This window comes from Crinia signifera, chromosome 3, assembly GCF_055691185.1.
Source record: "Crinia signifera chromosome 3, ASM5569118v1, whole genome shotgun sequence".
Classification (NCBI taxonomy): domain Eukaryota; kingdom Metazoa; phylum Chordata; class Amphibia; order Anura; family Myobatrachidae; genus Crinia; species Crinia signifera.
In genome coordinates, this window is record NC_139219.1 from 40,856,002 (window position 1) to 40,928,090 (window position 72,089).

The following is a 72,089-nucleotide window of genomic DNA, read 5'->3' on the forward strand; positions in this document are numbered from 1 at the left end:
ACTTCATGCACTCATAACGTTAGTATGGTTAACGTAAATTTATAAAGCAATACCAAATAGCATAACATTTATCTATTAATGAGACATGACAATGGTAAAGTCTCATTCAAGCCTCTGGGATGGATGCATTGTAATTTATGAATCCACCCAGCTTCTTTTCTGAGGAGGATGGCACACCGGTCACCACCTCGGGTAAGGGGGGGGGACATGATCTATCATGCGGTACTTAAGGCTGGAGAGGCTATGTTTTTGTTCAAGGAAATGGCGGGCCACTGGCTGATCGCTCCTGCCATTCTCAATAGCAGCCCTAATAGATGAACGGTGACCCGCCATCCTCTCCTTGAATTTCCTCTGTGTCTTCCCCACATAGGATAGACTGCAGGGACAAATTATTTGGTACACCACATGTGTACTCTCACAAGTGAGATGATGTTTAATATACAATTTGTTTCCACTATGTGGATGATTAAAGATATCTCCTTGGATCATAAATTTACAGGTGATACATCCACACCTGAAACAACCTGGTTTCTTCACTGATAGAAAATTTTTTGATGGCATTTTGCCTTTGCCAGTGATATCTGTCTTCACAAGGTAGTTACGTAAATTTTTAGAACGTGAATAACAAGACATTAAATTAGTGTCCTGTAAGTCCAGATCCTTATCGGACCTAACCATCGGCCACAATCTTTTTGAGATGGAATTGACTCTGGGAGATAATGTATTATATTCCGTCACCCAGGGCAGTACTTTTTTGGTCTCCTTGTTGGCACTGGGTCTAAGAAGAATGGCACGATCCATAGACATAACTTTCTGTTTAGACTTTTGCAAATTCACAAGAGGATATCCACGCTCCAGAAATTTGCTAATGAGCAAATCAATCTGGGTTGACGCCATCTCCAGATTGCTGTTTATTCTCTTTATTCTCAACATTTGAGAATATGGTAAGCCATATTTCAGGCTTCTGGGATGACAACTGTGCCAATGCAGAAACGTATTTCGATCCGTCTCCTTATTAAACACAGAGGTGACAATTTGCCTGCTGCATAAACTGACCTTGACATCCAAAAACTCAATAGTCTCTTGACTATATTTAAAGGTGAATTTTACACTACTGTTGGATAAATTATGTTTTTCAAATAAAGAAATGAGTGGTGAAATGGGTCCACTCCAAATTAATACCAGGTCATCAATATATCTGGAAAATAACAAAATGTGTGTGGAAATCAAAGGATCTGAAAAAAATAAATCCTCCTCCACATCAAACATAAAAGTATTGGCATACGAGGGGGCGACCGAAGAACCCATTGCACACCCCCTCGTCTGCAGAAAAAAATGGCCATCAAACATAAAATAATTACGTGTCAAGATCAGTTCAAGCAGCGAGACTAAAAAGTCGACATACAGCGTGTCGGCAGTAAATTCACGTAACAATAGCTTGCGGAAAGCCGATAAGCCCACAGAATGCGGGATTACCGTGTAAAGGCTGGTGACGTCAGCTGTCACCAACCAGGTTTCAGGTGGGAGATCCCCAATCTCATTAAGTTTGTTGAGGAACATGGTCGTGTCCAAAAGGAAATTGGGGTGCTGCTGGATGAGAGGTTGAACAATGCTGTCAAGAAAGATGGCACTGGGCTGAAATAAAGATCCTCTAGCAGCCACAATGGGTCTGCCAGGGGGTGGATTCAGCCCTTTATGTATTTTCGGCAGGGTATAAAGGAGGGGTATTTTCGGATGTTCCGGCTGCAAAACCTCATATACCTCTGCACTAATAAACTTTTTGCTAAGAGCATCATCCAACAACACCCTTAACTCCTGTTTAAACACAATGGTGGGATCACCCCGCAATTTGCGGTAGACCCCCTCTTCACCAAGTTGGCGTTCTATCTCAAGGCGGTAATCGCAAAGGTCTTGAAGCACAATGGCGGACAAAGGCGGCGCCATTGTGCTTCAAGACCTTTGCGATTACCGCCTTGAGATAGAACGCCAACTTGGTGAAGAGGGGGTCTACCGCAAATTGCGGGGTGATCCCACCATTGTGTTTAAACAGGAGTTAAGGGTGTTGTTGGATGATGCTCTTAGCAAAAAGTTTATTAGTGCAGAGGTATATGAGGTATTGCAGCCGGAACATCCGAAAATACCCCTCCTTTATACCCTGCCGAAAATACATAAAGGGCTGAATCCACCCCCTGGCAGACCCATTGTGGCTGCTAGAGGATCTTTATTTCAGCCCAGTGCCATCTTTCTTGACAGCATTGTTCAACCTCTCATCCAGCAGCACCCCAATTTCCTTTTGGACACGACCATGTTCCTCAACAAACTTAATGAGATTGGGGATCTCCCACCTGAAACCTGGTTGGTGACAGCTGACGTCACCAGCCTTTACACGGTAATCCCGCATTCTGTGGGCTTATCGGCTTTCCGCAAGCTATTGTTACGTGAATTTACTGCCGACACGCTGTATGTCGACTTTTTAGTCTCGCTGCTTGAACTGATCTTGACACGTAATTATTTTATGTTTGATGGCCATTTTTTTCTGCAGACGAGGGGGTGTGCAATGGGTTCTTCGGTCGCCCCCTCGTATGCCAATACTTTTATGTTTGATGTGGAGGAGGATTTATTTTTTTCAGATCCTTTGATTTCCACACACATTTTGTTATTTTCCAGATATATTGATGACCTGGTATTAATTTGGAGTGGACCCATTTCACCACTCATTTCTTTATTTGAAAAACATAATTTATCCAACAGTAGTGTAAAATTCACCTTTAAATATAGTCAAGAGACTATTGAGTTTTTGGATGTCAAGGTCAGTTTATGCAGCAGGCAAATTGTCACCTCTGTGTTTAATAAGGAGACGGATCGAAATACGTTTCTGCATTGGCACAGTTGTCATCCCAGAAGCCTGAAATATGGCTTACCATATTCTCAAATGTTGAGAATAAAGAGAATAAACAGCAATCTGGAGATGGCGTCAACCCAGATTGATTTGCTCATTAGCAAATTTCTGGAGCGTGGATATCCTCTTGTGAATTTGCAAAAGTCTAAACAGAAAGTTATGTCTATGGATCGTGCCATTCTTCTTAGACCCAGTGCCAACAAGGAGACCAAAAAAGTACTGCCCTGGGTGACGGAATATAATACATTATCTCCCAGAGTCAATTCCATCTCAAAAAGATTGTGGCCGATGGTTAGGTCCGATAAGGATCTGGACTTACAGGACACTAATTTAATGTCTTGTTATTCACGTTCTAAAAATTTACGTAACTACCTTGTGAAGACAGATATCACTGGCAAAGGCAAAATGCCATCAAAAAATTTTCTATCAGTGAAGAAACCAGGTTGTTTCAGGTGTGGATGTATCACCTGTAAATTTATGATCCAAGGAGATATCTTTAATCATCCACATAGTGGAAACAAATTGTATATTAAACATCATCTCACTTGTGAGAGTACACATGTGGTGTACCAAATAATTTGTCCCTGCAGTCTATCCTATGTGGGGAAGACACAGAGGAAATTCAAGGAGAGGATGGCGGGTCACCGTTCATCTATTAGGGCTGCTATTGAGAATGGCAGGAGCGATCAGCCAGTGGCCCGCCATTTCCTTGAACAAAAACATAGCCTCTCCAGCCTTAAGTACCGCATGATAGATCATGTCCCCCCCCCTTACCCGAGGTGGTGACCGGTGTGCCATCCTCCTCAGAAAAGAAGCTGGGTGGATTCATAAATTACAATGCATCCATCCCAGAGGCTTGAATGAGACTTTACCATTGTCATGTCTCATTAATAGATAAATGTTATGCTATTTGGTATTGCTTTATAAATTTACGTTAACCATACTAACGTTATGAGTGCATGAAGTTTACATATTTAACTGTATACCCTGTATTTCTCTCCCCTTCTTTTAGATGTATTGTTTTATGTCACTAGCGGGTTTCCATGGTGATGGGTAAACAGTGCAGCTACGTCCTGACGCCGGCTGGCGGGTCTGGACGTCAGCGGAGGGCGCACTGTGATGACGCGGGTCACGCAGTGTCCGGGATCGGACATGCCTTCTGCTGGGCGGCAACACTTCAGGGTGATGGGATATAAGGTGAGCTTTTTGATATGTTTATTGTTACTTCTCCTGACGAAAATCGTGACTGATTGAAACGTTGAGAAACGCATTGCTGTCTCCGTGTATTATTTTTCTAAGTGCTACGAGTGCCGCTTCATCTATTGCATTATATATATATATATCCAGAAGTAGGGATCACACTCTCCTCCAACCACAGTCGACTGCTGGGGTGTCACCTCAGGAAATCCTGGACGAGTCCAGTTCACCAATATAGCCACAAAAAATGAGGACACTCACCGGTCTTCTTAAACATAGACAGTTCCTTCTTTATTTAATCCATCTCACCAAGATAAAGTGAAAAGTGCATGACAGTGGGCCAAGGGCCAACGTTTCGGTCTTCCCCCAGACCTTTTTCAAGGCCCCCACTATCTCCTCCTAAAGTGCATAACCTGCAGCATACCATGTAAGCCTTATATGAGCCCAGCCTGTATCCAGCTACGCCCCCAAACAAATATGTAAAACCCGGAACTAAAGCATGTCACATTATTTATACACACAAAAGCTTAAGGCCAATTATCGAGAAAATCGATGGGCTGAAAATCGCTCAGTGAATACACACTGAGCAATTTTCGCCCATTCACATGATTTTACTGGGGGTGGGTGGACAACTTTCCATAGCAGGACGCTATGGAAAACCATCCACCACATCGCTCATCTGCAGGTAATACCCGCAGATGAGCGGTCAGGCCAGTAATAATGCGGTAGTGTGCATCAGCGTTCATCGTTCATCGCTGCCCCATACACACCGGGCGGCTATTGAGCTAAAAAGCACCTCAAAAGACAAAACTGAGCTGCTCTCAGCTCAAAACCACCCAGTGTGTATGTGTCTTAAGTCTAAAACTGCAATTGGACGATAGTACTGTGTAATGTGTATAATGTTGGTACTCACATATAAGTTTTCTTGTTTGAAATAAAAACAAAGGAATGAACTCAGTGCTATTACTACAGTTGTTAGAGCAGTGGGCGGATGTTCTGTCTATTTATAACACAACAATCAATTTAGATTGTTTTTGTTTTTTTTATTTAGTTCAAAGCTTAATTTCAGTCTCTTCTACTTAAAGGCTATTTTGCTGTTCTTTCTCCATCACTGCAGGGTTCATGGCCCCCAACCATGACTTCAGGAAGGATAATTGATTTTATGCTTACTGGAAGCATACTGTATATTCCTCAGCATACCTGATCCCAGACACAGGCAGCAGACAGCCATAAGCAGGACCCAGTCTTCCATCTAATTAGCCATTACATTTTACAAGGTTTATGTGCCGTCAACTGTATAACGTGAACATTGTCATTTAACAAAGGCATTTAAAATACAATACGTTTTAATTTAATAAGTCTGCAATAGATATGGTTCTAGTTAAATGTAAAGATACATTACATCATTATTTTTTTTTTGGTATTGGAGATTCTGTAGTAGGATTTGGGGCAAATAGGCACCTAAATTACTGAAAAGAACCTCCCAAATTTCCTGATTTCCCCCCCAAAAATGGGACAGTCCCGCATCCTGCCCAGGGCTGGCAGTGTTCCGTGGTGGGAGGTATAGTTGGGAGTCCCCCCTGCTAAGCAGAGCAGTGGGGAATGGGGGCTCTAAACATGAGCAAAGCATCTATCTATTCATGGCAGGCAGCGGGACAGGAGGTAGGGCCCGCAGCTCACAGAGTTCTGGCCATATCCCCAAGGTGGTGAAACGGGGGGTGTCCTCATGGGAGCCTCGCCACGTGAAGTCATGCCCCCTTCCGAATAAGCCACGCCACCTTACTTGGAGTCCTTCTTTTCATACCTCCAAAGTTGGGAGGTACAGTATGAGAAAAGTGTTGTGGCAGTAGGTGATGGGGCAATGTGTTAACATTAGTTTTGCAAAAGAACCTGAGGAACACCCTGGTTCATTTCACATTATGACTAGCTTAGAGCCGCTATTAGAAATGTTGGCCCAGGTACAAAGGGATTGCGGTCACGCCATGTTGAGCAATTTAGGTCCTGTCTGTTCGGACGACTGCTTAATAGTGCATGGCTGAATCCTATTATCAGGCCCAGTAAAATGACAGTTACAGTACCATTATAAAGTTGTTTGTGATGGCTCTCACATCTTAGCTGGCCATTACAACACTGGTATGGGCAGGATTGAACTTGGGTACAACACGACTCGCTGTGTAGTATGAGCGGTTAGCTGGGTTTATGCAATCCGGAACCCATTCACATCATAGGAATGGTCTAGCTGTGATATCAGCCTGTGAAATAATTTTCTTTGGGCTAAATAATGATAATGGATTGTACCCCTGGAAGCTTTTTTCCAGTAAATGTAGCCAGCACTATAATAATTCTTCTCTCTAAACTTATATCTCACATTTCTCTGTAGTAAATTATGTTTTTACTTATAACTACTGAGTAGGGTTACCACCACCCATCCGGGATTACTCCGGACATTCAGGTAATTAAGACTGGAGTCCGGAGAGGTGACGTTCCCGGATTATACAATGTCTGTGAATACAAAGAAATTGCACGCTGCCTAGGCTGCATGCATACCCAAGGAGCGCAGTTGTACTCTGAGTACAACTGCGCTCCTTGGGTATGCATGCAGCCTAGGCAGCGTGCAATTTCCTTGAATTGCTTTATCTGTATAGAGGCACACAACCTCTGTTTCCAAGGAGCTGCAATAGCCCTCAGAATCTCTTTATAATTTTATATTTTTTTTTTATTTTTCTATTTGTTACAAGCACATATTCCTTCTATCCTACCAGCGCTCCTAGGTGACCCCAGGGTCACATTCCTCTTCTGTTGTATGTCTGGGAATAGGCAGATAGTAGCTGCTTATTCCTGGATATTTAACCCCTTCAGTGGTGGGTTTTTCTGGGGCAGGACAAACCTACCAGGGCAGGTTTGTCCTGCCCCAGAAATACCCACCACAGAATGTAGGGGCAGCAACCCCCTGTCGCCACACCCCCTCTGTTGTTTACCGCCATCCCCGTATTGCCGGGGTTCCAGGGATATTTGGAGAGGCTCGGGAGGACTCGGGCACCCAAACTCTCAAGCGTTACCGAGTTCCCCCGAGACGCCCTGAACATCATCAAGCCTGCGTCCTTGTCACTGCTTTGAATGGCGGTGGCGGCAGTGGCAGAAGAGCTCTGGAGTACAATTGCTTGAGCAGATGTGAGGGGGAGCGACAGGAGGGGTGGGGTGAGGTGGTGCGCCAGTGGTGCACAGCTGTAGGCACCACTGACACACACTTCCTTATCGATGCTATGCCCGGAAACTTTCCGTGAGAACCAGCTCCTGCAGTGTGGCTCAGCCCGGAAAATTTCTGGGCATACCATCGAAGTGTTTAATGGCACCACCCCTCCAGACTCCGGTCTTAATTAAAATACTGTCCGGAGTAATCCTGGACGGGTGGTAACGTTACTACTGAGTGGCATTTATACCATATATGTAGGGCCTAAATTGTAAAAGTTTGTGTTCCTAAGAGAAAGGGGACAACCCGATCTCCCAGGAGCCCCGGCGCTAATTAGTGAAGGTGTATAGTTAATGAAAAAAAGCTCTTAATGAGTATATTTAGAAAAAAAGATGTTCTGATTGGCTGCTGCAGAAGTGAGAAGTCTGCCAGACTTCAGAAGATGGAAGAAAAAACTATTTTTTCTTCACACAACGATTGTATGTAGAAAGATACACACTGCGCTGTCAATCAGAACTGTGGTGGTAATGAAGGGTAATGTGATACAATAAAAATATATATATGAGGCACACCAAGCACAATGAGTAGAGGACATGCTGTAAATGGATGTAAAAACTCTTTATATAGACAAAAATTAAATATAAAGATAAGGTGGGTAATAAACTAAAATTGGAATATAATTAACATTTATACACATACATATAGGACCACAAATAATATACTAAGATTGGAAGTGGGTAATCAACTAAAATTGGAGTATAATGGACACAATTATATATGTTAATACACAGTAAAATTCCTGATAATTAGACCAGTATAATGGGGATAAAATAGCAGACTTGGTGAATTTCATAAACCACAGTAAGCTGGCGTCCCAGCGGGAATGAAAGGGTGGTATTGAAATAGAAGTAAAAATGTCCCTTCAGAGGATTGCCGTTTTGAAGTATACACAGTGGAGATGCTTATAGCAGCAAAGAATTATAGAGCCAAGTTGACCTGAATTAGCATGTAAGCTAACACGCACAGGAGTTCATGCAGGTACTGGTAGGCAGGGCAGATAAACAGGCATCTGTATATTAGTATAGCGTAGCAGGCACAGTTAGTAGTAAGCCCAAGCAGCAGGAGTTGTGAGTTGCGCTTTGAATAGCGGGTATGGAAACACTCACTGCGTCTTGAGGGAGATGGCGCCTCAGCGGGCTGTTTTGCAGGTAGCCTGTCGAGTAGATGCATGCCAGAAGCCGGTTTCAAGCTGAGAAAGCTTGAAAAAGTCTCCAGTGGTTTGGGAGACGAAACGCGTTGCCCCACTTCCGCCCCACTTCCGCCAGTTTACTCAGCACTTGTGACGGACTTCCGCCCTCATCCTCAGTCCCAGGACCTTCTGCCGTGACTACACCCGGCTGGAGGTTTTTTGCTGCATCTTCCAACACGCAGCCCGGCGTACAGCCCTACACAGAAACCGGCTTCTGGCGTGCATCTACTCGACAGGCTACTTGCAAAACAGCCCGCTGAGGCGCCATCTCCCTCAAGACGCAGTGAGTGTTTCCATACCCGCTATTCAAAGCGCAACTCGCAACTCCTGCTGCTTGGGCTTACTACTAACTGTGCCTGCTACGCTATACTAATATACAGATGCCTGTTTATCTGCCCTGCCTACCAGCACCTGCATGAACTCCTGTGCGTGTTAGCTTACACGCTAATTCAGGTCAACTTGGCTCTATAATTCTTTGCTGCTATAAGCATCTCCACTGTGTATACTTCAAAACGGCAATCCTCTGAGGGGACATTTTTACTTCTATTTCAATACCACCCTTTCATTCCCGCTGGGACGCCAGCTTACTGTGGTTTATGAAATTCACCAAGTCTGCTATTTTATCCCCATTATACTGGTCTAATTATCAGGAATTTTACTGTGTATTAACATATATAATTGTGTCCATTATACTCAAATTTTAGTTGATTACCCACTTCCAATCTTAGTATATTATTTGTGGTCCTATATGTATGTGTATAAATGTTAATTATATTCCAATTTTAGTTTATTACCCACCTCTAATCTTAGTAAATTATTTGTGGTCCTATATATGTGTATAAATGTTAATTATATTCCAATTTTAGTTTATTACTCACCTTATCTTTATATTTAATTTTTGTCTATATAAAGAGTTTTTACATCCATTTACAGCGTGTCCTCTACTCATTGTGCTTGGTGTGCCTCATATATATATTTTTATTGTATCACATTACCCTTCATTACCACCACAGTTCTGATTGACAGCGCAGTGTGTATCTTTCTATATATGTAGGGCCTGCTTCAGAAGGCCATGCAGATCAGCAATAATCGCAGATAGCAATTTTGCAGATCTACGCATGCTCGCACACACCAATAAGCCTTAAATCTAAGATGCAACGGGGGTAGACGGAGAGTGGCGACAGACCAAGGTGGGGGGTGGCAGGGCAGCACTGTAGGGGCTCCGTCCAGACAACACAAGTGTGTCCAGATCGTCTTGGGGGGTGCTGTAACCCCAAAAATGGCTGGCATGCACATACCTTCACAGATAGGGACCCAGCGTGCAGTACAGTCCTTTGCCTGTGCTGAATTACCCTGCCATTTGGAGTTGTAATATGTACTTTCTACAGTGTGTGTGTGCTTATTTTAGTATTGGTTTAGCAGTGGGACTACAAGTCCCAGCAGGTCCATTAATGCCCTGCAAGTATGGACTTGTGGTTCACCAAGTCCCTACATGTGGGGAGGCTAGCTGGGACTTTTAGTTCCACAGCCAAACCCAATGCTATTTTTTTTATTTTTGCACAGAAAAGATAGGGATAACCTCGGGTTTCAGCCCTTGCCTGGGGTGGCCAAGAGGAGGTCCACTCTATTTTTTAGACATGCACACACACTCGACTCCTTATTCACTTACCAGGTCAGAATCATTTCTTACCCTATAAGGCTTTATTTGATACTATCTATTTTTTAGGTCTAATTGGGGGCCACTGGGTCTCCATTTAGATATCTAGGGTTTACAGCTCCATTTATTGATTGATGAATTATCGATAGTGGAGACGTTTTATGGTCTCACTATCTGACACGCCCCTTAAATCTTATATATATATATATATATATATATATATATATATAAAAATATAAAAAAAGATATAAAAAAGAAATAACAATAGGTTTCTCATATTAAGAGCCCAGTATTGGGGTGGGAGTGAAGAACTATCTATGACAATGATGTCACTAACCTTATCGTTGGGCACGCATTATAAATCTAATTGCTTCATTCCTATTACCACTATATATTCCCATGTAGTTTTTGTATATCCTACAATACTACTATCATGGTATTATTTAATCAACCCATCATAGAGGCGAACACTTATACCGCCTATTGGAACGCGGATGTAAAAGCGTGGAACGCATTCTGTCACATATTCCATCCTATCGGCGGACGTTGGTGACGCACCTTGAGCCGCATATACATATGCGGAAATGACATAGCGTGGAACGCATTGTCATCATCCCCCTCTGTAGTTGTAAGCTGAAAGACGCCGCATGGACCGCATATTGGGCGCTTATTACTGACGTCACGTGGAACGCACGCGACTTATTATCTCTGGTTCTCCTGCTTTATTTATACAAATTGGCGGTGGTTTATTATAACAGCGATCGCTAACACAAAGCTGTCAGTTAAGAGTAAGTCCAGAGTGTATGTTGACAGTAAAAGTACTATACCATGTCATTATCTTTATCTTCCTAAACCGGAAGTGACGTTTTGCTGTATCCCTATATATACCCGGCCAGCCTGTCCACCTGTTACCTGCAGTTGGTTCATTGGTGGCTCACTGTGTTCCTTATCCAGAGGTATGTTAATGGTTGAAATTTACTCTAATTGATTTTTCTGGCATGTTAAATAGATTATGTATTCAGTAATGCCTGATGTGGCTTAGGCACTGTAAATGCACTAATTACTATGTGCACTTTCGAATTGTAACATGTATCATATTATCCAGTTGGATTCATTATTGATAAACTGTTATGATACACTGGAATGTCTGAGGTAACATTGTCCCTCTTTTTTCTCATTGATGGCTATACACATCATGAGATATTGTATCAAATTGTATCAAAATGTCCCTTTTTGTCTTCTTGATGGCGATACACATCATGAGATATTGTATCTAATTGAAATTCAATGCCTGTATTTAAACACTGAATGACATGGGAATATCCTTATGAATTGCTGTGATTTTTGTTAATAATGCCCCCAAAAATGATGATAGTGTAGATTATTTACAATTCTTAATCGTATATCATAAATATTGGTAAGCATTTTTTCTTTTTAATATGACTGATCAGCCCTTACCCATTGATTCTATAGGAGTCCTCATTCTACATTTCCTAGGACCCTCACACGTTGTCAGACTGAATTTTGGTAGGTGCTTAATCTGTTTGAGAATATATCCCTTTTCATTCTACTTGCCATTTCAAACTTTAAATTATATATTTACTGTTCACATTACAGATGCAGTTGTTCTATAAAACTTAAATATTAAGATCCTCTACAGGATTTGACCCTCTAGAAGGACCTCCATATTTTTGATCCGCATTCATAATACAGTTGGAACTTGGTATGTGCCAAAAAATTGCACTAATTACCCTTATATCCTTCTATTTCCTCTTGCTCTCCTCCTTTTGTACCAATTAATTAATTATCCATCCATTATTTACATTGTAGATGCAGCTGAGCACTACATATTAATTATCCGCATAGGATCCGTTTTTTTGAAGGTTTACTTACCGGGTGTGATTATTTTCACTACCCATCAACATACGGGTATGTACCTGTCCATTTATGTATTTTAAAAACATTAACTAATTTTTAAAATTGTTATATAGCTAATGAAGTTTTCTCTACCACCATAGAATTTTTACCCCTGAGGAAGTCGTATCGACGAAACGCGTTGGGTGTATTTCCTTGTTTCTGTATGAACTATACTGCACAGATGAAAACTACATGTTTTTAATAAATGTTGTATTAAATCAAAAACCGTGAATTTTATGTTGGAATACCATTGATTTTTGGTTATCGGTTATATTCTGGTGGTGGAATTTATATTAGGGGCGCACTCTGTTTTTCTTTTTTCTCCGTTTCTTCTACTTCCCTCACTAACAGGGGGGACTAATAGAGTTGCTGCCCCGACAGATAATTTCTAGCGCATTGAAAGGGTATTTCTTTTGTTATGCACACACATATTTATAAAAAGCTCTGGTCACACCCCTGATGTCAGTAGCCACAACCCTGACATGCTGGTCACACCCCATGCAGTGGCCCACAATAGGCCCTTCACACAATTGTGTTTGTTTTCCCCCACAAAATGTTGCAATATTTCTGGTATTATGTATTCAGGGAGACTTTGGGGCTGATGTGTAGTCACATGCCACTGGTCACACCCACACAGCACAGGTCCCACCTCTTTCACTTCCCACACTAGTCCGCTGATCAGTTTCAGGACCAGAGCAATTAGCCCTTAATCTGGCCCTGGTAGTCTTGGCACATTGCAGGGAAGGGCTCCATTCGGACCCCCTGTCCCTGCCTGTGCCTGGTGACACATTAACAGATGTGATTGCACTCTGCAATGAGATCTTGGCCGCTAATATTGTGCCCAGATCGCAATGATAAATGTGCCCCAACGGTATGTCTTATTCTGAGGGGGGGTTATGTTGCTACAAATTTTACATTTTTATATCTTATTTCTGAGGGAAAAAAACTCTTCATGACAAAACTTGAATGTGTAATAAATCACAATGGCTGTAGCAATTCATATTTCAGTCAGTTTTGCTTTTTATTTAAATTTCAGAGTGATTCAGTCTCTGTGACCATGTCACATATGTGTGTATATGTTAATGCAGGGTAACATCAAGGTAAATGTTTTCCCTATGTTGTTAGATTACTTTTAAACACAATACAGAATAGGATTCCTTCTGCCATAACCTATTTGGAAGACTGATAATGTATTTCACAATCATTTGGTCTAAAATGTGTCAGGAAAGAGAATCAATAACCTCTAATGCATTTTAAATGTAAGACATTAAACTCATACTTTATTTAAATGTGAATCTAGACATTGCTGCTTGTCTAGTGTGTGAATGGAATTTCTGTTAACTCTATGAACTTCTTCAATGTAAAGGTGTCGCTTTAAGGAGTAAATCATATTTACCTATCCTCCTGCATTCTGCAGGAGACTCCCTGAAATAACACTAATCTCCCTCTCTCCCTCATTAGTCTAGCAATCTCCCTCATGTCACCTAGCCCACATTACACTGTTACATCATAGTTACCTCCCCTCTTGCATTCTGCAGGAGACTCCCTGACATAGCAGCAATCTCCCTCATTTCACCGAGCCCACATTACACTGTTACATTTTTGGGGAAAAAAGGAATGTGAGACAGATACATTTACATTGACTCATCAGCACCATTTCCCAGAACTTTAGCAAGTATATTACTTACTGCTTTGGGGCTCATCTACATTTGTGTAGCAGTACACACCCACGCTTCTAGGTGCCATGTTCACAATCTCTTTTCACAATCTCTCCATATATGGAACTAGACACGCCCTTTGGGAGGAGCATGAAACGCCCCTTCAATGGGGTGCTGTGCAAAATTCTACTACCAACTATAATCTCCCTGAAACTAGTTTTAAAAAGTAGGCAAGTATGGAGTAAATTCAACTAGCCCTGCAGATACCCAAGATCTATGCATGTTTGTGAGCACTTAAACTGCATTTGCAACAGAGTAGTAGCAAGGGGCAGTGACTAAACTTTTGCATGACAGGACTGATCTTTAAAGGGGAGTGGTCCAGACAATGCAGTCATATCTGGACCATTTGAGAGGAGGGCTGTGGTGGCTGTGTGACATCACAAACAGCCACTGCAACCAAAACATGGCCAACCTGCCTCTTGCATCTCAGCTAGGCGGTGCAGCCAGGGGCCAGCCAGTGATGTGTGAGCGATTTGCTATAGAGGAAGGAGAAGTTCCCGCTGGGCAGCCTTAACCTATGCTGGGAAGCCCCTCACAACCTGCTGCCACAGGGGCGTTTCAAAGAGGAAGAAAGACTCTCTTTTTTGTTGGGGCACTCTTGTTTGGAGATTAATTATCGTAATCTCAATTATAACAATTATAGGACATGTAGATGGTAAGTAGGGAAAACGCCAAACAGAGACACTCAGAAGATGCCCCTGGTGTAACAGTCAATACTAGTATAACAGTTAGATAGAGGAAGAAGTGTGGATAGTGTAAATTGCATGTTTAAAAATTAACTTTTATTAATGAATTTCTAAAATAAATACTAGACACACATATATAATTTGACACACAAAACAAATAATATGTAGCACACTTGTGATTCAGATGAGCCACATACATAGATGCACTTAATGTTGTGATAGCTTGCTATCCCCAGCTCAATCATTTTTAGCCAGAGAAAGAACCACTGTTTGAGATTGAATACTCTGGGAGACGTATAATCACTCAGTGCATCAAGTGATCTTTGCCAAAAGTACAGTATACAAATGTTTCAAACAAGGTTTTCCACAGAGTCTATACAGAGACAATGTATCTGTTATGGCTTGAAAATCAGGCCTGTTTGTTTGAAGTTTTTAGTGAGGCAATCTCAAGGGTTGCATATTATAATATAACACTTAACACAGAGCCTTCAAAGAAGAGATTTCTATAGTCTGTATAACTCAGGTTTCAAGATTGTTATGTGGTATCTCACAATGGTAATTTAATGAATCTAGCCAGGTATTTTGAAGGTCAACATCACCAGTGAAAATATTATGAACAAAATACTCTTAATTCAGTATGTATGGCATTTCAAATATACCGTAAATATTCTGCAGCAGAGGGTATAATAGCGCATACACAGTTTTAAAAGGTACATATATTGAGCCAATATTTTTTCTCTCCTATAACAGTTTAGAGATTATAGTGAGAAAAACAAGAGAGGAGAAAGTGAGGTCTAGTCTCCCTGTGAGTCCCGAGTGAGAGATATTCGGACCGACTTTATATACCTATAGCAGGAGTGGGTCATTCTGTTTATGTTAGGGAAGTCACCTCACCCATTTTTTGTCAGAGGTGACCCCAAGGTACCTGCCAGCTTGCACTGTAAAATACTGGGCTTTTAAGGTATTTTGTGAAATCTCAGTTTTCTCAGGGATTGTAGGGATAGAAAGGAAAGTCTCCTACTAATTCCCTGCTAGAGCTGGTGCCTCCCTACTTTATATACCTATAGCAGAAGGTGGGAAATTTTGTTTTGAGAGTCAGAGAGGTCACCCCCTCAATTTCTCAGGAAGCTTCCGCAGTTTGCCAGCTGCCATCCAGATAGTCAGGGTGGACTTTGTAGGTATTGTGGGTACACACGCTCTATGTTGCGGGTTTTTCAGAGGGGAGATATAAATAGCTGCTGTCCCCAAAAGTCTTGCTGTCCCCCTGTTTAGATTAACTACCAGTGCAGGGTGGATACAGCATGACCATGGTGGATGAGTGTATTCAATAAAATTTGAGCTGTATAGAAAGTTGCAGCTTTCAATGGCCTCTCAAGTGCGCTGCTATCCTCCACTTGCAGGTGATCTGTAGTGGTGGAGGGTGAGCGGCATTCGGCTGCCAATCTGGCTGACAGGTAGAGTAGAGAGTAGTAGGTTTGGTAAAAATAGCCTGGTGGCTGTGAAAAAGAAGGACATACAGAGTGGGAGGGCAAAAGTTTGCCGGGAGACAAGGAGCAGGGAGAGACAGGTTGTGTACCTGTATAGAGCCTTCTATGGCGGATTCAGCCGCCATCGCTTGTGTGCGATAAGTGCTAAAGGCAGGCAGATAATGTACCTCTACTGTGCCTGTCTGTGGCGGGTTTGGGCTGCCGTCACCTGTATGCGGTTGTTGTGGAGGACGGCAGAGAGGCACAGTGTCTCTGTCCGTCAAATCCCCAAGTTGGACTTCACCGCCGTTGCTAATATGCTGCTGCTGCAGGAAACGCTGACAGCGTCTCTTAACTCACCAACAATCGTTTCACTGGAGGATATTAATAGGCCCCATAGCAATACTTTGTAAGGGCCTCCTATTTAGCAACTGATGATAATAAATGTATATATCACATATAACTGAATGTACAGATAGACCCCCTTATGGTCTGGGCCCCATAGCAGCTGCACCCCTTTCACCGATGGTAGTTACGCCCTTGTTTGCGAGCCCTTGTTTGTGGTTCCCAGTATGCTTGGGAGGCCTTATGGTACTTGTAGTTTTACTGTAAAAAAAGTTTTTTGAACTTTGCATATGTTTTTTTTTTTTTTTTACACAACTTAATCAACCTGGTACCCACCGCCCTGGTGTCCAGGGACAGCCCGGGCTTCAGCCCTGGAAGGGTGAAGCCTGCGAGAGACCCCGTTATTGGGGAGGTCCCCACTCCCCCTCGTACCCCATCCAGGGCTGATCAGCCAGGGTGATCATGGTTCATCCGGGGAACCTTGCTGTGGCTGTTGAAGCCCAGTGCTTCAAAATTGGGGAGCCCCAGTTCTTTTGTCCCTTGTATTTTTGGAACCAGGACCGGTCCAAGAGCCCAGTTCTGGTTTCCTAAATACGTGAGATCCCCACAATTTTCCCTCCACATTTTGGGAACCAGGACGGGCTCAATAAGCCCGTGGCTGGTAATTCAATGGGGATTCGATCATTAGGTTGACTGCACTAATGCGAGTACACACAGGGGAGTGATTAAACAAGTGCAAACATGTTATCCCCTCCATGCACCAGAGCAGTAGGCTGTACATTATCTACATACTGTAAGTATAATTGATTGATTTGTGTGTGTATGGATGTTCCACGGTAACTCTCGAACGCTTTAACTAATCATCTTCAAACTTTGCACAGTACCTTATCATCTTAAGGGACGATCTAAGTTTGAAGTTGGGTTTAATCTGATGACCCTTAAGGGTGCTGTCATAAGGGTCCATGCTATTTCTGTTGTTTTCATGCATGTCCTTGGAAAGCTTGAGACTTTCTGAATACAAAACAATAAATAGACTCCTTTAAGTGGACCCTTAAAGGCCTATAAGGATTCATTAAATGAAAAACATTTTCACTATTTAAAAGTTTTGACAAACTGAAATTAACAAGCGACACGGTAGAGTGGTCTGTGAATCGAACACTGTTGATATTGTTGTGAAATCCACGTGAGCTCGATCCCTATCATGACTAGGAGTTTGTGGACTCAGTCATGACCTTGTTTGAGGATCCATCTCAGTACGGGCTGCAATGAGGGTGCTTGAAGCTTGGCAGGTAGAATGTAGGACCTACGCATATATATTCGACTGAGTTTTGACGAAACTCCTTGGCGAGGGCGCGGAGTCTAACTGCCCGGCAGTCTTCGTCAGGGACCCCCGCAAGGGAGTTTGGACTTCACTGCGTCCAGACAGCAGGTTGCGGCCCCTCATCAGAAGCTCTCTCTCTGGTGGTCAGAGACTGACTGTGATTGGAGGTCGGTCGAGACACAGGAACTGGAGGTAGTGTAATGGAGAACTGAAATAGCCAACTTGGCAAATAACTTTGGAACTTGAAACAGGAACAAAAAGGGCTGCCTTGATGTAGGAACTCCGGGTTGGGAATAACTGGAACTCAAAGGCCTAACTGGCTTCGGAGAGGATGAAACTGAGGGTAGCAGGGTAACTCAGATAACCAACTTGGTGGATAACTGAAGAAAATGGCAACTCAGGATAGCCAACTTGGTATGTAACAGGTAACTGAAGAATACTGAGGATAAACACAGGAACTAGAGGAACAGGAACCGGAGCAGTAATAGGACTGTTTCTGGACCAGACCGGGAACGCTGGATCAGATGGACAAGCAGAGCCTCTGGGAGAAGAACCCTGAAGACTCACCCAGAGATGCAAGGAAGCAAGCTTGAAAAGTGAAGAGCATCTGGCACATGCAGCAGGAAGACAAATTTCTGAAGGTGGGTCTGCATCTGTGAGCTAGATATTTAACCCCCATGGCTTGTATTGATTGGAGGAAATGACAGAGGGCAATCTGAGGCATGAATCCAGAAGACTTCAGTCTGAACTAAACAGTTGAGCCACAGGGAACAGGAGAGCAAAGGGTTACAGGTGATTCCATCTTCAGTCTGGATTTCCAACAGGTGCACAATCAATGAGCCAGCAACGCACAGACTGATTGGCAGCATGAATGGAGACAGAACTGAGTCAGACTGAGACACAGAGCAGAATCACAAGTCAGGTAATCTTGAATAAGCAGATCTGTGACAGTACCCCCTCCTTCAGGGTGGACTCAGGACGCCTATGCCAGAACCTTTTTCGGAACAGAACTCAAGGTTAACGATGATGCTTCTTCTTAGTTAAATGCTTGGACTTTTGAGGAAGATGAAGCTTTAGATTCTACAAAACAGGCACAAGAGAGAACAGGACCCTACAGGAAGGGAGTGGCACCATAATCAAACTATGAATTTGAGTAAATGGGGGAAATTTACTAAGATGTGTATTCTACTTCACATGTGATGTTGCTAATGGCAACCAATCAGAATCTACTTCTTATTTATCTCCCCCCCCCCTTCCTGAGCCTGGACACTTGAAATCCCATCTTGGGGCTGGACACAGCAAACCCTCTTCTGGTACTGATTATACTTAATCCCCTTTGGGGGTTGAGGATGCTGAGCCCCCTCATGGGGCTGAGCAAGAGGATGCTGAACCCCCTCTTGGGGATGAGGATGCTGAACCCCCTCTTGGGGATGAGGATGCTGAACCCCTTCTTGGGGATGAGGATGCTGAACCCCCTCTTGGGGATGAGGATGCTGAACCCCCTCTTGGGGATGAGGATGCTGAACCCCCTCCTGGGGCTGGGGATGCTGAACCCCCTCCTGGGGCTGAGGATGCTGAACCCCTTCCTGGGGCTGAGGATGCTGAACCCCCTCCTGGGGCTGGAAACTGCATGCCCCCTCCTGGGGCTGGAAACAGCGGGCCCCCTCCTGGGGCTGGAAACAGCGGGCCCCCTCCTGGGGATGGAAACCGCGGGCCCCCTCCTGGGGCTGGAAAACGTGGGCCCCCTACTGCGGCTGGAAAATGTGGGCCCCTCCTGGGGCTCGAAAACACGGGCCCATACTGGGGCACAGGGCCCCTCTTGGGATTGGAGACTGTGGGCACCCACTTGGAGCTCAGGGCTGCACGCTACCTCTTGGGTTTGGGGACTGCATGCCCCTACTTGGAGCTCAGAGTTGGGGACCCCCTCTTGGGGCTCAGGATGGCCCACTTGGCATATAACGGATAACTGAAGAAAACGGCAACTCAGGATGGCCCACTTGGCATATAACGGGTAACTGAAGTATACTGAGGATAAACACAGGAACTAGAGGAACAGGAGCAGGAATAGGACTATTTGTGGGAATACTGAATCAGATGGACAAGCAGAGCCTCTGGGAGCTGAACGCTGAAGACTCTAACAGGGATGCCAGGAAGCAAGCTAGCACAATGAAGAGCATCCGGCACATGCAGCAGGAAGATAAGTTGCTGAAGGCGGTTCTGCAAGTTATTTAACCCCCCTGCATTGTATTGATTGGAGGAAATGACAGAGAGCAAACTGCAATCTGAGGCATGAATCCAGAAGATTTCAGTCTGAACTAAGCAGGTGAGCTACAGGGAACAGGAGAGCAAAGGGTTACATTTGATTCCAGCTTCAGTCTGGTTTTCCAACAGGTGCACAATCAATGAGCCAGCAATGCACAGACTGACTCACAGCATGAATTGAGACAGAACTGAGACAGACTGAGACACAGAACAGTCGGGTAAGCTTGAATAAGCAGATCTGTGACAATCCCCAGTGATTTTTTTCTCTTGATTGCTTATTCATTGAGGGTTTTTGGTATATTTTGTGGCTGCTGCAGCAGCTTCTGCCCTGCTGTGGTTGGGAAGGAAAGGTGTATAGTGGGAGACTTGGTCTGGCTGCTGCAGCAGCTTCTGCCCTGCTTTGATTGGGAAGGGAAGGTGAATAGTTGGAGACTTGCTGTGCCTGCTGCAGCAGCTTCTGCCCTGCTGTGGTTGGGAAGGGAAGGGGAATAGTTGGAGACTTGCTATGCCTGCTGCAGCAGCTCCTGCCCTGCTGTGGTTAGCAGGGGTAGGTGGATAGTTAGAGACTTGGGGTGACATTTCATAGGATGAGAGTTTTAGTAACTTTTCAAAATCGCCCATTATTGCACTTTTTAAAATCTCATTTTTTGCTGCAAATTCACATATTTAATGAGCTGTGTATTTTAGTCGTGAAAATGTGCGATTTTTAGTCATGAAAATGTGCGTATATGTGGAAATGGGTGAATTTGTGTTAAAAAAAATGTTTTGAGGTCCCTCCTCCTGAGCATAATCAGCCCCGGGCTCATTGAGACGGACCTGGTTCCAAAAATACAGGGGACAAAAAATCTGGGGGTCCCCTGTATTTTGAAACCAGCCCCGGGCTCCAACAGCCCGCGGTGTCATGCCACAGCCGGGGGACAGTTTTTACATAAGGTCACCTGGCCTAACCATGAGCACCATGGCTGGTCAGCCTTGGACACCCCTGGGGAAGTGGGGACCCTCCAATAAAGGGGCCACCCCAGGTGGCTTCACCCATCCAGGGCTGAAGCCCGGGGCTGTCAACGGCATCCCTGGGCTTTGGATGCTGGCCTGATAGGGTTAAAACACTCATTCACAACATTGCTTTATACAGGTGAACTACAAGTGCTAGCAGGCCTCCCCCGCATACTAGGACTTGGCGAACCACAAGTCCCAGCAAGCGGGCATTAATGGGCCCGCTGGGACTTGTAGTCCACCTGTAAAATCTGTTAAAATAAAAGACACACACACAGAAAAGTAGAACTTTATTACACACACACAAACACACACCTCACTTTTACACCAATATACTTACCAACCCAGGGTCCAGCGCTGCCCTCCCTCCTCCAGAGGGGGTCCAGCGCTGCTAACAGCTTCTATAGCTACAAAGGCTGCTAGCGTCTTTGGCTCGATGCGTCTCCATGGAGTTGCATAGCTCAGCCAATCTTTTCTGTGTGTGTGTCTTTTATTTTAGCATTCTTTTTACAGGTGGACTACAAGTCCCTGCAGGCCCATTAATGCCCAGCAAGCTGGGACTTATGGTTCGCCAAGTCCCAGCATGCGGAGGTGTCCTGCTGGCACTTGTAGTTCACCTGTATAAAGCAATGTTATGAAGGAGTGTTTTAACCCTATCAGGTCGGCGTCCAAAGCCCTGGGACCCTGATGACAGCCCTGGACGGGTGAAACCTGGGGGGGTCCCCACTCCCCCAGGTACCCCGTCCAAGGTTGACCAGCCACGGTGCTCATGGTTTGGCTGGGGCACCTTATGTAAAAAGTGTCCACTGGCTGTGGCATGACACTGCGGGCTGTTGGAGCCCGGTGCTGTTTTCACAATATGGGGGACCCCCAGATTTTTTGTCCCCCAGATTTTTTGAACCAGGATCGGTCCAAGAGTCAGGGGCTGGTTTCAGAAATACGGGAGACCTCTACGCTTTTTGTCCCCCATATTTTTGGAACCAGGTCCTGGGCTGGTTATGCTCAGGAGGGGGGACCCCACGCCATTTTTTAAATCAAAATTAACTTTTACACATTTTACAAGACAGGACCATGAACAGATCTCAATGATCTGTGCATTGTTCTGGCAAATTCGCCTGTCAGAACCTAGTCTGCAAGTGTGGCGATTTTTGTAATATTTTCCCATTTTCGCATCTCATTAAATATGCGATTTGTATACTTAACAATGCGAAAACATCTGAATGCTAGTTCCGGCGATACTAAAAATCAGAATGTGCGATTTCGTTTTCCACATCTCATTAAATATGCAAATTCGGAAAACCGTGCGATTTTGCACGTTTTTGGCATAAAAATCACACAGATCCAGGGTGTCCGGCATGACCTCCTAAGTTCAGTGCTGCATGGGTGCCCACATAGGGAAGTAGGTAGACTTGGAGGAAGGATGCGGCACACCATTCACGTAAACACAAACAATTTTTAATGCATATAGCAATGTTTCAATGCCTAATATGGCATTTTCATCAGGCTTAACACACACATACATAAACATCTTACCTAAATAGGGTCTAGCTGGCGCATTGCCGTGCACGGGGCCACGCACCCGTCCGGCGGCGCTGGTCACGTGACGTCATCATCCAGTGACCCGTCTCGGACTCTGTGACGATGCGTCACGTGGCCGTATCTAGGCAACCAGAATAACACAACAGTTACGTACATTTAAAAACAAGGGTAAAGGTATAGAATACATAAAATACACACTGGGGCAGCAATCTATAAATGCACTGGATGTTATAAGGGCATAAACAGAGTAAATCAAAAGTATAATAGATCTTTAGGATAAACTATCAAAACAACATGGCGGACCTGCTGGTTATGGTAACCATTAAAACCAAAACATTTGCAAGTCACTATCTAAAAGATAGCTGGTTCTACTGGCCGAGTCACACGGATTAACCAGGTGATGTGGGCAGATATTGGTACATACATATACAAGAAAAAACTTGAAAAAGCATGAAGAAATATAGAAAAATATGAAAAAACATGGGCATTGGCCTCCTAAGACATGATGTGGCAGATATTTAAGGAGAAAGTACATTAATACCAGTATGGTCATTAAGGCCTTTAGGGGCTGCCGTTTCCAATCTAAGGATCCATCTTGCCTCACATTTAAGAAGTGACAGACCCCTATTACCCCCTCTGATAGAGGCGGGAATGTGGTCTATCATACGATATTTTAATTGTGCCATTGAATGGCCTGCCTGAGCCCAGTGGCGAGCCACTGGCTGCTCGCTAGTACCCTTCGAGATTGCTGATTTGATTGCTGACCTGTGGGCTGCCATACGCTCCTTAAAGGCACGCTCCGTTTTACCTATATATGACAGCCCACAGGGACAGACAATCTTGTAAACCACATACATACTATTACACATCAAGGTGTGATTAATGGTCATAGACTTGCCAGATTGGGGGTGTGGAAATGTGGGGCCTCCAATCAAAAAACGACAGGTAGTACAGGTGCACCTGACGTTACCCCTGAGTGTCTGTTTTTTAGGGGGATTGATGACTACATTAGTCTTGACCAATACATCTCTTAAGTTAGGTGGTCTTTTGTAGCACGATAACAAATCTATTTTCTGTAGACCCAAATCCGGGTCTGTCTTGACCATAGGCCAAAGTCGTTTAGAGATAGAATTAACGACTCTACTACCAGAATTAAACGTGGTAACCCATGGCATACGGGTTACTCCCAATGGTTCAGTTTTTTTGGGGGTCAACAAATCATCTCTGTTTAGACTTAGCTGATTTCAAGACAGACTGCGGGTATCCTCTTTGTTGGAATCGCTCCAACATAGTTTCCATTTGGGCCTCCGCTTGTAGTGGATTAGAATTAATGCGCTTAGTGCGCAGTAACTGGGAAAAAGGTAATCCTCTAACTGATGCCCTAGGATGGCAGCTGGTGTAGTGGAGTGTGTTGTTCCTGTCGGTATCCTTGGTATACAAACTGGTTACCAGGTTACCCGATTCTATTCGTATTTCTACATCCAGAAACTTAACACAATCTTGACTATAGGAGTACGTAAATTTTACTGGGCCATCTGTTGAGTTATGTTGCTCTATGTGGTTCACCAAGTCCACAGCAGGACCCTTACAAAATATAAGCAGATCATCTATGTAGCGGGTGTAAAAAAGAATACAACTCGCCACATGATGATCTGTGAAGAACACATCCTCCTCTACCTTAAACATAAAAATGTTTGCATATGAGGGGGCTACCACCGCCCCCATAGCACAGCCTGTAAGCTGAAGGAAAAAGGTTTCATTATAAATTAAAAAAATTTTGGTAAGTATTAGTTCAAGTAATTGCAATATTACTTCCACATTCGGGCCACAATACTCAGGGTGGTCAGTGATGTAGCCCCTAACAGCAGCCAGACCCATATCGTGGGGGATGACTGTGTAGAGGCTACACACAGCTACAGTGAACATGCAAATATCCTCCTCCAACCGAGGCAATGACTGGAGTTTGCACAATAGGGAAGTTGTGTCAAGAAGGTATCTTGGGTGTAACCTAATACAGGGCTGGAGTACACTATCCACAAAAATTGATGCTGGTTGAAATAATGAGTCCCTGGCGGAAATTATGGGACGACCAGGAGGGTCCGCCAGGGACTTGTGTATCTTGGGAATAGTGTACATAAGAGGGACCAAAGGGTATGCTGGTAGTAGTGCCTCCTTTATTTTTAAGGTAATCAATTGTAAATCAACAGCCTTCTGTAGTACAGCTTCCAGTTCCTTTTTGAACAGGGAGGAAGGATCCTGTTGTAGTTTGCGGTAAGTAGATGTATCATTAAGGTGTGCCATCACTTGAATGTGATATTTGTCACGGTCTTGAAGGACCAATGCCCCACCCTTGTCTGCTGGCCTAAATATTAACTGGTCATTGTTAGCCAGTGCATCTAGGGCCAGTCGTTCTGGTTTAGTTAGATTGTCCCGGGTTCTGGGCATTTTAGGAATCTCCGATGACACACCTTCGTTCAACATGCGTATGTACGTCTTGATTGTAGGGTTAAAGGATTGGGGATCAAATTGGGATTTAGGCAGGATCTTCTTAAGTTGGGGTGGAATTTCATTCCAACCGGCTGGTATGATCTTAGTCCCCATTGAATCATCCCGAGGTTTTGAAAATAAATCCTTTACTCTCAGTTGGCGGGCCAGACGGTGTTGTTCAACATGCCAATTATTGGCATTAAAGGGGACTGTAGGAGTAAATGAAAGTCCTTTGGCCAAAACTTTAGATTCGTCAGGGGTTAGGGGATAGGATGATAGGTTTATCACTAAGCTTTGGTCTTGGCTGCCGGCGGTTTTCTTCCGGCTGCCCTGCTTCCTCGCCTTCCCGCCTCGGCGGGTATAGGGGCGCCGCCTTCTTGTGGGTTGCGCCTGTTGCGTGCCCCTAAAGGGTGGGCATTACGTTGGCTAGAGGAATGTGCAGACTGATTTTCACCTTCGCTATTTGAGGAATTGAAGTCTGTTGATGACCCATAATTGCGCTCATGACCTTTGTTATATCTCCTAAAAAAGTTTTTTTTGTATCCTCCCATTTGCTGAGGTGTTGTCCACTGGTAGATTAGATTTAATTGATAGTCATTTTTCACCTTAGACTTCTTCTCGCGTTAAAACTTAATAAGATTGCGTTTGTACGCTTGCAGTTGTTCATTAAGTTTGGAAAACCAATCAGTAGTGGCATCCTCGCTTAGTGTAGCTTTGTGGGACGCCTCAAATTCATTGATTTTATCCTTAGCCGCTTTAACCTCTTGGGTGGAATATTCTATGATTAATAGCATGAGGTCAAATGAGCATTTATTGACTATTGACACCCACTTCCTGCAGAAAGTGGGGTCATGACGTCCAATAGTCGGGCCGTTTTTCATCCGTAACCCCCTGGGAATCATTCTAGCTCTGTGGTATTCGCTTAGAGACAATCCGTGATAATAATAGTCAATTTCACGTTTTTTAAGTTTAAGCAGGTCACGGAATAATTCCTCACAAGGAGCCGCTTCTGCCATATCCTCTAACACGCTACTGTATAGGATTCCATCTGCATCCTTGTCAGTGTAGGTAGTAGTTTCCCGAATGGGATAAGCCGTCTGTGAACAACCCGCAGCAGGTTCCATGGAGTTCATGCTGTTGAATAATCTGTGGTTGCTGCTCCACACAAGTCGAGTGGGACCTGTATATACAGGTTATCCGCAAGACCAATAGATGAGTAAAAATGTAAATGAATACACTGGGTGCTCAGTCCACAATGGGCAGCACGGCTTCAGCTGATGCTCCAAAATAGGGTGTAAATACCGGGGGTGCCTCGACTGGGAGATAGCTAAGTCTTAGGTTATGAGTCTAAACAGAGATGATTTGTTGACCCCCCAAAAAACTGAACCATTGGGAGTAACCCGTATGCCATGGGTTACCACGTTTAATTCTGGTAGTAGAGTCGTTAATTCTATCTCTAAACGACTTTGGCCTATGGTCAAGACAGACCCGGATTTGGGTCTACAGAAAACAGATTTGTTATTGTGCTACAAAAGACCACCTAACTTAAGAGATGTATTGGTCAAGACTAATGTAGTCATCAATCCCCCTAAAAAACAGACACCCAGGGGTAACGTCAGGTGCACCTGTACTACTTGTCGTTTTTTGATTGGAGGCCCCACATTTCCACACCCCCAATCTGGCAAGTCTATGACCATTAATCACACCTTGACGTGTAATAGTATGTATGTGGTTTACCAGATTGTCTGTCCCTGTGGGCTGTCATATATAGGTAAAACGGAGCGTGCCTTTAAGGAGCGTATGGCGATCTGCCCCTCACACACAGAGGTAGTGCCTATTCCTGCCCTGGCCTGACAAAACTGGTTGATCTGGTGCACAATGCTACCAAGGTCTGGTGGTCTATTTTGCTGCAATGTTGCAGCCATAGAAAGGGGGATAGTTGAGGTAGACACCGTGACATTCGGAGGGGCATCTGCGTCAGGCATTTTTCGGGCTCCATGTAAACCTGGCTGCAGAATGTTGTTGGCAGAGTGTGGCAGAGTCTGGTGAGTCACTCCAGGGCCGTGCTGCAATGCTGACTGCTGGGGCATGTTTTGCGAATGTTGTGACCCCATGTTCTGTGGGTGCTGCATTCCTTGTGTGTGCTGCAGCACCTGAGACATATTTTGAGAGTGCTGCAGGACCTGTGGGAGGTTCTGTTGGTGCTGCAGAGTCTGAGACATGCTCTGCTGGCGTGACATTGTCTGTGGAAGTCCCTGCGCATGGTGCAATGCCTGTGGCTGTGGTATGCTCTGCGAGTGCTGAACTCCCTGTGCGCGTTGCACATTCTGTTGATGCTGTAGAGCCTGTGGCTGGGGTATGCTCTGCGTATTTTGAAGACCCTGAGAATGTTGCAGCCCCTGTGGCATGCCCTGAGGGTGCTGCAAGGTCTGAGGGTGTGGCAGGCTTTGTGGGTGCTGCAGTCCAGGTGGCATGTTCTGAGAGTGTGACAAAGTCTGCTGTTGCATGTTCTGAGCGTGCTGCATGGCCTGTGCATGCTGCAGGGCTTGTTGGGGGCGTGTAAGCCCCTGAGGGTGGTTTAAAGTGCTAGGTGCAATATAAGGAGAGGATGGGGGATTCATCATTGAGTCTGGCAAGAGGCGGGCACGGGTGCCGTCAAAGCCCTTCAAAACGCTTTTAGCTGGCGACTTAACAATAGCCAGGAGTCCCGTCTTTGTGCTGACCTGTGAAGGGTATGGACTGTACCGCTGACCTGACGTATCCAGCCCGTTCACTGTGCGGCGGATATGCTTTCGCTGGGGAACTTTAACGCTGTTTGGAAAGATTTTAATTGTCAGGGGATTGTTGGCAACTGTCTTAGCATAAGCATCCAATTCTGCTGGAGTAGGATGCTGAGCAGATCTCATCTTCTGTGTAGTATCCCAAAGTGCTAGCGAAGACAGGTGATTGTGCTACATCGAAATCGCACCACATCGGAAAAGCAGACTGCTGCAACTTACTAGACATTTCTGAAGTCCAGTGTTCATCTGCGGGTGAGGGAGAAGCTGTAGGCGAGGTCCTGGCTACCAGGCCGGCATGGCACACACAAGGGCCGCACTCTTAAGGAGCGTATGGCAGCCCACAGGTCAGCAATCTCGAAGGGTACCAGCGAGCAGCCAGTGGCTCACCACTGGGCTCAGGCAGGCCATTCAATGGCACAATTAAAATATCGTATGATAGACCACATTCCCGCCTCTATCAGAGGGGGTAATAGGGGTCTGTCACTTCTTAAATGTGAGGCAAGATGGATCCTTAGATTGGAAACGGCAGCCCCTAAAGGCCTTAATGACCATACTGGTATTAATGTACTTTCTCTTTAAATATCTGCCACATCATGTCTTAGGAGGTCAATGCCCATGTTTTTTCATATTTTTCTATATTTCTTCATGCTTTTTCATGTTTTTTCTTGTATATGTATGTACCAATATCTGCCCGCATCACCTGGTTAATCCGTGTGACTCGGCCATTAGAACCAGCTATCTTTTAGATAGTGACTTGCAAATGTTTTGGTTTCCATGGTTACCATAACCAGCAGGTCCGCCATGTTGTTTTGATAGTTTATCCTAAAGATCTATTATACTTTTGATTTACTCTGTTTATGCCCTTATAACATCCAGTGCATTTATGGATTGCTGCCCCAGTGTGTATTTTATGTATTCTATACCTTTACCCTTGTTTTTAAATGTACGTAACTGTTGTGTTATTCTGGTTGCCTAGATACGGCCACGTGACGCATCGTCACAGAGTCCGAGACGGGTCACTGGATGATGACGTCACGTGACCAGCGCCGCCGGACGGGTGCGTGGTCCCGCGCACGGCAATGCGCCAGCTAGACCCTATTTAGGTAAGATGTTTATGTATGTGTGTCTTAAGCCTGATGAAAATGCCATATTAGGCATTGAAACGTTGCTATATGCATTAAAAATTGTTCGTGTTTACGTGAATGGTGTGCCGCATCCTTCATCCAAGTATATATATATATATATATATATATATATATATATATGGGTACACAAGAGAGAGAGAAGGTTTCAGCGCCAAGATACTTTTTTATATATGTATACAGAAGGATGCTAGTAGTTCTAGTTAAGTTTAAGGTGTTTTATTATACCTTAAAAAGAAATCTATATATATATCTTTGTAAAACACTCCCCACTCATAAAAATGGGTGTCAGCACAAGCCAAAAGCCAGACGTTGGTGAACCGTCTGTACAGGGTAGAGATTTTTGGGGAACTATATTTTTGGAACTCGGCGATCGGTTTTAATTGATAAATAAAATTGAAATCAGATTTTCAAACAATGTCATAAATTTATTTTAAAAAAGGGGGGGGCAAATACATCACGCAATAAATAACAAAAACGGGGATGACAGTGTACTCTAAGAATATATGATGCTAAAAATATGTATATGTGCTCAGCAGTAAAAAAGAGTAACTAAAATGCTGCAAACACCATAAAATCAGCTCGGCTAAGTAAAAGTACTATCTATACATTCATGTAATCATAAAAAACGGGAACATAAAAATAGAGGTAAAAGATATGGAAAATCGCTTAGCTTTAGAGAGGAGACAGGATTAAAAGCTGCCCGACGTGTTTCGTCTAAACAGACTTCCTCAGGGGGTGTGGACAAACTGGTAGGAGCTGATATTTGTAGTATGAGACAAGCTTACATCACTTCCTGTCCCTCAATTAGAAACTATAGCAGTGAGCGAATACATAAGAACATTTAGGAGGTAAATCATAATATGGTTATTAAGTATACTGGTAGTCCGTAGCTGGGATATAGGGAGCCAGCTGTCCTGTTAGCGTAAGTGTGTTAATTGCAAGTCAATTGGTTTAATTGACTCCGTTGCGGCGAAGTAGGAGATATCACGTGACCACCATCAGCCGCTCAGAGGAGCTAGAGACAAGCCGGATGACAGACGCGGCTAACTGCACGAACAACACGCAGGCGCACTGGTCTCCGGGGTGACGGCGGATGTGGGGCGGAAGTGGGGCGGATGTGTCGTCCCGCCCCGCTGTTCCGGACCCACGAAGAACAATTAAACCAATTGACTTGCAATTAACACACTTACGCTAACAGGACAGCTGGGTCCCTATATCCCAGCTACGGACTACCAGTATACTTAATAACCATATTATGATTTACCTCCTAAATGTTCTTATGTATTCGCTCACTGCTATAGTTTCTAATTGAGGGACAGGAAGTGATGTAAGCTTGTCTCATACTACAAATATCAGCTCCTACCAGTTTGTCCACACCCCCTGAGGAAGTCTGTTTAGACGAAACATGTCGGGCAGCTTTTAATCCTGTCTCCTCTCTAAAGCTAAGCGATTTTCCATATCTTTTACCTCTATTTTTATGTTCCCGTTTTTTATGATTACATGAATGTATAGATAGTACTTTTACTTAGCCGAGCTGATTTTATGGTGTTTGCAGCATTTTAGTTACTCTTTTTTACTGCTGAGCACATATACATATTTTTAGCATCATATATTCTTAGAGTACACTGTCATCCCCGTTTTTGTTATTTATTGCGTGATGTATTTGCCCCCCCCTTTTTTTAAATAAATTTCTGACATTGTTTGAAAATCTGATTTCAATTTTATTTATCAAGTAAAACCGATCGCCGAGTTCCAAAAATATAGTTCCCCATATATATATATATATATATATATATATATATATATATATATATATATATATATATATATATATATATATACAGTATATAAAAGAAAAAAAGGGGTGTAGACTCTATCTTGCGCTAATAAAGTATTTGCATAGGCAGCACTCACAATAAATCCTTCCTGTTAGTGAAGGACAAATACACACAACAACCACAATGTTATTGAAGTGCGCCAGTTCAATAAAACATCAGACCACCACCCAACATTCAAAATGGTGGACACAATTCACATATCGTTCTTCATGTGTCCAGCATACAGTAGGTGAATAATTCACAATGAGATGCAAAGTCCGATGTGAAGTATAGTCTTTTATTAAAAAGATAACTGACGCGTTTTGTCAAAATGACTTAATCAGGGGTAAAAACAAATTATAAATTGAATAGATCGAATGGTTAGAATCCAAGCTTGGATTCTAACCATTCAATCCATTCAATTTATAATTTGCTGATGTTTTATTGATCTGGCGCACTTCAATAATATTGTGGTTGATATATATATATATATATATATATATATATATATATATATATATATATATATATAGATTGAATAGCAGAATTTTCTTTTTGTAATGCCATCTCACACAATTTAAAAATAAAAATGGACTCTAGAGTAAAGCCATATCATGCTGCATTTATAAGGGACGCTTTATCGCCTCGGGCAGTGGCAAATAAATAACACACAGCGTTTGTCTGCCAATTATTTGCTGGATTCACAAACTATGTACTAGAATAATTATATTTTGTCAGAAATGCTTTTGGTTATTAAAGCAGCAGCTGCTTGGTTTAGATAAATTTTCTGTATTTTCATAGCTCAGTAAACTGTAAGAATAGTAACGGGCTTAAATTTATATCAAACACAATCCAGAAGTTAAGCGAATGTTAAATCTCTTCAAAAAGTAACCTGGCATAAATGTTTTTGTTATATAAACATCACTCTAGAGTATTACATTTGGACACAGTCTAAGAAATACAGTATGCTTCTAAAATGACAGTATGGAGTCAATAAAATTACCTGCAATAAGGTTGCGGCGTGAGAAGTGTGGCTTGAAAAGAAATGAGAAGTCTGTGAACAGTAATATAATTGCCGCATTTCCCACGTTAAAAAAACCTGTTGGATATGTAATTTTTATCCTTATCCCTATGTACCCTATATCATAAACAAGAAAGGTGGTATCTGAGCTAAAAATGGATAATGCAACAGGTGCTATAAATCCAACTTTAATCAAATAAGAACAATAAAAAATAATAATAAAATGTAAACTCATATGAAATATATCATCCGATACAGTCATGGATTATATTCACCCAGATTAGGTTCCTGTTGATAGTGTCTGTTCCTAAAATGCCTCACTGTGAGATGTCAGAAATTGCGAGCAGGTCAGTTAATTTATGCGAATGTCCAGTAAAATGGCTATGGTGGGTTCAAATTTTCTTCAGAGGCTTGTCCGGTCACTTTAAACGGTGCAGGAGAATATTCCAACGGGGTGATGTATCAGCTTGATTCAGAAAAACACCAACATGATTCACTGTGTTAGGGGGGCAGTTGGGAGGAGCTGCAGTTCACATCTGCTCTGCAAAGCAGCCGTAATCAATGAAGAGATGCCGTACGCATGCACATGGCCAGTGGTGGAACAAGTAGTTGGGGAGCAATGGTACAAAAGTTTTATTTGAGCCCCCTTCCTCCACCCCAACCCAAGTTCACAATATGCAACATGGCAGTGGGTGACAGGGAGAGGCAGAGGGAGACAGGGAAAAAAGTGGGTGACAGCAAGGGGTGACAGGGGCAGCAGTGGGCCACAGTGCACTGCACCTGCTGCACCAATGATAGTTCCGCCTCTGCGCATGGCATATTACTAGGCCAAGTCCACTCTATCCTATGCCATGCCCACTCAGACAGTAGCCACACCCCCTTTTTTGGGCTGACATGTCCCTTGTTCACAAAGCCAAAAGTTGGGAGGTATGCCTATATAACTATGAATATTCAGTCTGTCTGTCTGGGTTAGGCTGCCTGTGGGGGAGGGTTAGCATACTTACCTAAAAAGTATCAGGATCCTGAGTATTAAGATGCCCCAGTTGGACTTCTGACTACCAATATCCCAAGCGTTGGGATCCTGATACCATCTCACTGTGGTAACTATCAGTTTGGATGGTATACTGTTCAATAAATCACAGTTGTTTTTGATCTACCGCTTTGCCTGGCTATTTTGGAACCCCAAATCTTTATATAGTTAAATGCCACAGTTACTGTACCACCAGAATTGCAGCACCATAGAGCTGCATATAAAAATCGTGAGGTGAAATTGAGCCACTAGGGGGATAATTGTGGTCCTAGCATCGGCACACTGCTGCAATAGTAACTCCCCCCTCTCGTGGGTAATTGGATTGCGCCCCATCTGTCTATTTTCGTTATAATTTGTTGTCAAATTAATGTCAACGCATAGAACAGTAGAAATTATATTAACTGTATATTTTAATTTATACTGCTATATATTTTAATGTTAAATATATATATATATATATATATATTGGGAAGTGGAGGAAAAACAGCGCTTCATAGTGCATTAAACGGAGTTTTTTAATTAGGACAATAAAATATCCACGGTACAATTTAAAATAGCCCCGTACCAAGATTATGCACTCTGTGGGCTGGATACCACACGGTTTGTAAAAGCACAACACAGGCAAATACTGCTCACATAACCATCGGTGGACTCGAATGGACCTCTTAACGATGCACCGCCACGCTGGATTGCAGGACGGGGACCGGGAAGCCACAGCCGAAGGACACGTCTGGAGACAGGTAACAGGTAGTAGGAGCGACGTAAGCCACGCCCTGACGCGTTTCGTCACAAAGACTTCGTCAGAGGGCGTGGCTATTACGTCCGCTCCATAGATCTTTATAGTGCCGGCTTTCAATCAAAATTGCCGCACTCAGGTGGAAGCTCCTCCCGTGGGCGGCTACTAATAGCGCCCATATCTTAGAGATATGTTCAAAGTAAAGGCGGCTGTAAGCGGCACTTAATACCTTGATCAGATTATAAACGTAAACCTCAATAGTCATAATAATCGCGTCCATCGATGGTTAGCGATTACAATTCCATCCTAGTTTACACAGGCGGGCTAACAGTACTATGTACAACGCGGATACACTATAATACATTTTAAAACATAAAGATGCAGTCATTTTACTGCACATATATACACACAACCATATGCCTATGAAAATACATAAAAAAAATATATTTAAAGAAAGCATATTACAATAAAAAACAGTAAAAAGTGATAATGGCCAACGTCACCTCTGACAGGAGGAATATATCAACCATCATGAAACCTGGACTTTTCCTTAAAGCCAGATCGAAGAACATTTACAGTACAAATTCATGTAAACATTTAATTAATATATGGGGTAATTTCATAACCCTCATTGAGTCCTGCGGGTGTGAGTGAGCCCATACGCAAAATCCATGATGTTTCCCTCTTTAGCAAATCTTTATCACGGTCTCCACCTCTTTTTCCTTTTGAGACCAGATCTATCCCTTTAACGGTAAGTGATCTGGGATCACAATTATGATGTTCCTTATAATGTCTTGAGAGGCTATGATTAAGGACACCGTGTTTTATATTTCTAAGGTGTTCTAGTATCCTTGTTTTTAGACAGCGCTTGGTCTTACCTATATAGTTCAACCCACACCCGCAGGTTGCCATATACACAACATAAGTAGAATTACAGTTGATAAAATGTGCTATCTTAAAAGATGTGCCTTCAATGATATGCCCTTTCTTCATATGAGGGCAAATTTTGCAACTATTACAGGGGAAGCTACCACGTATAGATAAAAATGTATCATTTTGCGGTTTTTCTTTTAGTACTTCTAGCTGACTTCTAGAAACCAAAGATTTAATGGTTTTAGCCTTTCTATATACTATACGCGGGGCATCAGGTAAATGATTAGTGAGGACAGGATCAAGTTTGAGAACATTCCAATGTTTCCTCATGATTTTATTAATTTCATTCTCATGTGTATTATACTGAGTTATGAACATGACATTGGAGGACTCTTTAAAACTATCAGTTTTTGTTGTTTTATCATCTTTTTTATTGGTAGAGAGTAGCTGTTTCCTCTCAGTACCACAGGCTCTTTCAAGAGCTCCATATACGAGACCTTTGGGGTAACCCCTATCGGTAAATCTTTCGATGTAAACCTTAGCCTGATCCTCAAAGGTATCTATATTAGAACAATTCCTTTTCAAGCGTAAAAACTGAGAAAATGGAATGTTCTTTTTCCAGGGTGCATAATGACAGCTATTATAGTCTAAATAGCTGTTGGCATCAACCTGTTTAAAAAAGGTTGATGTTTGTATTTTTATTTTTTCCGGGAATTCCTCAGTACTCAATACAATATCGAGGAATTCAATTCTTGATTTCTGGAAATTAGATGTGAATTTCAGATTGTATGTATTCACATTCAATATATCAACAAACTGATTAAAAGACTCCTGGTCACCCCTCCATATAATTATAATATCATCTATATATCTTTTAATTAAGACGATATTTTGCATTAAATCATCATTCAGTGCATTGGTTTCCCAGTCAGCCATATAAATATTAGCAAGGCTTGGGGCGCAAATCGTCCCCATCGCCGTCCCGCATGTCTGCAGGTGCCATTCCCCCAAAAAATCAAAATAGTTGTATTTAAGAACAAATTGAAGGCATTCACAAATAAAATCAATTTTCAATGGTGACATTAAAACATCGCCCTGTAAGATGAGCTTTACCGCCTGTATCCCTTTATCATGGGGGATACAGGTGTATAAAGCCTGTACGTCAATGGTGGCAAAGCAATAGTCAACCCTCCATTCAATAGTATCTAATATCTGTAACAAGTGGGTTGAATCCCTGATATAGGTTTTTATTTCAGGTACATATTTCTTAATAAACACATCTACATACTCGGAGATCCTTGAGGATAAAGACCCAATCCCGGCAACTATTGGACGTCCCGGTGGAGCGGTGACACTTTTATGAACCTTCGGGAGGTAATAAAAAGTGGCCAGATTTGGGCTTGTGTTATGCATATATCTAAATTCATCCAGATTGATAATTTTATTGGATAGACCTCTTTTTAATATGTCAGCTAGTATGTCAGTATATTCATTTGTTGGATCACCCGACAATTTTTGATAAGAGTCAGCATCAGATAACAACCTGTGGGTTTCTGCTACATAATCTTTTCTATTAAGCAGCACCACACCTCCGCCTTTATCGGCGCTTTTTATTACGATGGACTTATCCTCACTAAGGCTTTTCAAAGCCTGTGATTCGCTATAATCTAGATTATACCGTTTATTTTCATTAGGTTTTAATTTATTAAGGTCTGTTTTTACTAACTCAGAAAAAAGATCTATATAAGGTCCTCTGGACTCCAAAGGATAGAAAGTAGACTTAAGTTTAAGATTGGACCCCTGGGAAAGTTCAGAACTTTCTAATTGGTTCTGGTGTGCGGGTTTCTTTAAAAAATGGCGCTTTAAAGTCAATTTTCTAGTAAATAAATTGAGATCGATCTGTAGATCTACTTTATTTGGTCCCTGTGCCGGGGCAAATGCCAAGCCTTTTTTCAAGACTCGAATTTCAACTGCTGTAAGTTTCCTGTCAGACAAATTAAAAATGCCGTCGACATTTTGATTAGTGGGGTCTGTGATATTTTTATCGGAACCATTTGTCAGCGTATCATTTATTGCACAAATCTGATTTTTGGTTCTCTGCGAGGGATTTCCTTTCCCTCGAGTTCCCCTAGCCGTCTTTTTAATCGCAGTGGTGTTCTGTTTGGTGTCGATAAAGAGGGATTTTCTCCATGGCGTATCTCTAAAAAACTCTGTGACTCTAGTCTAGGTTGGAGAGGCTCATATCTGTTAGTGTGTGACCAACCTTTGGTTTGATTTTTAGAAAAAAACGATTTATCCCAGTGTCTTTTGGGATCTTGACCCCTAACTGGTACTTTTTGCCATCTAAATTCTTGTCGATCTTTAGATTGCCTCTGCTGTCTCTGAGGCTTAGGAGAATAATATACCTCCTCATTATATTCTGGCATTCTGGAGTTAGAATAAGATCTTTTTCTGATATTTTTGTTTTTATTTCTATTTATATTTTTGTTCCCAGTTTCAACCTGCCTAGGTACATATTTCTCAGGATTTTTAGTGGTCTGCCAGGACCGAACTTGATTTAGTTCGTAGTCTCTTCTGTCTCTGGCGTATTTTTTCTGTTTTGTCTCTATAATTTTATTTTCAATAGCTGACACTTTTTTATCAATTTCTACCTTGGCTGTAGATAAATCATCTTTGTTATAGTTACTTTCCAATATAGGGTTAAGCAATGTTATATTTTTTTCTATCTCACAAAATGATTTTTTCTTTTCACTAATTAACAGCTGTATTAACTCAATAGAACATGCATCTAAAATTCTGTTCCATTCTTTAATAAACCCATCATTTTCTTTTCCTACTGTGGGATTTTTGATTATTCTTAAGCCCCGGGGTATTCTACCACAATTAATATAACTGTCTAGGCTTTTTATATCCCACCAGGTTTTTGCTTCCTTGATGAGCAGACGTTCTAGGTCCAGTAAAGAACCACCTCTAATTTCTGAGTTAAATACCTCAGCTGGGCCGTTTGTTTGCTCATCAAAGATCCTTTGACATTCTTGTGAACGTCTATTACCCAGTTCACTATTTCTAAACATTTTTTGAACAAGGTATATAACTTTATATATAGATGAAACCAAGCAGCTACACAGTTGAAAGGATTCAAAGTAGAAAACACAATTTGCAGAAAAAACAACAGTCAGCGCTATACTGTTTCACCCAATTAGACACAGTCCAGTATTAAAAACCTTTCAGAGTATTTTTCATGAAGAAGGAAAAAAGATTATGAACTAATATATCGTGCGCTCAGACATGCAGCTTAGGTACAAAACAGGGGATTGAAGAACCACTTCAATCAAGCAGATACAATACCAAAAACAAGTTTCTGAATTGTCCCAGTGCGCTTAGTCTCAGATGGGTTTCTCTCAGTTTATGTTTGAGATATAGGTGGACCTCGAAACAAAAAAACAAAAAGACACAAAATAGTGTAATACTATTAAACATAAAACAATGCTCCAAGTTCGTAATGTCTTTTTAGAATTCAATCCGTACCAAAATGATATGTCTACTGGTTTTGTAGACTCAAGCGTATTTGGAAATATAGGGGCTGAATCCCACAACAGGTGACTTTTTCTTCCCTCTTTCTCTGAATGTGATGGTAGACACTCGGAGGGGTACAGAGAGAGAAGAGAAAAACTTGGTGCAATAACGTTTTATTCAGACATAAAGGTGCAATAAAAACAAATACCAAAGGTAAGATCTCAGGACTCTCACCCTATGTTAATGTCCACAATGGAGTAATTGTAGACAAAACAAGCAAGATGTAATACTCAACAGGCGTCCCTGGATGCTGGTTCTTAGGGTTTGGTTGTCCTGGTATCACCTCTGTCTCCACAGGCCGCCGACCGGTTTCGATACCAAAGTATCTTCCTCAGGGCATGTGGGAATGGTGAGACATATGCGGTATTTATCCCCCTTCCGGGGTTACTAAAAGACAGGCCTAATTCCAGACATAGATTTCTCTAATATCTAAAATCCTATATACATTGGTAGCATTTCGTTGTCCTGGATTCCCATTCCAGGACGTTTCTTATGTTGTGCAAACGGAGGAACAGCTGTGGCTTGTTGGTTGCTTGAATAACGCTGTCCACTTCCTGGTTCGCGTCTACCGGAAGTGACGTTTGCGTGCCACATGCGTTCCATCTCGCGTCCCCGAACTTCCGGTTTTTTCTATTCCAGGCGGGGAACGGCAACAAGGCAGCGAAAACCGAGGTTCCACTTCATATGTTGTTCCACAGTCATAGCGCTGCCTTATAATCATATTGGAATCCTCAATGTATAAAGTGCAAGCGTGCCATCAAATATAAAAATAGAAAAATGCAAAAATATCAATGACATGATAAAAATATATAAACATATTAAAAACAATGCAATTATATTAAAAACAATTTAAGACTTATAAAAACCATTTAGTTTCGAAATCCTTATTAAGACCACTCGGTATTAGGGTTTTGTAGTTAAAGATAAGAGACATTTCACATTTAGCTAATTTTTTTGTGAAATCGCCACCCCTAGCGCCAGGAATTACTTTTTGGAGCACATAGAATTTTTTTATTTCTTTTGGATCACATAGGTGGCAAGTTTTAAAGTGCATAGAAAGTGCATGTGTTTCTACACCTTTGCGTATGTTGCGCAGGTGTTCTCCTAATCTTACTTTAAAAGGCCGAGTGGTCCTCCCAATATAAAATTTTGAGCAAGTACACTCAATGGCATATATTACATTCGATGTGTGACAAGTAAGGAAATCTCTGATCTTAAAAGGTTTACCATTGATGTCAATTATTTCAATTTTCATCCCAAAGGTGTTCTTAGTGTTTTTACATCCCAAACAATCACCACATCTATAAAAACCTTTTGATAAAACAGTAGATTTCTTCGGGGAGGTGGGACACAAACTTTGCACTAATTTGTTTTTCAGATTAGGTGCTCGTCTGAAAATAACATTAGGTTCCTGCGGTATTTCAGACCCTATTACCGGGTCCTTCTTGAGGAGTCCCCAATGTTTCTTTAGTATCTTTTTAATGTCATAGTGCTGGGATGAAAAATTGGTTGTAAAAGCCCATTTGAACTGATCCATTTGATCTGTTTGATCGGTATCTGTTTTCTTTTTTAAAAGGTCTTCTCTTTTAAGGAGTTCTACATCAGTGATAGTTTGTTGTAACTTATTTTTATCATAACCACTATTCAAAAAACTGTCGCTCATTTCCCCTGCTTGCTCTAAATATATAGCGGGATCTGTGCAGTTACGTCTTAGCCTTTTAAATTGGCTAAGTGGAATTGTTTCCAGCCATTGTTGGTGGTGGCAGCTATCTTTACTGATGTAGGACCTAGAATCAGTGGGCTTCACAAAATTTCTGGTTTTCACTTTTCCTTCTTCAGTGTATATGACCAGATCCAAAAAGTTTACGGAGCTTTGGCTGATCATAAAGGAGAGTTTAATACCTCTATCGTTAGTGTTCAAATATTCACAAAAGGAGTCAAGACTTTCCCTATCCCCTCTCCATAGGAAGAGAATATCATCTATATATCTCCGCCATGTCACCAGGTCTGCCCCATATGGGTGGTGGGACCAGATGTATTCGGTCTCCCACGCACCCATAAAGATGTTGGCATAACTTGGGGCAAACCTGGTGCCCATGGCGGTCCCCCTCTTTTGCATAAAAAACTCCTCCTTAAAAAGAAAGTAATTATTATACAAAATAAATTCTATCCCTTTTAATAAGAATTCCTGGAGGTTTGTTTCCATGTTTGATTCTTGTAAGGCTTTTTTTGCCGCCTCAATGCCTTGCTGATGTTCAATGATAGTGTATAACGTTGATACATCAGCTGTAACAAGGAAGTAATTATCTCCCCATTCGACATTTTCAAGGAAATTTAGAACATCAAGGGTATCTTTGAGGTGTGATGGATTTTTCACCACTAGACTTTACATCAAACCTATCCCTTTTTATAGATCATCATCTCCAAAGTCTAGTGGTGAAAAATCCATCACACCTCAAAGATACCCTTGATGTTCTAAATTTCCTTGAAAATGTCGAATGGGGAGATAATTACTTCCTTGTTACAGCTGATGTATCAACGTTATACACTATCATTGAACATCAGCAAGGCATTGAGGCGGCAAAAAAAGCCTTACAAGAATCAAACATGGAAACAAACCTCCAGGAATTCTTATTAAAAGGGATAGAATTTATTTTGTATAATAATTACTTTCTTTTTAAGGAGGAGTTTTTTATGCAAAAGAGGGGGACCGCCATGGGCACCAGGTTTGCCCCAAGTTATGCCAACATCTTTATGGGTGCGTGGGAGACCGAATACATCTGGTCCCACCACCCATATGGGGCAGACCTGGTGACATGGCGGAGATATATAGATGATATTCTCTTCCTATGGAGAGGGGATAGGGAAAGTCTTGACTCCTTTTGTGAATATTTGAACACTAACGATAGAGGTATTAAACTCTCCTTTATGATCAGCCAAAGCTCCGTAAACTTTTTGGATCTGGTCATATACACTGAAGAAGGAAAAGTGAAAACCAGAAATTTTGTGAAGCCCACTGATTCTAGGTCCTACATCAGTAAAGATAGCTGCCACCACCAACAATGGCTGGAAACAATTCCACTTAGCCAATTTAAAAGGCTAAGACGTAACTGCACAGATCCCGCTATATATTTAGAGCAAGCAGGGGAAATGAGCGACAGTTTTTTGAATAGTGGTTATGATAAAAATAAGTTACAACAAACTATCACTGATGTAGAACTCCTTAAAAGAGAAGACCTTTTAAAAAAGAAAACAGATACCGATCAAACAGATCAAATGGATCAGTTCAAATGGGCTTTTACAACCAATTTTTCATCCCAGCACTATGACATTAAAAAGATACTAAAGAAACATTGGGGACTCCTCAAGAAGGACCCGGTAATAGGGTCTGAAATACCGCAGGAACCTAATGTTATTTTCAGACGAGCACCTAATCTGAAAAACAAATTAGTGCAAAGTTTGTGTCCCACCTCCCCGAAGAAATCTACTGTTTTATCAAAAGGTTTTTATAGATGTGGTGATTGTTTGGGATGTAAAAACACTAAGAACACCTTTGGGATGAAAATTGAAATAATTGACATCAATGGTAAACCTTTTAAGATCAGAGATTTCCTTACTTGTCACACATCGAATGTAATATATGCCATTGAGTGTACTTGCTCAAAATTTTATATTGGGAGGACCACTCGGCCTTTTAAAGTAAGATTAGGAGAACACCTGCGCAACATACGCAAAGGTGTAGAAACACATGCACTTTCTATGCACTTTAAAACTTGCCACCTATGTGATCCAAAAGAAATAAAAAATTTCTATGTGCTCCAAAAAGTAATTCCTGGCGCTAGGGGTGGCGATTTCACAAAAAAATTAGCTAAATGTGAAATGTCTCTTATCTTTAACTACAAAACCCTAATACCGAGTGGTCTTAATAAGGATTTCGAAACTAAATGGTTTTTATAAGTCTTAAATTGTTTTTAATATAATTGCATTGTTTTTAATATGTTTATATATTTTTATCATGTCATTGATATTTTTGCATTTTTCTATTTTTATATTTGATGGCACGCTTGCACTTTATACATTGAGGATTCCAATATGATTATAAGGCAGCGCTATGACTGTGGAACAACATATGAAGTGGAACCTCGGTTTTCGCTGCCTTGTTGCCGTTCCCCGCCTGGAATAGAAAAAACCGGAAGTTCGGGGACGCGAGATGGAACGCATGTGGCACGCAAACGTCACTTCCGGTAGACGCGAACCAGGAAGTGGACAGCGTTATTCAAGCAACCAACAAGCCACAGCTGTTCCTCCGTTTGCACAACATAAGAAACGTCCTGGAATGGGAATCCAGGACAACGAAATGCTACCAATGTATATAGGATTTTAGATATTAGAGAAATCTATGTCTGGAATTAGGCCTGTCTTTTAGTAACCCCGGAAGGGGGATAAATACCGCATATGTCTCACCATTCCCACATGCCCTGAGGAAGATACTTTGGTATCGAAACCGGTCGGCGGCCTGTGGAGACAGAGGTGATACCAGGACAACCAAACCCTAAGAACCAGCATCCAGGGACGCCTGTTGAGTATTACATCTTGCTTGTTTTGTCTACAATTACTCCATTGTGGACATTAACATAGGGTGAGAGTCCTGAGATCTTACCTTTGGTATTTGTTTTTATTGCACCTTTATGTCTGAATAAAACGTTATTGCACCAAGTTTTTCTCTTCTCTCTCTGTACCCCTCCGAGTGTCTACCATCACATTCAGAGAAAGAGGGAAGAAAAAGTCACCTGTTGTGGGATTCAGCCCCTATATTTCCAAATACGCTTGAGTCTACAAAACCAGTAGACATATCATTTTGGTACGGATTGAATTCTAAAAAGACATTACGAACTTGGAGCATTGTTTTATGTTTAATAGTATTACACTATTTTGTGTCTTTTTGTTTTTTTGTTTCGAGGTCCACCTATATCTCAAACATAAACTGAGAGAAACCCATCTGAGACTAAGCGCACTGGGACAATTCAGAAACTTGTTTTTGGTATTTTTCATGAAGGTTTGGGACAAGCACCAGAGTCCGTTTTAGAACCCGCAGCTGGTTTTTCAATCTCAGGAGGAGAAGGTCTCTGGAACCCACAGAGATAGAAGATCTATTGGGAAGTGGAGGAAAAACAGCGCTTCATAGTGCATTAAACGGAGTTTTTTAATTAGGACAATAAAATATCCACGGTACAATTTAAAATAGCCCCGTACCAAGATTATGCACTCTGTGGGCTGGATACCACACGGTTTGTAAAAGCACAACACAGGCAAATACTGCTCACATAACCATCGGTGGACTCGAATGGACCTCTTAACGATGCACCGCCACGCTGGATTGCAGGACGGGGACCGGGAAGCCACAGCCGAAGGACACGTCTGGAGACAGGTAACAGGTAGTAGGAGCGACGTAAGCCACGCCCTGACGCGTTTCGTCACAAAGACTTCGTCAGAGGGCGTGGCTATTACGTCCGCTCCATAGATCTTTATAGTGCCGGCTTTCAATCAAAATTGCCGCACTCAGGTGGAAGCTCCTCCCGTGGGCGGCTACTAATAGCGCCCATATCTTAGAGATATGTTCAAAGTAAAGGCGGCTGTAAGCGGCACTTAATACCTTGATCAGATTATAAACGTAAACCTCAATAGTCATAATAATCGCGTCCATCGATGGTTAGCGATTACAATTCCATCCTAGTTTACACAGGCGGGCTAACAGTACTATGTACAACGCGGATACACTATAATACATTTTAAAACATAAAGATGCAGTCATTTTACTGCACATATATACACACAACCATATGCCTATGAAAATACATAAAAAAATATATTTAAAGAAAGCATATTACAATAAAAAACAGTAAAAAGTGATAATGGCCAACGTCACCTCTGACAGGAGGAATATATCAACCATCATGAAACCTGGACTTTTCCTTAAAGCCAGATCGAAGAACATTTACAGTACAAATTCATGTAAACATTTAATTAATATATGGGGTAATTTCATAACCCTCATTGAGTCCTGCGGGTGTGAGTGAGCCCATACGCAAAATCCATGATGTTTCCCTCTTTAGCAAATCTTTATCACGGTCTCCACCTCTTTTTCCTTTTGAGACCAGATCTATCCCTTTAACGGTAAGTGATCTGGGATCACAATTATGATGTTCCTTATAATGTCTTGAGAGGCTATGATTAAGGACACCGTGTTTTATATTTCTAAGGTGTTCTAGTATCCTTGTTTTTAGACAGCGCTTGGTCTTACCTATATAGTTCAACCCACACCCGCAGGTTGCCATATACACAACATAAGTAGAATTACAGTTGATAAAATGTGCTATCTTAAAAGATGTGCCTTCAATGATATGCCCTTTCTTCATATGAGGGCAAATTTTGCAACTATTACAGGGGAAGCTATATACTATATATATCTCATCCAAAGGAAAGAGCACTCATAAGACTTGTATAAACAGAAAAATCTGTATTGTGGAAGTTTTCGGGACCTAAGCCCCTTCCTCAGAAAATCCTATAGCACTACAGTGCTGTAGTGGCACCGGAGCAGTTGTTTCATTAGAGTGCCGACAAGTGTGGACATTTTTATATATATATATATATATATATATATATATATATATATATATATATATATATATATATATATATATATACTACACTGGTTTCAAACCCATATATTTTTATATTTTTCCAGCTTTATTTGACATTTAAGCAATTCACAGGAGAATAGGGCAAGGGACCCGCACCATATATATAATTTTTTAAATATGTTAAGAGTGTGGATGGATACTATTTTCTACCAGTGGGGGATATTATATATATATTCTCCCTCTGGTTAAGGGTGCTATCTACTGATTTGGAATATACATGGACAAACAGAAGAAAAGAAAATCAGTTAAATTTAGGATCCACTCAGTCTGAAAAAGACTCAGTTTTCAGACTGAGTGGATGAGGAGTGCATCCTAAATGTAACTGATTTTCTTTTCTTCTGTTTGTCCATTTAAGCAATTCACGTCTAGAGAGTAACCTGAAATGCTGTATCTGTAAGAGGTAAACTGCAAGAAATCAATAATAATAATAAAAAAAAGATTAGGTTAGGAAAAACAGAAAAAATTGTCAATGTCAGGTTTATAAAGAAAAGGCCACTATAAGAGATTAAAGGTTAGTTTTATCAAATCTTGGAGGTGGATTAAGGACCAGATGTATCAAGCTTCAAAAAGTGTTCAAGTGGAGAGTGATAAACAACCAGTCAATCAGCATCTACCTGTCTTTTTTCAAATCCAGCCTGTGACATGACAGTTAGGAGCTGTTTGCTCGCTTTTTATCACTCTACATTTTATCGCTTTTTGAAGCTTGATACATCTGTCCCAAAGTGAGCCACTCAGGCTCCTAACTAAAATGTTACAGGTTTTGTTTAAAAATGATAGGAGCAGATTGGTCTGTATTTTCTCTTTCCACTTGAAATCTAGCCTTAATAACTTATAGCTGTTCTGCAGTAATTAAAAGTGGACTTACCTGGGCCAGTGGATTACTGAAGATTGGATTTTAAACTTTTGGTTCAGCACCCAGGGGTTTTTATACGCCACTGAGTAGGTAAATCTTTACTGGATCTTTAATGTGTAGGTTTCATTTGCTACGTTGCAGCTTACAAAAAGCCTCTGCATCACTGCATATTTATGCCAAATATTTAAAAGGGCAATGCTTTTAATAACGTTGTCCTTTTAAATTTCAGGCTTAACCACGCCAAGTAGTGGAGCCTTTTACAAGCTGCTGCTTAGAAAATAAACTCCTGTGACACTAATGATCAAACATGGATGGGAGATGGGCAACTTGCACAGGGTGACTGGAACCATGAAATAAAAAGGACAACTAGGGCATTCTTTAGCTCAATGTCATACCAACTCGTCTATGCCTATTTGGTTAATGATTTATCCTTTGGCAAGCTACTATTAACAGTTTTTTATACAGCACAAAAAGTTCCTTTGTGCTTTACAATTGGAAATAGGGATAAAACAAATTGGGTAGTTACAGACAGTCAAAATAATAGGGTGGCCCTGCTTGCCAGGAAATATGTTATCTATTGCATTATGGTACACCATATTGCAGAGGTTCATGGTGAAGAGGGTGGAAAGGTGAGAGAGAAAATAAGTGAGGATATATGTGGACTGTACAGTGGGGATGTAATTGGATAGCAAAGGTTTATGAAGGTTTCGTGGCTAGTTCTGGATTTTGATAAGCTTAACTGAAGAGGAACATTTGAAGGTTTGAAAACTAGAGTAAAATTTTATTGTGCGTAAGAAGGCATATTGTGCGCAAGAAGGCATATTGTGCGTAAGAAGGCATTCCACGGAGTTGGGAGATATTTTAAGATAAGAGAAATGATGTATGTTGGTGTATTTTGGTTTATGACCTTATGTGTAAGTAAACATATTTCATACCTTCCTCCAACATGACCCATTCCAGGAGGGACACAATGCTCTGTTTCTGGACTTCCCTCTCAATTAATGATTGCCATCACCTGTTTTAAACAGGTTAATTGATAAGAAAGGTGTTTCACTACAGGTGATGGTAATAATAAATGAAGAGGGGAGTCCAGAAACAGAGCATTGTGTAGAGAGGATCATGTTGGGAGGTATACTGTTTTATATTGAATACAATAGAATACTGGTAACCATTGAAGGGACTGACAGAGAAGTTTAGCGAACATTTGGCGAGGAAAATTAGCTTTGCATTCATGATGGATTGTAGTGGTGAGAGTCTGTACTGGGGAAGACCAGCAAGGAGACTATTGCAATGATCAATGTGGGAGATAATGAGGCATGGATTAGTGTTTTAGCAGTGCCTTGTGTGAGGTATGGGAGTATTTAGGATATGTTTTTTAGATGTATGGCACATGATTTTGAGACAGATTGAATGTGGGAAACAAAGGACATTTCATAGTCAAGGATGACAATTGGGCAGTGAGCATGAGTGGTGGGATTGATTGTTGTGCTCCTAAAGGCCCCCATACACTATGCGATTTGGGCCCAATTTCACCCGATTCAGATGGATCAGGCAATGAAATCGGGCCAAATCGCATGTCTAGACACCCCGACCGATCCGATGCGCGGTCCCATGCGAATTGGATCGGATTTAGTAAATCTTATGTGCAGCCTCTGGACGGGGGGACCTTAACAGTGATAGTAAAATCCGGTTGGTAACTTCTATTGGTTGGTGGAAATATAATTAATTATGTATTTGAAGACTTTAATTTTGAGGTGGCGGGATGACATCCAAGATGAAACGACAGAAAGGCATTCAGTGACACGGACCAATACAGGTGGTGGCAAGTCTGGAGAAATAAGTGGATTTCAGTATCATTTGCATATAAATGATACTGAAATACAAAATAGCTGATTAGTTTGCAAAGATATGTGGCATAGATTAAGTAAAGCAGAGAACCCTAAACTGAGCACTCTATCTACCTGAAAGAGGTAATCAGAGAGAAGAACACGGAAAGAGTGATAACATAGGTAGGATAAGAACCAAGAAATGGTTGTGTCCTGGGGACCTAGGGCTTATAGTGTTTGTATTAGAAGAGAATGGTCAACAATGTCTAAAGCAGAAAAAGAGATTTAGGAAAATTTGTATTAAAAAAATGGCCTATACACTTAGCAGTGACCATATAATTAATTACTTTAGTTTTTGTTGTACCTGTACAGTGTTGAAAACAAAAGCCTAACCGAAATGGGTCCAAAAAAAGTGTGTGAGTTAAGAAAGTTTGTGAGGCAAGTGTATGCAAGTCTCTTAAGTAGCTCGGAAGGGTATGGAAGCTGAGAGATGGGATGGTTGTTAGGAAGAGAGATTACAGATTTTAGTTAAGGATGGGATGAGTACAAGAGACAGTTGTTTACTTATTCATGAGGGTATAGAATATATAGGAGAGGTAGTAGAGTAGGAGGAAGAGAAAAGTGTTTGTGGGATCAAATGAAGAGAGTGTGCAGAGGATTCAGGTAGGGAACTGAGCAGGTCACTGATTTAGTATTATAGGTGAGGAAGCCCATTTGACTATGAGATTTGCACCATTTACCTTCAACATTTTGTGAAAGTTTTTGTAGGTGTCTTGTTAATTGAGAGTGCCACGGTTGGCATCTAGGCCTACATGGAGTGTGATTGGTAGCTGGAGCCACTTCTTCAAGGGCTATTTTAAAAGTCTGTTTCCCTTGTGAGATAGCATATGTCATCATTGAGAAGGAGTGCTTTGCCATAAGCTGGGCCCCTATGTGTTTGGGCATGACTTTACCATCATAACAGACTATAATTCATTAAATTGGTTACACAGAGTCTCCGGTGATGATGGAAAGTTACTCAGATGGAGTTTGTTACTGTACTTCAGCAGTATAACTTCACCATTCAGCACAGGAAGGGGCTCAGAACATGGGAACTGTGGCGATCTGCCTCTACAGGAAGATGACAGCAGCCCATATTGCCATCAGAATCGTGCCTTTAGGAAGACGGTAATTTGGTAGCTATCTAAGGAGAGCGGTGTGATTATGGGGACTAACTCACGCCTAAAATATGACTAGTAGGAGGGTTGATATATAGGGCAGTATTCAATGAGAATTATGACAATGTGCAGCGAATCCTGTTTAGGATTCGCTGCACATTCGCCACTGCCCGCCGCGTTCCGGAGCCTCGCCGGCTCCAGTATTCAACGAGTCAGGGGCTCACTGCCCCTGACCGGCGAATTTTAACTCCTGTGGCTATGCCGCAGGGAGCCCGAGGACGGCGGCAGGCACGGAGATGGAAGTCTCCCTGCCTGCCCCAGAACGTTTGTGGGGGGGAGGTGGGCTCCCCGGGAGCCAGGCAGCACAGGCTGCCCCCCCCCGGGATAGCCAACAGGGGACCGGGTATTCACTACACCCGATGGTGCATATGTAATGATCGGGTGCAGTGAATATATGAATATCTAATGAGCGGCTCGGCTCCCGGCCCCCTGCTGGCTGCTGTGTAAAAAAAAAACATATATATATTTTTTTAAATTAAATATATATTCATGGGTTTACAGCACATGAATAAAAATAGCATGCCCCTCCTCAGAATAAAATTCCTGATTTTTTTACACCAAATGTAAAAAACAAAACACTTTATTTTAAAAGTTCACATTCCACTTCACCATAAAAAGATAGCGATTGCTACTCGGTGAATCATGGCGATAAAAACCTTGAAATGTATTCGCCATCTGGTCATTGAATAGGGTGATTCAGCGTTTTAGTAAAAAAATCGCCGTACAGCACGAAAATAGCACAAAATCGCCATAAAACATGCCGAATCAGCCTCATTGAATACTGCCCATATAATAATTGCCTGGTAGTATGCCATCTGGATAGAGCAGCCAGGCCTTACATGTACCAATTGTAGGTAAAAGTATGTGGAAGATTGTTTAATTTTACCTAGATATGTCCTATATGGGACCACATGTATTACAATTTTCGGTACTTATGTAGTATCTGGGCTGCCGATTTTGTGATTGTATGCCTTAAGGCATACAATCAGATGCGATGCGATGCGATGCGATTCGATACGATTTTGCATAGGATTCAATGTTAAGAAGGTCCTGTTCATTTCCCCACTATCCAAGTGGGCATAGAGTTGATTTTATATAGCGTGGCGAGCGCAGCGAGCCACCGAGCCCGAAGCGTGGCGAGCGAAGCGAGCCCCGCGAGGGGACGCATATTTCTTAAAAGTATTCCTTGTCCCCTTGCGGGGCTCGCTACGCTCGCCACGCTTCGGGCTCGGTGGCTCGCTACGCTCGCCACAGGTTTATATCCAACTCCATGCCCACTTGGATAGTGGGGAAAGGAAAAGGACCCATTTTTCCCATTGAATTCTATGTTAAAATGGACTCAGACCATTTTAACATTGAATCCTATGGAAAAATCTTGACCATCGCATCGCATACGATTTGGTCGCATGCGATGCGATACGATGCGATGCGATCCGATCCGATTTCTAAATCGGCAGCCCAGATACTACATAAGTACCCAATTTTCTTCCAAGATCATATAAATATTCTTTTGATCCATTGTCACCGAGCCACTAAAAGCCACAGGTCCTACAGGCCAGTGCCAACTCAGCCTTTTTGGCAATCTGGCACTCCCTGGGCCACTGAAAACTCTGTGCCTAAGTAAAGCCCTGATCAATCAGTCTTTTTGTTGATCAGCTCCCAACATTTTCCCAGCCATAAAAGCAGTGTTACTTTCCTGATGATAAAGTGTGGAATACATTGAGACATACAGTTAAATATTAAGCGGGTTACAGTGCAGAACACACAGTGTTGGTTGGATACAGTGTAGGTCAGATACAATGCAAGACACACACTGTGGATTTATTACAGTGCAGGTAACACACAGGCCCTCATTCTGATTGACTCGGTCCCCGGCGTGTTTTCTTGGGGGACCGATGTTTTGGCACTGCGCATATGCCTTCTGAGACTTGCCTAGCCTCAATGGTGCTCGCAAGGGGGGGTCCTGGTCGTACCCACCAAAATGCTCCAATCCCTATTCAGATGCAGACATATAGACATATATATATATATATATATATATATATACACGCACAAGTGACCTTAGATGCGCTAGCAAATTATAGCAGCTACTCTATAGATCCGCCCTGTTAGCGAGAGATGGTACGAAATAGAGATGGCTGTAATAGAGAGCGCTAATAATTGCCACCACCTTTAGGCTTATTCACCACAAGTATTCAGGGTGAAAAATAATTATTCCAACATTTGGTGTAAATCCGTAAACAACATGAAATTTTCACAGCATCTGTTCATTTGTTCATTACAGTTGGAGTAAACAATTGACGAATTAGAAATTCCATCTTCAATAGTACTGATATCTTAGTAAATTTACCCCTTAGATCAGGAGTGGGCAATAAGCAGCCCTCTAGCTGTTATAGAACTGTACATCCCAGCATGCATTGCAATGTTTCTGGGCATGCTGGGGATGTGTAGTTCTACAACAGCTGGAGGGCCACTTATTGCCTTAGATTCTACATTGCATCTTGCAGACAGGAGGTGACCCCCTAACAGAGGAGGCCAGGGCCGTCTCAAGGGGGTAGGGGAAACGGGTACTTTTTACCTGGGCCCGGGTCTGCTGGAGGTGCCAGGGCCCGCTCCCCCTTTGCAAGGAGCTGGACAGTGGGAAGAGAGAGACAACTGCAGCAGCAGCTCATTATCTCCCTCTCTCTTGTTTATTTATTTCACGGGGATGGGGTCACACCACCACCGGAGGCCACGCCCCCAGCCAGTAGCCACACCCCTCCTTGATTTACTTGCCGAGCTATTGACGCCCTTGGAGGAGGCTGCACATGGGCTTCCTCCTCTCTTAAAACGCCCATGATTAAGGCATTCTCTTTGAGGTGATAACCTTGTTGTGTGGCAGTGCCCACTTTCACAGAAATAACCGAGTCATCTTTCCCCTGTCATGGTGCCTCCCTTACCTGTCATTTTGTTCTGTGTCCGCCCATGCATATAAACATTTGTAACGGAATCATTTCCATGACAAAAGAAAACTAAAGCCGACCTAGTTTGTGAAATACACTCATGTATGCTTCTCTGTCTGTTAATGTGTAATGCCTATCTCTATCTGGGATATATGGACTCAGCATGATGCAATATTTATAGCACTTGTCGTACATTGTTTGGCACATCCAATATTTAGTAAACTTATGTGTTTCCTCATCATGTTCTGCTATAAAACAAATTAGAACAATGACAATATTCACTGTTCTCTGTTTCTTTCTGTAAACAAGATTTACACTGCTAAGGAAACAGCTGGGAGCAATATAATGAAGCAACCAGACTGAATAGTGATTATTTATACATATGTTCTAGAGTCAGATCCCAGACTGCTTATAATTTGTTCACTGACTTTTAATTGTCAGTTTTGCTCCCATTATACAGGAAGAACATTATGACTGAGCAGAAGATATTGTACAACATTGATGCATTGTACGCAGACCTGGGTGTGTATGGGAGTTACACTATACAGAGATTATTTTACCAATAATACATATACTCAGAGGTTAAAATGATGGGGTGGAATTGAGTTCCACCACCTCTAATGGTGAGGTGGAACATTTTAACTTCCACATTGGCCCTGCACAGTAATTCTAACAGAAACCCATTCTAGTTTGCAGGGGGGGTGCCAAAAACCCTGCTACTGGCCCTGTCTCTGTCTAATGGGGGGAGGGGGTGTAATTAGGTGGCATAGGAAAATGAGTTCCCCCACCTCTGCATGATCACTTTATGCCCTGCATATACTGCATAGTTGTCTTATGTCCCAGATCTGGTCGGTATGCTCATGAAAATTGGGTGGCACTCTTGGCCCTCCAGAAAAGTGGGCAAGTCCCCCCGGCTCCAGCTAATCATCTACACCCACAACACAGCTCCGTCTGGTGGATGTCTTTTCGTAGTTCGAAGCATAGTGCAAATAACTACTTTCAAATTATATGTTTATTACAGTTTAGCATGAATTTGGCCCTCCAGCTGTTGAGAAACTACAAGTCCCATCAACTACAGGGATGTGTTGTTTCACAACAGCTGGAGGGCCACAGTTTGGACATGCCTGCGTTACAATGTTCTTAAAATTGTGAATGCCGTCCAAAGGTTTTAGGATTCAGGTAAACAAATCACATGCCACCAATGCGTTTTGAGAACATTTCTCTTCTTCAGGGCAGTATATCTGATGTCTGGAGGAATGACAGAAGGCATCCAGAATCCCCCATTAAATCAAACTCTATGATCCTCACTAGAAGCAAAACATGGCAGGTTTCCATTTATCTTTATTGGATTGATTTCACAATTTAAAGAACATTGGAATGCATACAGATGGAGCCCCTCTCTTCTTTGCTCAGCTCTCGCCAGAACATCCGCGCTGGCGAGAGTCGGTGGAGAGAGACTCCATCAGACTGTGAAGCGCGTGTGTCTCACGCAAATGCGCTTCCGAGTCTCTCGGCGACTTGTCAGGAAGACCCTGCCTTTCACCGCTTCAGGGAGACAGGCAGGGTTAGGGGGGTTGGGGTGGCGATGCGGACCATCGGGGGAAGTGACGGACGGGGGCTGGCGATGGAATAGCCGCTACATCTGAATATACTAAACTGTTATATGATTGAATGCACTATGCTTTGTATTTGATTTCTCTATAAAATGACAATGGGGTTATTCCTACCTGATTGCACAGCTGCTAGTTCACAGCATGAGTGATTAGAAAGACTATGCATGCATATTAATCGCATCATGGATTCCCTGTCATCTATGATAAAAGCTTACCATTTAGCAAAGAAAATTCAGGTGATTGCTACCTTTTTTAAAGAATCAATTGTTTTATTATTTATCTTATAATCATTATTATGTTAGTTTAATCATTTTTTAACCTCTCATTAGAGATACATAGGCATAGGTTTTTATGCACATGTGCAGCCCCTGTGTGCAAGCACCCACAGCGCTCGCACACAGAAGTCTGGGTGGGGGGCGCAGAGGGGCGTGGGGAGGCAGACAGGGTAATTTGCCTATGGGAACTCTCAGCGTTTCATGGGCATCAATTCCCTGATGGTGCGGTGGGCAGGCAGCTGATGTCAGCTGGCAGCCCTGTCCTCGCACAGGGTGCCCACAGATCAGAGACACCTTAGAGGGGTCTCAGATTTGCGAGCGCTGAAAAAATCAATCGATGGTCGCTGACCATCTAATTATTTATCCCCCGCACCCAATGCTGCGAATGGATGATTATGCAAATCATTTATTCGCATGCCTGCAGGGGTTCGGGGGGTACTGGGGGGCCTGTGCAGGCTGCGTCTGGGGGACTCGCAAGGCTGCAATGTTTGCAGCCTTGCACATCAACCAGAATAACCCCCATGGTCTAGTGCTCAAGACTTTCACTCTGTTTAATGTTTGCTGTATTACAGTGGGTTCCACTGATCAACATCTAGGCAGCTTTAAATTCCATAGAGCACCATTGCAATTTCCACACCTCTGCTGAGCTACAGTATCACTTCAAATATACTGTATACACTGCCAGGGCCGATTTTGGAGGCGGACAAGCCGTTCAGTCGCATGGGGCGCCGCACCTGCCTCCACATGACTGCATAGATGGTCCACCTCTGCCATTGCTGTCGGGGTGCCAGCTCCCCCCAGGCGAGCCCTACACATACGCAGGCTGATGAGGGCACTGCTGGAGTTGAGTGAGTCACACTCACTCACTCTGCATACAGCCAGCTACAGCCATGCTGGAGCTAGCGTGTCTGCGGCTCTTCCTTTTACCCGCTCTCCCACCCCGCTGGCAGTACCTGCGGAGGGGTGGGGCTACTAATGCCGCTCGGTCACCTCAAACAGTTTTACTAGTGGGTCCCGCCGCAGGGAGAGGGTTGGTGCTGCAGGATAACGCCAGCAAGCCAAGCAGCAGATTCTGAGTCCCTGGGTCCCGTGAGTGAATCCATACGATTTTGTGCTTTTGTTATATTTTTGGATAAGATATATTGCATGCGATTGATCAAGCCAAGATAAATCACATGCAATATATCTTATGGTTTTTCAATTGTTCCATAAGATATATCGGATGGGCTGGATTAGGGGGCTGGAAATTCCAGGTCAAATTTCCTGCGATACAACGCATGCGATATATCACATGCACAAAAATCACTCCATGTTCCATACAATTCCATGCGATTCCGATTTATCAATAGTGCAGAACTAGCACTCTAAGTGCTCTGATCCGAAACTCACAGGATATTAATTGCATAGGAAATACATACGATTTGCAACTTTACAAACGATATATTGCCTCAAAAGGTCGAAATCGCATGAAACCATGTGAATTGGTTGTAGTGTATGGGGGCCTTTAGCCTTTTATTACATAGGACAAATTATAATAATGTCTGAATAAACATAGAGCATGTTTTCTGCATGAAAGCTCTCCAGCCTATCAAGATAAAAAAGGTATGTTTGGGAGCGAGAAGGACGCGGGTAACTGAGGCTCCTCTCTACAACACCCCAATCCTCAGTTCCCCCGCCACTATCCATCGCTCCAAGGGTACCTGCTTCCCTGGAAGTGTGCCCGCTTGCAGTGGTGTCTGGGTCGCGGAGCCGGGGGGCGCTCCGGGAGTCCCTGCAGGCTGCGGCCTACACAAGTTACTGAAGCCGGGGCCTAGATTTCCGCGCCTGCCCGCGGCGCCGCCCGCGGCGAGGACTGAACGGCGGGGAGACGCCGGAACGCTCCCACAACCTCCTCCTGCGTGTGGGGTCCCCTGGGGAGTACCCTGAAGCCAGCGACAGCCTGTCTCACCTGCCTGCGACCGTGCTGTTGTGCGGCAGGATCCTTCTTCACACAGAGGCTTCCCTTCCCTCATCCTGGACACCAAGCGCTGCAGCTGCTGACGCCCCACTCTACATGGATCTTCCTGTCCTGGCGCTCTCACCTCTCCTATCCCCACAGTAAGTGGCACAGCCTCCCACACTACAACACCCCCCTTCAGCGTGGCCCACTCACCCCCCTCCATTGCTGGGGTCTGTTGCGCCAGGAGTCTCTACCTCCAACAAACAGCAGTACCCTGCACATCCTGGGCACTCTGAACTGTACCCCATCCACTGCAGACCCCAACACCAGAGCGGACCTGGTTACTTTTTTGCCTAACTGCTGCCCAAACTTCTCTTTGGAGGAACTGTCCTATTCCTCACCCCACTTGGATGCTGATATAGCTCCCTAGGCTCTGTGATAAATAAACGTGGAGCTCCATCCTGTGGCTCATCTGAAAACTACACCTCAACAGTTACCTCCATAAGCAAAAGAGGGGGAAAAAAAAAAAGTTGTGCAGAGGTACGCCCATTCCCTCATAGGCTGGGCCCCTGATCGCTGCAACAAGTGGGGCTCTGTCATACATCCCCCTTCTCCTCATATACACCCTCTGCTGCTGCACGCCCGTTAAACTTATCACGGACTAAGTTCAAGAGGGCAGGGGAAACGGAGGAGTTTATCCCTCCCCTATAACGGCTAATTGCTCCCATAATAGACTAAGCCGTCCCCCCCACACCAATAACCACTCAGCGACCAGGCCCTAACGGGAAAAATATATATAATATAAAAAAAATACACAGAAAAACCCCAAAACTTTGCACCGCCACAGACGTGGGACGCCCTCCTGCTATCCAGATCTAGGAACCCTAAAGGAGACATTCCTCTCCCAACTCGACAGCAGGAATCTTGTATTCTCCCTCCTCGCCCTGTGTACCTCTCCGCGGCACAGCCTTCTTGCCTTAGGCATAACAAGTTATATATCCGCTTTACATCAGGAGCGCTGCTGGCCAGGCTCCCTCTCCATTCATACGCCTCCGAAGTTTGGAGTGACTGAACCCATCACTGCACAGAAGATTCCTCTCAACTCACACCCCCCCCTGCCTCTGTAAGAATTGGAACCCCCCTTACCCATAAACCAACATCTACCCTGCTAAGAAACTTCATATACTGCATAGGGTGCAGACCAACCTGATCTGCACTCCCCGTTGTTATTACTAACTTTTCTACTCAGCCAACCAATTAATCACAAACAATGTCGACTTAAACACCACCCTCCACTTCCCCTGGGTGCCTCCAACCATCCCATCCCCATCTCGGACTTCCCAGCTGCTGAACTTCCTCACCACAAACCCTTCACACCTCACCCTCCACAAGGGTACCTTGGTAAAGAACTACTTAAACACTCATAACCACCTAGGTTCTCTTCACATGCGGAGGTCGGCCGCTAAAACGCCCAAAAAAGGAGGCTCTGACATCTCTCAACATTTCACCAGAGCTAATAAAGCGAACCACCAGCAGGATTCCCCTTCCCCCCCTACTGAAACCATGGATAAGAAACGCCCTTCATCCCCCTCCCCTTCTACCAAAGAAGACATCCTAGCTCTTCGATCCCTCATAACTGACCTCAAAGACTCGCTTGAAACCAAACTAGACAAGGCAGTTGCCTCCATTAAATCAGACATATCCTCTCTAGCCGCAAGGACAACCAAGTTAGAGTCCCGACAAGACGGCCTTCAAAAGTCTTTGAACGACACGAGCAAAGATCTCGATCATATCATCTCTGAACTAACCGACCTCCGCACCAAAAATGAAGATCTAGAAAACAGGGAACGCAGAAACAACATCCGCATACGAAACATCCCCGAGTCTGTCTCTCAAGAAGCTCTGGAACCCTATCTGCACAAACTCTTCTCCTTCTTATCTCCGGATATAGGGCCTAGGAAGCTACCTCTAGAGAGAGCACACCGTGCGCTCCGACCAAAACCCCGTGACAGTGACCCACCTAGGGACGTAGTTATCCGTTTCCTAAGCTTCAAAGACAAGGAACTTATCCTCTCAGCAACCAGAAGGCAAAAATCTATCGTCTTCGAGACCTCCAGACTTCAATTTTATCAAGACCTCGCACCTCTTACACTCGCCAAAAGGAGGGACTTCCGGGACCTCACAGTGGCCCTCCGTGATAAAGGCATTCGCTACCGATGGGGGTTCCCATTTAAACTCATTGTGGACCTTAACGGTAAGACTGTTCTAATTAGAGACATGCGAGAATGTAAAGACTTTCTTTCCCACCTGGAAGAGTCCACTCCCTCTACAGATGGAGCCCTACCACCATGCTAAAAGTGACACCCCCTTGCGACTCTGCTCTGGACTGTCCTTTCGGACCTTAGTCACAGTTAAATTCGCCCCCATACACTTTCCTTACTACTAGTCCATTATAGCCTACTACTACAGTCGGCTTAGACCTTTATTTAGACTTCCAGTTATGTAACTAATTGTTTAGGATGTTCTTGTTATTACTGACTATTTGAGGGACGGGCGTGTGGGCTGGGGTGGGACCTCGGTACCCCTGATTGTTGGAAAACACTGATACCAACCTATCTAATCATACAGCCAATTTTGGCTGAAGCGGGTGCCGCGGACCGCCCCTGCTCCCCACCTCCCGCTATAGGTCTCTCTCAGCGTCTAATGTTTTTATACCGCTAACTGTTGCAATTTTTTGATGTTTTACAATGCTCATCTCTCTCTGCACCCAGGGGCCGTGGCCCCCTACCCACATACCCTCCTAATCTTTCTTCCACTCCCCGCCTCCCCCACCTCTTCCTGAGGTGACACCTTACACAAGGCTCCCACCTCTCCGGACATCCCAGTCCCAACCACTGAGTACCCCCTCCCTTTGTTGAGGACTCGTACTCAACCCCGTCTTCCTCCTTCCCCTGACGTAACAAGCCTCACTCCACAACACTCGTCATTCCACTCTTGAACAACATACACACTCCCTTCTCCTGATACTTTCAGATCCCCCTCTTCTCTAACCTCCTTGCTCAGCTATCCCTGTCCCTTCCTATATTCCCCCTACTTCTCTTCTCCCCTCCACCCTCTTCAAGCAAAGATGCCGTTAGCCATCACCTCCATGAATGTAAGGGGCCTAAATACCCCTCAAAAACGTTCCCTCTTGTTCCGTACCATCCAATCCTTGAAGGCCGATGTAATCCTAGTTCAGGAATCACATTTCAGAGAGCCCGGGCACCCCACCCTTCGCTCCAGACACTTCTCCACTGTGTTATACTCCTCCAGTTCGACCAAACATAACGGTGTTGCCATTCTAATTCACAATAGACTACCCTTCTCGCTGCACTCTGTGTTCAGGGACACAGACGGCAGATACATTATCGTGACTGGTCGGCTGGGCCCCATGGAAGTTACTTTCGCTAACGTGTACGCTCCCAACACAGGCCAACAACGTTTCTTTAAAAAATTCTTTAACATCTTACACAAAAAGAAGATGGGCCACTTATTCTTAGGCGGAGACTTCAACTGTGTCTTAGACCCAAAACTAGACAAATCCCCCCTCCAACCCCCCACCCGATCGGACCCCCTAGCACGCGCCTTAACAAAACACGTTAAAGAGACAAACCTCATTGACACCTGGCGCGCTGTAAACCCATCCTCCAAGGATTTTACTTATTTCTCCCCTCCACATTACTCACACTCACGAATCGACTTTATATTTTGCTGCCCTTTAGCCTCTACCCAGCTAGTTAACTCCTCCATTGTCCCCAACTCCTGGTCAGATCACTCTTTCCTCACCTCATCCTTTAACCTCCTGGACACACCGCCGCCCAAGCCTTCTTGGCGCCTAAACGAGACCCTTTTAAAGATCCCTCACTTCCAAACCAAGATAAAGGAAGCCCTGCTTGATTACTTCTCTCTCAACACTAATGACCAAGGCTGTACCCCATTAGTTTGGGAAGCTCACAAATCGGTAATCCGGGGCCACATTATTAGTTACGCCTCCCACAGAAATAGGGACCAGAAACAAAAACTTCAATCTCTCTTAGATCAAGTCGCCCTCCTGGACTCCCGACATAAGCGCTCCCCGACCGATGTTAACTACAGACAACTCTCTGAGGCAAAATCTGCCCTTAACGCAATTTTGTCAGAAAAAATCGACAAATCACTCCGCTGGACGAACCAGCGCTTCTATGAGAAAAGTAATAGAGCAGATGCCCTACTAGCCAACCAACTAAAAGGCCGTAAAGCCCGATCGGCCATCCCATCTCTTAAAAATACATCTGGCACTACGTGCTATCATCCTAATGACATCAATACTATATTTAAGGAATTCTACAAACAATTATATAATTCCCCTACACCCCCCCCCTCCTCCCCCACGTCGACAACACCCTCTGAATATCTGTCCTCCTGTTCTCTCCCCGAGATCGACCCTAACACCTCCGCCAAACTATGCTGCCCCATCACCCCGGACGAGATCACGACTGCCCTTAAAGCCCAAAAACCCTCTAAAGCACCAGGCCCCGATGGATACACCTTTTCTTACTACAAAACCTTCCAACAAACCCTCATCCCACACCTCACCTCCACCTTTAATTGTATTCTGGATGGAGAATACTTCCATCCAGACACTACAAGAGCCGTGATAACTGTCATACCAAAACCTGGCAAAGACCCCCAATTGGTCTCAAACTATCGCCCTATCTCCCTCCTAAACACTGATCTGAAACTCTTCGCCAAAATACTCGCCAACAGACTTAACCCCATTCTCCCATCCCTCATACACCCCGATCAAGTGGGCTTTGTCCCAACGCGGCAAGCACTGGACAACACCAGAAGAACCATAAACCTGATCCATCATGCAAATACTCTAAAACTTCCCTCCCTACTACTAGCCTTGGACGCAGAAAAGGCCTTCGACCGGGTCTCCTGGTCTTTCCTGACCCACACACTCCACAGGTTCGGGTTCCAGGGACAATTTCTTCAGGCCATTCAAGCCTTGTACCACAACCCTTCCACGTCAGTCTCTGCAGGTGGTATAACCTCTGATTCATTCAGTATTTCCAATGGGACCAGACAGGGATGCCCATTATCCCCACTTATCTTCGCATTAATCATAGAACCCCTAGCCTGCCGAATAAGATCCAATCCTGACATCTCGGGTATCTCAGTTGGTAACTCCAACTACAAAATCTCCCTTTTCGCCGATGACGTCCTCCTCACCCTAACCAATCCCTCTATATCTCTCCCCAACCTTTTCCAGGAACTATCCCTATACGGCCATTTCTCGGGTTATAAGATAAACCACGACAAGTCTGAAGCACTTCCCCTTCACATCCCTAAACCCACTCTTGACCTCCTTCAATCTAACTTCTCTTTTTCTTGGCGCAGAGACTCTATAAAATATCTAGGCATCCACCTGACAAAGACGTATGCCAGTCTATATAAATTTAACTACCCCCCCCTCCTCCGTGCTATTACACAAGACCTTACCCGGTGGAGTAAACTCTTTATATCTTGGACAGGCCGCGTAAATGTCATCAAAATGTCTGTGCTTCCAAAGCTCCTCTATCTTTTCCAGACTCTCCCCGTCGCTGTCCCCAAAAACACTCTTGCCACCCTCCAAACCTCTTATTGTAAATTTATTTGGAACCATAAAAAACCCCGCATACGCCGAAATATCCTCTCTAAGACTTCATCTTCGGGTGGCCTGGGCCTCCCCCTTCTCTCCAAATACTACCACGCGTCCAAACTCAGTCAACTAGTTGCCTGGCACTCCCCCCGTGATGTGAAAAGATGGGTCGACCTGGAATCTGATCTCGCAAAGGTGCTTTCTGTCTCCTACCTACCCTGGATCCCGCGTCAACACAGACCTACTACAGCCCTAGCTATACCCACAATCTCCCTCACTCTCTCTGTCTGGGACTCACTTGCCACCAAGCTCTCACTTACCACATACCCCTCCCCCCAGACACCTCTCTGGCAGCACCCATTATTCCCCCCCGGCCAATCCCTGCACATGGCCACCACATGGTCCTCAGCAGGAATCACACGCTTTAGGCATATCCATGACAAGAACACTTTGCTCTCCTTCGCCGATCTACAGGAAAAACACCACCTCCCTCACTCCCTCTTTTATCAGTTCCTTCAAATCAGGAGCTTCATCTCCTCCTCACTCTCTAAGACGGGATCTCTCAGAAACCTCACACCCATGGAAAGTCTGTGTGCCCACAGATCTATGGATAAAGGTATCATATCACACCTGTATCACTTTGTCCTCACGCCGGATAGCCCCTCCCTGGAAACCCACGAAACAGCCTGGGAAGCGGATTTGGGGACTTCTCTAGGGGAAGACTCTTGGAAAGAGATCCGACTAGCCATCTCTAAGTGTTCCATCAGCGTAGCTATTAAAGAAACTTCATATAAAATTTACACCCGGTGGTACCTGGTTCCAACACGCCTTCATGCTATATACCCGACCACTCCCAACTCTTGCTGGCGACAATGCGGCTGCGAAGGAACCTTTTTCCACATCTGGTGGACCTGCCCACATATTAGGCCCTTTTGGACCATGGTCCAATCTGTCATACACTCAACTATACCAACCTGCCCCCAATTAACTCCCATCACGATGCTTTTGTGTGCTCCGGTCGACCAGTTACCTACTTTCTCTAATAAACTGATTCTCCACATCACTTGCGCTGCCAAGCTACAGATCGCTAAAACTTGGAAAAACCCTACTCCCCCATCACACCAGGAACTACTAAACCGAATCTGGTTTGTCGCCAAAATGGAGTACATAACCAGCCTCCAAAATAACACAGTGGAGAAGTTTCATAAAATTTGGGAACCCTGGTACTCTTCACGAAACATCCCCCTTCCGGGACTTGCCTGAACTCACCTGCATCCGCACCCTCCCCCTACTGACTGATACACTTCCTTACGGCCTCTTCCCTTTCATAACCCCTCGCTACACCCACCCCTCTCCACCAGTAAATCTCACCCTTCTTTTCCATTCCCCCCAGCACCTTCCCCTCACGCTTCCTCTCCACACTTTCCCTCCCCCCTACTACTCTCCCTCCCTGCCCTTCCCCACCACCGCCGCACTCCTACCTATCCCTTGCTCCGACATGCTGCCCCACTCCCTTCCCGCTTCCCCACCACACCCGTCTCCTTTATTCCCCCCACCCCCCCCCCCCCCTCATGCTCCTCCACCCCTCTTTCTGTTTAATTCTGTTTACTCCAGTACATCTACCTCATGGACCTCGCTTGACATCGGCTCTGTTATATCATCCACTATCAACCACCTGGTCCTTTGTTAACCCTGTAACCGATGTACGATTTACTTGTTAATGTTATGCTATTCATTCTTAAATAAAATATTTGAACAATAAAAAAAAAAAGGTATGTTTGTCAATTTATTAAAATATCAGACCTTCAATTCAGCCTTTCATATTTATGCTGCATCAATGGAAAGCCTCGTTCTACAAGTGACAAGAGCTGTGTTTGCCTTTGAAGTTATGTTTGCACACATATCCATTATATATTGTAAAGTACATTAAGAGAGCTTTTACCTTTGCCCTTCATTAATGTTGCTTCTGCTGTGCTGCTCCAAACACAAAATATAATAATACAGCACAGTATGTGCTACTCGCTGCTAAATATATCTCAGGAGGCAGTGGCGTAAGTTCATATGAGGCGCCCGGAGGCAGATTGGATAGTGGTGCCCCCAAACAGCCCCCTCACAACCAAACCAACCACACTCAGCATTTATGGCTATCATATGTGCCATCTAATTGAGGATGGCATATATACACACATATATATATATATATATACAGTATATATACATACAGTATATATATATATATATATATAATGCTACTTAAATAAAAGTCAGCCAGTCTTACTGTAAATTTGGCAGCTGTGACAGAGTGGGATCCTTACTGCCTCCTTCCTCCCTCCCTCCGGGCAGCCTGTGCACCAGCCAATCAGGGTGCCGCAGGCTGCAGTGTCACATATCATTGGACGGCTGAGCCGTCGCTCATGTGTCCAGAGACTAGCTCTCTCTGCAGCAGGCACCTGACATGAGCTGTCAGTGTGCACTACTGCAATAGGGTAGGGAGGGCAGCCGCGCGGATCGGATACATTATAGAGATCCGATCCGTGTTGGTTGGCAGCCGCGATTGCGGCTCTATTGGTGTCTCCCCAGTGGAGGGTGACACCCGGATGCGCGCCGAACCCCCCTAGTGACGCCACTGTCACACACTGACATGAGCTGGTGCTGCTTCGGAAAGCTTGCGCTGCAGCACCAACTCATGTCCGTGTGTCTAAGCAGCGTTCAGCATCCTTCCACAGCAGGCTCATATAAGTGTGTGTCGGCATGGCACAGGCGTCCCTTTCAGAGCGGCGTGGGGTGTCCGTGGATTCTTGCTGCGGCGGCTGGGGTTTATTACTACTCCCTGCTCTCTGTGCCCCCCGTGATGGCTAACGCCCGGCGGCAAAAGTCTCCATTGCCTCCGGGAGTTACGCCACTGTCAGGAGGCAAATATACAGCAGCACCTCAGTGTCTAAAAGTATGGATACTTAAGCGGAAATATATTAGACCTACAGATGGAGCTGCTCTCATTGCACCCGCCAGCGTGACATATCTCTAGCTCTGGCAGACATTGGGGGGGGGGGGGCGTGGCTGGCGGACTACGACACTTCCGAGAAATGGCGGAGGGCATTAAGGTCCTTGTAATAGCCAAAACCATTGCTTGTGGCTTCCAATCATAGAATATGTGGACTGATGGATGTAATTCCTGTCCCTCCTCACATAGTGAAACCTTAAAATTACATATTTACTTAATTTAATATACTCCAGGGTGCTGTGATTTCAAAAGTTTGGGAACCACTGTACTAGACTAATGTTCATCCAACCATCCAACTGGTTGGTTGAATGGAATAAAAATCTGGTACTGAATGGCAGCAAATGTAATTTGCAATTCAGTAATTTGCTCCCAAAATCTTGACTGAATGTTTTTGTCCATTTTCCTTAGGTTTGCAATCAAATTGCTGATTTTCATTTGCCCCCATACAGTACCAGATTTTAAGTCCCGCCAATCAATTAGTTGGAAGGTTCTATAAAAGTCGGTCTATTGTGTGGCAAATATTAGACTTTAAAGCCTTTGTTTATTAAGTTGAGACTTTTTTTTTTTTGCAAAAAAGCAAAGAGTAGCGCTAGAAAGAAAATTTTAAATTGTGTATCAATTGGATATAAAGATCACAATTTAATATAGATTAGACACTTGAAAAAACATAGACACAATGAGGAACATTCGGTATACAGTATTGTTGTCATACTCTAGGTATAGGTCCCGCTTGTTCCAATAGTGCTCAGTCCTATTTTATAAATAGGGTTAGTGGAGGACTCCAGAATATAGCAATCTACTGAAGACAAAAAGAAAAAGTGTGTGAACCAAATCTCACTCGTGAGATGGGAACGAGGGCGCTTGATGAGGGTGGCTTTTACCCAGCTGCTGCTTTACAATGGGATGATCGACCTTTGATAAAGCTACCAGATGGAATGAAACACGTAAGGAGGACATTGCACCCCCCAACCTCCTCTTCCTGGATTGCAGACCATATTAACCCATCTTTGGACCTACTACCACCATTTACCAACATGGTTTAAACTGTTAACCATCTGCTGCCATTGGAGGTTAGAGGACTTACCATCATACAAAGGAACTGAGGTAGGAGTTGGTTATTTGTGCCATCTTGGGCCACTCCTGGAAAAATCGGCATCTTCTCTCTCCCTCCGAATGACCACTTGGGGACTCAACTTATCATCTAAGAGCTCTAAAAACCAGTATCTCCAGGACACTCCAATTCCACGGTTGGTGGGGACTATATTCATTGAATTCTAACTCATTATTTAATTTTAATTTCCTGCATTGCTGGCTATTCAGTCAGTATTTAGATTAACCAGTCTCGAAATTATTTTAAGCACTGCTTATTTTTGGGTTTTCCAATCCACTGAAGACTCTGACCAGGCATAGAACGGAAATTCACCGCTGGAGGATGTCACACACTGTACTGTATATTGTATTTAGCCTCTGCTATCACATACCCTCTCTGACCCCATAAATTACAGGCAAATCTGCATATGGACAGTAGCACAATATGTATCAGCTTCTAGATACATAGAACCAAATCTCAGTGGTGTAATAAATAAAATGGTGCACTGATCATTATATAAAATCTATATTTAATTTTATTCAACGTTAAGTGATTCTTAAGCAGAAAAAAAGCTCAAAATTATAATAGACTGGAATAAATGATTAACATGCAGCTGTTATATCTGACATTTCAGAAAATGATTGTTTGTCTCCTGCACATCACTAATGAGTTTGCAGGTCATGACTTACAAACAGACTTCACTCAGCGTAAGACATTTTGATAATGGTCTTGGATATGGTATGTTGCAATGAGATCATTTAGAGAATGAAAATCTATACTACTTTTAGCCATGTCATACCTTACTTACCTTGTCAACTAAAAAATAGTTTTATGGTGCATTTGCCTAATGTCTGAGCACATTATTGTAATCAGTCTAAATTTCCACCTCGCTCATGATGTCTTTAGTTATGTATTCAGCCAGAATATTCAAAGCAGATGGAATTCAGCAGAATATTAATAACCTTGGGAGCGGCGTACCTGACCACTCAAGTGATTATGTTATTGAGCGCAGGTTTGCACACACAGTAGTAATGTCAGATTCCTATCTTACTGATAGAGGGAGAATATGGTTTTACACACTGCATATGAAAAATGTCATAGTACAAACATTTGTGTCAAAATGTTCATTTTCAATATATGAACACATTAACAAGACAAGAAATATAGGGAGAAATGTAATGCCACCCGAGTTCAGGATAATGGCAGATCTTTTACTTTTTATTAAAGGGGCAATCACTTACAAGGCACAACCATGCCTTGTAAGTGATTACCCTTTTAAAAAAGTCAGAGTTCGAGCGGAATTCCGCCTACAGTATACCGTAGTAAACCGTTTGTTTACTAGAACAGCAAAAAGACTGTCAATCAATGACAGTGTGATGCTGGACTTTATTCTGTGATGGAGGACCCATTTGCAAAAGATCAGATTGGGAACTAAAAGTGGCCCTGGAAAAAAATTGTAAAAGTGGCTTCATGTGGGTGGCGGCATGGCACCGCAAGAGTAATTGGCTGAAGTACACACACCTTCAATACCCAGAAATAAATGCTACAATGCAAGAAGATGATACCGGTAAATACATATATATGTAAGAATACACAAGATGGTACGTGTGATAATCACCAATAAATGCAACAATGCAATAAGATGGCATCAAAGTAATGACCATTATTAATGCAACAATGCAAGAAGATGATACCGGAAAAGTAAAGTAAAGCTAACAACTCCTGACTTATCGGAGAGATGGAATTGAGCCGACCAGTTCAGGAGAGATCACAGCAGACTGACAGGCAGGCTGGAATGCAGTGTCTGCAACCAGGAACACAGTGAGGCACAGACAAGCAGGCACACAGGATGGTAGGTTCAAGGTACAGGAATCGGGAACACTCTGGAGCAGGAATCCCTACTGACAGAACTATAACCGGCGTCTGTTCCAAGCAGACGCTGGCCTTATATTCAAAAGTGCCACCCTGCGGCGTGTGACGTTATCCGCCGCCCCCGTGCCTCTTCGGGCCACTGTATCGGATGGAAGTTTGGGTCATTGCCTAGCAACGAACCCTACACTTCTACCCTGACTACCTGGCTACTGCCGGAAGAAGATGGCCGCCGCCTGCATTGTCCCCGTGTCTCTGGTGCTGTCACTGACAGCAGCGCTGCCGGAGAGGGGGGACACAAGCGGCGGCAGCGCACAATGCAGCTAACAACAAAGAAGTGGAGAGTGACACTAGGTCATACAGTAGTGCTAGTTCTAGGACAGGTGGCAAAACGTTCCCAATTATTCTGAGTGTAGCTGCAGCTGAGGAATTGTGCACCTCTGTATATATACAATAGTCTGGACTGGTGGCAACAAAAATTGACACCTTTTGGAGGTACAGCCGCACTCAATACAATAACTACAACGAGTCATATATATAAAAAAAATTTTTTAATATAAGTGGACTTCAAATAGACATAACCTAATTTGACGGAACATATTTCTGTATACATATAAAAAAAGTTTAAGCAACCAATGCTATCAATTTTCATAAATTCGTGAGGCTTACTGTATATGGCTTATATTCAAAGTCTCTTTAAGATCGATCATTAGTTGAGGCAATATTTATAAAGTCACTCTGTAGTTACCAGTCCCACTTGGTGATGTACAAATCTCCTCAACCATGCTATTGCTTTCCTGGGCACTATGTTATTCCCTCTTTTTTTGTGTGTAGTTCTCCCTTATGCCAGGGGTGTGTTTCCAGGCACTGTGATGTCAGCAATTCACAGGTCTCAGTAGTGTGGAGTCTGAGACTTAGCCAGTGTGGTTACCTCAGGTCATCAGAGGAAGCTGCTGAGAATGCGTATTGGAGCCTCACACAGTCCAGTGACTGCTGGTAACCACACTGGCTAAGTCTCCAACTCGACACTACCTGTGAATTGCTGACATCACAGTACCTGGAAGCACACCGCTGGCATAAGGTAAACTATGCACAGAAACAAAATATAACTCTCTCTGCACATAATACATCTGCCCCACCTGCAGTGCACATGGTTTTGTCCATTAAAGAAGGAGTTTGCTTTTGCAAACCAACCTGAATCACTCCCTGTGCGTGCTTGAAGCTCCCATTCTGCATGTGTGTGACCAGGACATGATATGTGGTACTTCAGCATCACACTGTCGCTGATGGATAGATCTGTATTTTTGGCACTTTTGGAATTATTTGCTCAAGTGCTGCCAACACTGCTGTTCTATTGTGGACACCTATGGAGGGCACTGGGGATATGGGCCTGATTCTGGTTCACTTGCAAAAGCAAATTCACTCTCTAATGGACAAAACCATGTGCACTGCAGGTGGTGTGGATGTAACATATGCAGAGAGAGTTAGATTTGGATGTTATTTTGTTTCTGTGCAGGGTAAATACTAGAGATGAGCGGGTCCGGATCCCCGAGATCCGACAGATCCGAATATCGGGGATCCGGGCCAGATCCGAGCCGGCTCGGGAGTTCCCGCCTGAATTCCGGACCAATAACGAGGCCGAACGTCATCATCGCGCTGTCGGATTCTCACGGGAGCTTATAAAAGACGCACGCGCGCCCCGCCATCTTCACTCCAATCTTGGAGAGGGAAGAGGGTGGTTGGGAAGCTCCGTGTGCTCCGTGCTGTGCTCTGTGCCATGTGCTCCGTGGCCTGACCTGTGCCCTCACTTGCCCTGTGCTGTGCTCCGTGCCATGTGCTCCGTGCTGTGCTGTGCTCCGTGACCTGCCCTGTGCCCTCACTGCCCTGTGCTGTGCTCCGTGACCTGCCCTGTGCCCTCACTGCCCTGTGCTGCGCTCCGTGACCTGCCCTGTGCCCTCACTGCCCTGTGCTGTGCTCCGTGACCTGCCCTGTGCCCTCACTGCCCTGTGTTGTAGACTTGAGAGTAAGTGACTGTTTATAGGCCTGAGCCCTGTAGTGTGATTTAACTAACTAGGTGCTGCAGTGCTCACACGCAGGGGCTGCAGTGTCCACTGTCCAGGGGCTGTCCTGTGGCCCGTGCCCTGTTGTGATTTATTTAGCCCTAAGCCCTGTGTTGTGATTTATTTAGCCCTGAACCCTGTGTTTTATTTGTGATTTAACTAACTAACTCAGTGCTGCAGTGCTCACACGCAGTGGCTGCAGTGCTGCTGAGTAGTACACTGTGTACAGGGGCAGCATTAATACAAGGGGCTGTGTCCAGTGTGACGGCCTATATCTTATCCATTGTCCAGTGTCACGAGTCACTCACGACATATATCCTGTGTCCTGTCCTGTGTGACGACTGACGACATATATCCTGTGTCCAGTGTGACGACATATATCCTGTGTCCAGTGTGACGACATATATCCAGTCTCCAGTGTGACGACATATATCCTGTGTCCAGCGTGACATATATCCATTGTCCAGTGTGACGACATATATCCTGTGTCCAGTGTGACGACATATATCCAGTCTCCAGTGTGACGACATATATCCTGTGTCCAGCGTAACATATATCCATTGTCCAGTGTGACGACATATATCCTGTGTCCAGTGTGACGACATATATCCTTTGTCCAGTGTGACGACATATATCCTGTGTCCAGTGTGACGACATATATCCTGTGTCCAGTGTGACGACATATATCCTGTGTCCAGTGTGACGACATATATCCTGTGTCCAGCGTGACATATATCCATTGTCCAGTGTGATGACATATATCCTGTGTCCAGTGTGATGACATATATCCTGTGTCCAGTGTGACATCTAACCATTGTGTGACGGCATATATCCAGTGTCCCGCGTGACATATATCCATTGTCCAGTGTACAGGAGCTGTGTCCAGGGGCGGTGTCCAGAGGCTGTGTCCAGTGTGACGGCTGTGTCCATTATCCAGGGGCTGTGTCCAGTGTGACGGCTGTGTCCAGTGTACAGGAGCTGTGTCCAGAGGCTGTGTCCATTGTCCAGGGGTTGTGTCCAGGGTGACAGGCTGTGTCCAGTGTCCAGGAGCAGTGTACAGGGGCTGTGTCCAGGGGCAGTGTCCAGTGTCCAAGGGGCTGTGTCCAGTGTGACAGGCTGTGTCCAGTGTAAAGTAAGAAATATAAATAAAAGTAATAAATAAAATAAAAACACATTTTTGGAGGATGATGGAGGAGGAAATAGTGGGAGTTCTGAAGCTGCTACCACCAGTCATGACAAGGCCGATACCTCTTTGTTTTTGCTGTTTGGAGCATTTCTCTTTTTTTTGGGATAGTTTATTAAACTGCCACCCTGTCTGCCCCTGCAGTGCCGCTCTGCCAGGTTGGAAGTGTAAGCTCCACATGTATGTGATGCCGACTGCTGTCGCTTAGCTTAGTCATCCAGCTACCTCGGTATACCCTTTTGGCCCAACTACAGTAAATGAAAACAATTTTGTAAGCTGTGAAGTGATCAAAATTGACTAGAAATGAGTGGAAACTAATGTTATTGAGGTTTATAATACTTTAGGGGCAAAAACAGGCCCAAATTCTGTTATTTTAGCCATTTTTAGCATTTTTTCATAAAAATCCAGATCCAAAACCAAAACCCACAAGGGTGGTTTTGCCAAAACCAATCCAGATCCAAAACACGAAGGGAGATCCAGATCCAAAACCAAAACCCGAAAAAGTGGCCGCCGCACATCTCTAGTAAATACTGGCTGCTTTATTTTTACACTGCAATATAGATATCAGTTTGAAGTACACCCCACACCCAAATCTAACGCTCTGTGCACATGTTACTTCTGCCCCCTGCAGTGCATATGGTTTTGTCCATTAGAGAGAGAATTTGCTTTTGTAAGTGAACCAGAATCAGGACCTTTTTGCAGTAATTAGTTTGGAGTGCTGCCATACTAATCGTAAATTTGTCATACACATTGGTTATTTGATACTATGCTGTCCTGTGTGGGATCACCTCCTACCAGAGGCGTCACTAGGGTTGGTGTCAGCCCCCTATATGGACCTTCTCCCATCAGGCAACGGGAGGAGTATGCAAAGTAGGAGAGGGTCATCATTTTGGGGATTGAGACATTGGATGGGAGAGGGTGCAGGGTAGGAGAGGGGCAGCAGATGAGAGGAGGACATATTGGGGAGAGGGACAGAGGAATGGGGGAGATGCTGGATGGGACATTTTGGGTATTGGGACACTAAATGGGAGAGGGATACAAAATGGTAAAGAGGCACAAGGTGAGAGGAGGGGATGCAGGATGTAAGTAGAACATATTGGGGAGGGGGACAGAGGAAGAGGGGGGAGTGAGACACATGGTAGGAGAGGGCACCAGGTAAGAGGAGGGGATTCAGGATGTGAGTAGGACATATTGGGGAGGGGGACAGAGGAAGAGGGGGGAGTGGGACACAGGGTAAGAGAGGGCACCAGGTAAAAGGATGTCAGTAGGACATATTGCGGATAGGACACTGGATGGGAGAGGGCACAGGGTGGGAGAGGTACATATTTGGGATAGAATATTGAATAGGAGAGGGCGTGGGGTGGGAGAGGGGTATTGGATGATGAGAGGACATTTTGGGAAAAGGGACAGAGAAAGGGGGGTGGTGGTTGGGAGAGGATGCAGGGTGAGAGGGGGGGGGGGGGTGAGAGAGGGCGTGCTTGGTGGTAGAGGGACAAATTGGGAATTGTGATTTAATATTAAAAACCTACCAGACTTTGATGGGCGCACCCCAGCGCTCAGCTCCAGTGGCGACAGGTACGGGAACCGTGTGCACTCCACGTGGCAGGCATGAGATCCTGTTGCATCTTAGTGCTTGGAGCCTGCTGGGGCAGCATGATCCTGAGACCGGCCCCCAGTGCAGCACACAGATCCAGCTGCGGCTGTGTGTGGGACCATGAAGGGTGCTGATTGCTGGCAGGCACATGCAGACTGAAGATGTGAGGGTAAATGCAGCTCTGTTTGGTGTCACCCAACTGAATACTGCACCGCTGAGGCTGTGGTGGTGCTGCTGAGGCTGTCCCTAGGCACATTTGTTGCTGCCCCTCGCCTTTTTTAAAATGTAAAACATGGGGGCGGGGCCATGGAGTAAAGATCAGATGCAGAGCTCTGACAGGCAGCTCTGCCCCATACAGAA

At 43.7% G+C, this 72,089-nt stretch overlaps 1 pseudogene; it reads right to left on the reverse strand.

Annotated features, from left to right (window-relative positions):
- Nucleotides 1-26,659: 26,659 nt before the first annotated feature.
- LOC146062861 (protein FAM222B pseudogene) lies at nt 26,660-28,019 on the reverse strand (annotated as a pseudogene).
- Nucleotides 28,020-72,089: the final 44,070 nt, after the last annotated feature.